Here is a 72,089-nt window from a genome sequence, read left to right as displayed (position 1 = left end):
TGGACTCTTGGAGCTCGAGGATCGAGCTTGCTTGATCTTTCATCTCGGATCATGGAACTACCACGGAGAGCTCATGGGAGGAGGCAACTTGATCCAGCATGAAGGTAAGCTCACTACACTCATAGGTGTGAGAGTGCACACTGTTATGTGAGAGGTAGCCATTGCACTTGGCTTGAATTCTTGAAACAATAGGTGGTCCATGGGCCTTGGCGGCCAAAGCATGAGCTCCCACACAGGAGTTTTATCTCCCTCATCAAAATTTTCTTGCATTGGAGGAGGGGAAGAAACAATAGGTGGAGGTTGCATAGAAACTTTGCTAAGCTATCCCTTTTGAACTCGTTGAAAATGTTGATCCATCTTTGTCAAAGGAACTATGCCCAATTAAACTTCACGCCCTTAAGAATCTTGATAGAAGTAGTTCATTGAATATGTGTTTTGGCACAACCTTGATCCTATAGGAATTGACATCACTAGTTCCAGATAGGAAAGGAGATACTAGCCATTGATACCCCTAAATTGGTAATAACTTTGTTAGGCACCAAGGGGGTGGAAGTCTCCTTCTAAAGAAGAGCAAAAATCTCCTCACCTCATAACATATGGTTGCTACGAGGTTGCTACTAGGAAAAGAAGAAGTAGAAAGGGGTAAAAATAGAGCTTCATTGATATTGGCCGAATATAAATAGAAGCTATAACCATAAAGATTATGTACAGCTTGCCTAAGTTTAGAGTTGATGAAATGCATAAAATACTTCGATCAAACCAATTCCGAATCAAATGGCATGTGAAGCATATCAACTTGGAAAACAAGTAAGGCACACGTCTCTAGATGAAAAGCATGTATGCAAGAAGCCACTTGAATTGATACATTCTGATGTGTGGGATCCTACTTACAAAGACTGCAGCTTTCAGTGGTTGTTATAAATATTATGTCTCCTTTATTGATAAACATTCTCGCAAAGTATAGATTTATTTTATGTGTGAGAAAAGTGGTGTTAAAAAATTAAAAATTATATTTGTTGGATTTTTTATTATTTGGTATTTTTCAAAATTTATTTTTATTTTTTAATGATCTTATGGAAATTTTGAGTTTTTTTAAGTTTTTCATGGATTTTTATTTTTTTGGATTTCAATTTGTAAAATTGGGAGAAATTTGGATGAATTCTAAGTCTCTCCTTTTGAAAATTTTTATGATATTTTTTATTTATCTTAGAGGTTTTTGTATTTTTAAATTTTTTTAATGTACTTTTGGTTTTTTATTATCAACTTTTGTTTTAAAAATCATGTTTTGAAATTTGGTTATTGGGGGGAAAAAATGTGAGTACCCGAATGACTACATATGAATTATACCTTCGAGCTCTGCGACATGGAAAAACGATACAAGTGTCCTCACTCATGAACAATAATAAATAAAAATCCACCCACACATACATAAAGAGTCACACAAACATAAGCACGAAAAAGCTAGGTAGCAGCAACGAGTGAACAGGGCGATCAAGCACCACACAACATGAATGTTGAAGGACCCACGAAGGAAAATACCTCGACTGCACAAGATAGGGGGTAGGAATAGGGCCTTACAGGGGATATGGGAGAGTTAAATTGGGATTACATATGGTGGGAGGGGTGCACGGGGGATTCACTAGTAGTAATAAGGAGACGTCACCTGTGTGCAAGAAATATATGAAAATATCCCTTATCTACCCCCTATTTATGGGACCTTACTTTATAAAATATACCTTCCTTCCCTTAAATAACCCCCCTCCCTTACACTCATGTGGTACCATACGATAAACCCTAGTGGACCCACCGGGGAGGGGTGGGGGTAAAATCATGGGAAAGGGGACTTATGGGGGGATGAAGAGGGTGGTGGGGTGGGAAAGAAGGGCAGAAGAGGAGGAGGAGAGCAATGATGAAGTAGGAGGGGTGGCAGTGATGATGAGTGGAGGTGGTGGAGAGGGAGGTGGAGAAGGCAGGGGTGGACGTAACAAAGTGATGGTGTCTAACAGGTAGATGTGATGACGGCAGCACCTAAGCATCATTACTTGACAAGGACTTTGGTAGCGCATACAACGGTGGGACCAACGAGCAGTGGCAGGAGGAGGGAGAGGAGAGGGAGAAGAGGGAGAAGAAGGAGGAGAAGATGAAGAAGGAGGAGGAAGAAGGAAGAGACGAGGGAAAGAAGGGAAGGAGATGGAGGTGGGAAGAGAAGGAGAGGGGGAACGAGAGACAGAAGGAGGGAGAGGGAGAGAGAAACAAGGAGAGAGAGAGAGGGGGGGTTATCGAGAGAGAGAGAGAGAGAGAGAGAGAGAGAGGTGGTTACGAGGAGAGAGAGGCAGGGGAAGGGGGAGGGGAGAGTAGAAAAAAATTTGAAAATGTTTAAAAAAAGAGAGAAAGAGACAGGGAGAAGGGAAAAAAAGATAAATAAATAAATAAATATAATTATAAATAAAGAGATAAGTGGTTGGGCATCCCCCCACATCGCAGACACATGCCAGGGCAAGGTAAAAAAATTTGTGCTCATGACAAAACCAAAATGGAATGTGGGAATGGGGATATGCAAACACAATGCATCTTAAACACGAGGTAAAAAATAGACGTGCACATGAGCACATGGGGAGTTCAAAACACACAAAAGCATGGAAAAATTAATTTCAAAATGTCTAGTTATGGGATTAGGACATAGAAAAAAAGGAAAAGTGGGCAAGATGATAATGAAAGCAAGATCAAATACTCAAAAAAGAAAGCCGACATCAAAAAGGGACATTCACCTGGAAAAATATCAAAAAATACCTTCGAAAACGTATTTAAAAATGAATAATGATAAATTCAACTACTAAAATGAAGGGCAAAAAAGAAAGAAAAAACATCAAGTTGGACAAGCCCCACAAGATGATCGTGAGACAAAATACAGTTTTGATGAAAATAGAGCACGTTCACATGAAAAAATAACAAGAATGTAATCGTAAAATACTTGCAATCACACAAAAATTAATAACAACCAATCCATGCATCAGAATGATGGATGGTAAAAAAGAATGTGTTGTCTAATGGGATTAGGGCTATAAGATCAAATTATAGTTTTTTATGTAAAAAAGGTACGTTCGCATAGAAGCATGTCTAATTTGTAAAAAATCCATCAAAAATTAACAAATGAATCATAACTCAGAATAGGGGGTTATAAAAAGAGAAATTGTCCAGTTCAAAGAAACAAACGCGTTTATGAGGTTTGATTTTGATTTTGGTGAAGCAAAGATGTATTCGCATAGAAACTTTTAACAATAATAAAATAATAAAGTAAAAAGGAAAAACACCAAGAAATGACGTGTAACATGATGGGTAGGTAGGGAAGGGACCCTAACAGGGTATCAAAAGGAAATAACAGTAATCAAAGGTTTATAGAAGGCATTATGATGAGTTATGCAATAGAACAAACGTGCATAAATATATCTCCACACTTAAAACTTGAACGGACTAGTTATGCTAATCAACAGTGCCTAAACACTAACACACGACTCAATCGTTGCACCCCCACACATTGATAACTGCAAGAGATAGGATTAGAAACACTTGGCCCATTTTGCCAGTTGCTTTTGGAAATGATTGTTGTCACTCATCGGGGGCCTACCACACATTAGATTACTTTTTCCAGCTCCACACAGCAGTCGGTGGGAAAAGAAACGACCAAATACTGCAACCTACACGAGCAGTAGATGGACATGAAGGCTCCCTTATATTGTGTTTTTTCTCTACTCTCCATGCTTTTTCTATTGTTGTAAATGTTTTTCTTGCTACTATACTCACTGTTATACCAAGTATACCTATCAGTTCTTTTGTATTACATGTTATATTAATTCCTATCCCTAGATTTATGACTGTTATACCTACATTTATAGCAACTTTCAATGCATTTTTAGTAGCTCTATATGTACTTTTTGCCATAAATCCACCCTCATCATCATTATCTATCATCTCATCTTCATCCATGTGTCCTACAATATGCTAAAACATAGGATTTAGAGACTTGATATCTGCAATCCATCTCAACATGACAATATCTGGCATACCACAGCTTGCAATCATCCCAAGCAAAGGTAAAAAATCCATCACAACTATTACATGTGAACTAATGAAATACTCTTTATCACATTCAAGAGTTGTAACAACATTCCACAACTCCTTCTTAACATGTGGATATCTCTTATGTTTCTTATTTAAAACCTTCGCTCCTAGCATGACTATATATTTCTTTTCCTCATTGTCATCTTGACCTATTGAACACATGAATTAGGGGTTAGGTACCCAGTCACACTGATTGGGGTATATAAGGTGTAAGAGACCAAGTTTAGGGCATGCAAAAATAATAATTGACTCTTCACTTTCCTCTCAAGCTTCCACAGTTTCCTCCCTCTTTCTCTCTCTTCAACTCATTCTCCTCTCTCCTCTCAGCTTCATTCATTGCAAGTGGTATTAGAGCATCAAGCTTTGGTCCTTTTCTCCTTTCCTCTTTCTTTATCGAGTTCCCTTTTCAAATCTGAACCCCTAGTTAGGCCGGTCCACAGGTACAAGTATAGCAAGCAGGACTATAATTAGTTACATCTATTCTTGGAGCAAGCAAGAGCTATGGCTAGAGCTTTCAACATATCTAGAGGTAAAATGGTTAACTTAGTGGGTCGTCGATCCTTCTCATGCAACTTTTAGGGATCCCAAGACAAAAACTGAAGGCTCCGGAGTTAGAAGAGAGCAAAAATCCCATTTACTTTTTACTTCAACTCCTTTGTCTCTCTTATCATGCTAGATACCATGGCTACTCTCTCTACTGGCTACTTCAATAGAGAAAAACCCATTTCTTCTTCAAAGTAGACCTCAATGTGCCCAATTGAGACCACAAGAGTCTTCCCTCATTCCCCAAGACCAAGTAGAACACCCTTGTGAAGAAATGCTACTAGGAAATTACCTAGGGAACAATCTGCAATTTGCGATGCATTTTGCACTACTATTCCTTGGCCTTGATGTCCCATCTCCAGCACTAATCATCTCCTCTGCTACTTCTCCATGTCTTGATCAGTCATCCTTCACCTCCTTGACCAGATCTTGGCCCTTATTTTCCAACATTTGAACATCCCTCTCCTACAAACCCCAATTCACTATTGTACCCTACTTTAATTAGCATTTAAAGCTCGGATCAAGCTTCCCCACCTCTCAAATCTTATGCCTCCAGAGCTCCTTCAACCATTCTTGACCTCACGTATCCAAATTAATGACATGGAGCTCAACATCCAAGGATTTCTTGTGGGCAGCCCTGAAAGCTCCACTTGAAGCTTTCTATTCTTGAAGAGCACGCTCAAAAACAAGCACACGAGTCCCCCATCATCAAAGAAAGCATCAAATTACCCTTGAAGATTTCATCCATTGGAGTGCTCTACTCACCCAAGCTAACTTAATGGAGAACTTGGCCTCGTTGTGGAATCATGCTTCATCCATCTACTTCAAACACTGAAGAGGTATGTCAATTCAATCTTAATCCCATTCTAATCCAATTCTTGGGCTTAATCCCTTTTGTTGGAGAGATTAAGGATGCATATTGCCTCTTAGTCATTGGTTCTTGTTGACACTAACACTTATCTTATCATGTGTATCTTGAATTAATCGCAAGCGGATAATAAGCCATTGTAAAAGGGTAAGTGACAGCCAATGAGTCACTGGACTACCAAGGTAAGCCCCAACCAAGGTCTTGTTCAATCCTTGCATCTCATGAAAATACCTTGTGCTTATTTTTCAATGCACCTCATGATTGTTGCTTAATTTAAAATATCTGCCATGTATACTCCGACTGAGAAAAAAGGCCGATGCTAGGCGAGGTGGTAAGCCAAAAGAGAGGTAACCCTCCCTTACCAATTAAGACCCTAAAGGGGTGCACAACCTGGCCCAAGGATAACTTTGCCCACCTCCTGGTAATATAGATCCTGATACTTGTATGCAGGTGCAAGTACACTCCATGTCACCCCATTCTCAATTAGATATCCCCTAATTGGACACACTCTCAGTGATCAAGGCACCCATGTATGACACTTGACATGTATGGAGTCAATAGGAGATGTATGACACTAAAACCTACTTATGTAGTGATGGCAAAGTAAATGGATGTGTCAATGTACTTGGAATTACACTTAGTATGCTTAAGATGTTGCTTATGATGATGCTTATGCCCCTCAACCCATGAGCCATTCATATAGTGCATGTGGGAATTGTGACAAACAATGTTTTAGTCACAAGCACTTACGAATAGCCATTGAAAGTAGAAAATTTTGTATTGCCCTATAGCTCTTCTCAAAGTGAGCTTTATCCCCTCAAATTTAAAACAAAAATCTCTCCAATTAAAGCTACCGTCTAAAATTTATGGCTATTTGTGTGCTCTGAGGTCACTGTGGGATAGGGTGCAAACCACTCCATGACAAGCACATAAATCCAATTGCAAAATTCTCTAATCATTTTTTGTCAGTAAGCTTGATGGCTCATCTCAAAGAGGGCTTCCTTGACTTTAATTTGAATCAAAAATCTCACCGATCAAAGTTTCCTACTAGAAGTTATGCCATGTTTACTGATGGTGGACCATGTGGACTGCACTTAAATGGATGGTCAAAAAGGCAAAAGCAAGGCCCATGAGGAGGCCCAAAGGGAGATTAGGGACTCCAAGTCCTCAATGAATGATGAACCTAGCTCGGCACAAGGTTATCATAGTGATATGCAAGAAGAAGTGTGCAATATGGACCCCCACAATATGCTCAATCACACTCTTTGTCAACATGAGCTTTGTCACGTGGAGAGGCATGATGACATGGTTGCCAATCATCATCAAATGCTATCTAAAATCGATGTACCAATTGAGAAAATTGTCCTCCCAAATTCTCAAACTCAACAAACCCTAGAGCAGCTCACTACTCTTGTAGCCTAGTTAGCCACCACTTTGGCACAAGAAAAGGCAAACAAGTCCAAGCATGAGTCCCAATGGCCTCCACCACTAGAACCGCTACATGGTCCATAGGACATTCTTGGATCCAAGGGTATTCCCCCTTCCACTTATAATGTTGGTGAGCCCTCTCATGTTAATAGCGAGCCTCTCTTGAGCTCCCCCATCATCCATGTAGCCAACCCCCCACTAAGACCCTCGCCCACCATCGATAGAAACTCCCCCACTCTTCCTAGGAACCCCAATGGCACTTATATGGCTTAGCCCAATCATGGATAGTATGGTATTAACGACTAGCATAGCAATAATGGGCAATATGTATGGACAACAAGGCTTTCATAGGCAACAAGGCCCCAATGATCTCCCTAACAAGATCCTTCTCACTAAGTACAATGGCCAATTCCTAACTCCATTGGATTTGGAAGAAAGGAATTTCAAACTAGAGTCTTATTTCAATATCTACCCCCACATGGATGATTGAAAAATTATCTTTGCATCTCTCCACTTGGAAGGGTTTTCCCACACATGGTTGTGCTATATTTATCAAGAGAATCATTAGATTATTGATTGGGAAGACTTTAAGCTGCACATGGTGTAAGTATTTATATCCCCCACGGAAAAAGACCAGTTAGTACGATGATGGTACACTCTTGGCCAATGTAATCTCACTGTACATGAGTATACGAATCAGTTTATGAAGTTGATCATGTATCTAGAGAGCATTAGTGATTATGAAAAATTTCACAAGTACATCTATGGGTTGGAATACCATGGATGTCATGGCTCAAAATTCTACTACCCTATTTGACGCAATTAAATTGGCTGAAAGATACGCAAGAAAGTACCATAAAAATGAGAATTTTCAGCATGGTTATGGACAATCCCGCACCCCATTGAGGTCAGCCCTATATGGGGATGTTTTAGAGGCAAGCCCATACCTAGTAGCAGCCCCAAAATACCCACTTACCCCCTACCCTTCCATGATAAAGAAAAACAAGGTACTTTTGAGACAGCACTTGCCTCTAATGGTGAGAACAAATATGTTGAAAATAGACCCCGCATTGCATCAACCTCAAATGATCCAAGTGGTCAAAAGTTCATTCCCCCAGATGTTTTGAAGGAATGAAAAGAAATAGGCCTATGCTTTAAATGCAATGATAAGTACATAGTTGACCACGCCTCAAAATACCCTTACAAGACAGCCAAGATCAAAGTTCATAGCATGTATGTGATGGAAGATTGGAACAATGATAAGGAGAAATTACCTATTGAAAATGAAGAGTACATTGAGGATTTGGACCAAGAGCAATTCTATGATTCGGAGGATGGGTTTCCCTTTGACCCAACAGTTGCCCATCCCATGCTCTTGATTTTCCTACCCCTACTACACCCCACACGACTACCACCTCCCTTTGCTCCATCTCCCTAGATGCTTGGATTAGTTCTAAAAGCCCCACCACCCTACAGATTCAAGGTAGTACTTATGGGAAGCATATATTTATCCTTGTGGATAGTGGTAGTACATAGTTTTGTCAATAAATCAGCCACCATTGCTCGATTGAGATGTAACGCTATGGAATTACAACACCCCCTAAAAGTTCAGATAGCAAATATTATATATTTTTCTTACACAATTAATGATGCTTCAAGTCATGGTCTATAATTCTCTACAACTCTCAAATTGGACACATTCATCAAGGCATTGCTTGTAAACCATATTGTTTAGATCTACAAGAATCTCAACAAAAGGACTTGAACGAACATATATTCTTTATTTGTTTTCTCTCTCTCTTACTCAAACCATCTCTCACTAAGCAGCTTGCACTCTCTCCAAACCAATAGGACTTGGATAAATATATATTCTTTATATGTTTCTCTCTCTCTTGCTCAAACCATCTCTCACTAAGTAGCATGTACTCTCTCCAAACCAATGAACTATCTTCTATCAATCCCCTAAAGGTAAAGAAACTAAATAATTCGAGAGCAAATATAGTGAAGATTATCATTGTCCTCTACATTGGTTGTAGCCCTATCCTTCATACGATTGTCTAATAAACTCCATGATTCAAGTATGAGTCCTCCCAATCTACCACTACTTGCTCCTTCAATCCATCTACTAGCCACTCCAATACCAAGAGAAGAATAGTGAAGAATGAGAAGAATAAGTGGATGGATAATCAAGCTTCTCCCAACTGGTCTCTTACTCTCAATCTCTCTCACTCTTTCCCTCACTCAATCCATCCTCCTACACTCTCACCTTCTCATCACTTTATAGCAAGATTGAAAGAACAAGAGAAGAGGAAGAATGATGATTAGCTTCTTGTCCTTAAGTCCCTCACTCATTCTCTCACTCTCCTTTCCACACTATCAAGCTATGGTGAAGTAAGCAAGAAGATAGATGATATAGAAGAACATGCTCTTAATAGTTTGCATACAAAAGAATAAGTTTTTTATTTATTCTCAAAATAATATACACAAGTTTTTATTTTTTGGATGGACACCCTAAACCCTTTGATCCTTCTCTTGTGCACTTGCAATGCTCGGTCTTTAGACTAGCTTTTACAACCTACCCACCACAGGATATTAAAATGCATACATTGAGATTTTTTTTTAACTTTGTAGGATCTTTGTACATGTACATATACATGTATAGACATGTTGGACATTTTAGTTTTATTCCTAGATTCTTACAATGTGCATAGGAGTGAGCTTGGTACTCAGATTTTATGATTGGTTTTTCTATGTTGCAAGTATTCTACAATTGACTTCTAAATATTGTGGACTTGACTTGAATGTGTAAAAATGAGAAGAGGTACAACTTTAAAAAATTTGGAGGCTTTAAATATCTCTATAATCTACACTACCATTTTTCTAGACCCCTCAATCTCTCCTTGCTATTTCGAGCTACTAACTATCACTTAATATTTTTTGCATTTACTACTCTCAACAACTTTGGCAACTCTTAGTAACTCTTGATGCCCTTTGAAGCCTCCTTCACAATTTTGGACTTATATATTTTCTATTTTTAGTTAGCTATTCTAGTTTATAGTTCCTAAATTAGGTTAACATTTTTCCCCTTACAGATGAGCATTCCTGCCTTGGCACTTTATCAAAGATAGTCCGATTAGGCTTGTGTTATAGACGTGGAATGATGGTAGTTGAATCATGAGCTTGTTAGATATATAAAGGAATTACTGAAAAGGATTATTCAAAGGTTTGAAATCATGAGGGGTCAATGTAGAAGCTACCGTGATGTGTTGTAGTCCTCCCACAAACATTTGTCCTTGTAAGAAAAAACCCCACATGTGTCCACTTCCTAGGCTACTAATCTTCTTTGTGAGCACAAAACATATTTTGTAGGTTTGGGGGATGGGTCTAACTCCAAGCAAGCCTAGAATCGTTCTTCACATTTAAGGACCTAATATGTTTATAGGTTACAGTGTAAGTATTCCATGAGTGTATGTGCTATTGTAAGAACTTACTAAGAAGACTATTCCTATCTATGGTATTCATCTTGTTGATTATTATTATTGATGAAGCACAGGGACATAGAATATATCTTTGCTTGTGAGAAATCATAGACCTTCTTAAATATTCTTCCTACCTAATATAATTCACTTCTCTTTGCTATCTTTATCTATACTATATGATGAGTAATAGGTAACATATGGTGAAATATATATTTGTTATTGGTTACATTTCTATGCGGGAGAAGGGAGGTGCAAGTGACCCATGTAGATAAGTCTAACCATATGTTGAACCCCTTTACCATAGAACAACTAATTATTAGTCAAAACTGAAAGAAACACAAATTGAACAAGAAAGAGAGTAGAGAGAAAAGAAATTGAGAAAGCATGTATGAAATAAGATTAGGTGTAATTTCTCCCATGCATGGGTGAGTACCTTTCCCATGCATGTATTTATAATATTCAATTAAGCTTCTGTGCTCAAAATACATTGAAAGCATTCTTTTTTGAGTTCTCACTTTTCCTTTTCTTGCATGACTTGCTTTTGTGCAAATAAATCAAACATACCCTATTCTAAATAGCTTTATAACCAAAAATAATTTTTTTCTCTTGTAATAAGTATATCCAAAATAAATCTATTGTGCATGCACACATGCAAAATTCTTATGCTACTAAGGCACATACAGATATAATGTTTTTGATAATATTTTTCATACTTTGAAGCATATAAATTCCACACATTATAATTTATGTTGGGATGCCTACAATGTTTTGTAATCTTCTCTTTTCAATCATCATAACTCATAATAGATCTACCTTCATAACAAAATTTAAAGATTGAATATATCAAATCATGGTTGTATTAATTGTATGGACTATAGTCACAATTTGTCTATGCTTATCTATATCATAAACTAATGAGAGATTATTTGTTTTTGCCAATAATCTCTACTAGGATTTGACATTGTCACCCAATAAAGCATTAGGCATTAGAATACTGGCGTGTGTGTGTGTGTGTGTGTGTGGGGGGGGGGGGGGGGGGGGGGGGGGGGAATGAGCTTTGTAGCTATACCATGCCATTGCTACCGAATGCACCTACATAGGGATTAGTAGTGACTCAAAGCCCTGCCTTATTTCCACTCTACATGTGATTCCCTATACCCAGTGGTGAACCCTCTCATGTGCGGCGTCACGAGGGTGTAGTCCTGGGATGTGTCTATGTTGTCCCGCTTTTTGGATTGAATAATACAAGAGTATATCTTGAGCTTATACATCGTGTTACCTTTCTGTGCCGTGTTGAGTGCATAACGAGTGTAGGTTTATCACACTTGGTATCAGAGCGACTCTTGCTTGGAGTGAAGGAGTGCTCACGGAAGCAAGAGGAAAGATCCAGTGCCCCGAAGAGATTGAAGTCGTAATGATCCACAGCGCGATGCCCCGCGTCACGTCGCCCCACGTCCGTCGCCTCGGCGTGACGCCCCAACCTCGACACCCCACCGTCTTCTGAAGATGTGACGTGGCTTCCCCGTGGCACGACCCACACCACCACAAGCGAAACGCGGCTTCCCCGCGTCGACACCACCACCAACCACATGGAGGACGAAAGGGAGAACGTCACCCTCCGAACAATGGAGGAGAGGAAGAAGAGCAGAGGGCAAGAATGGAGAGTGGCCCAAGAGGAGAAGGTGACCAGACTAGAAAGACAATTAGATGGTATGTCAGGCATGCTGGAGTCAATATGGAGGAACATGCAAATGAAGGAAGAGGAGGAAGAAAGGAAGAAAAAGCTAGAAGTGGAGCAGGGCTATAGAGAATGGGTGATACAACAACAAGAAGAGGAGAAAAGACACAGAATGCAAGAGGAGATGGATAGAATGGGTAGAGAGGAGACATCTAGGAGGGCGCAAGATACAAGGAGAAAGAAGGAGAAAGTAGTAGAATTAGGAAGTAAAAAGAAAGACAAGAAGAAGGAGAAGAAGCACCACCGTAAAGAAGAGGAAGATAGTGATAGTTCAGAACATGGTTATGGAAAATTCAAGATGCCCCAACCAGCCAAGTACAAGGGAGAGAGAGATGGGTTGTTTCTGAAGAAATGGATCGCAGAGGTGGACATGTACTTGAAGTATTCACGAATAACCGAAGACAGGAAGGTGGAGGTGACAGCCATTTACTTGGAGGAGGACGCTGCCAGTTGGTACCTGTTGGAACAAGAGCAGGGCCACACCATCTTTTCGTGGTAAGAACTCCAGGAAGAATTGAAGGACTACTTCATTCCAAAGATGGAAAATTTCAAAGTGAGAGATGAATGGAGGAACCTCAAGCAAACACAGGGAAAGATGAAAGAATATGACAGCAAATATAGGCAGATCATGCTGCAGCTACTACCAAACATGGATACAGACACTAAGCTACATGGATTTTTGTTTGGGATGCAAGAATGGGCTAGAAGAGATGTGGAGAGACAAGAGCCAACAAGCTTAGCAGAAGCCATGAGAATGGCCGAAAGACTAGTGGACCTGGAAGGTAGAAGAACAGCACAAGGGAATCAAAATAGATTCAACAACAACTTCAACAACACCTTCAACAACAACAACTCATGGAACCAAAGACCCAGTGCCCCTAGAGGGGAATTCACAGATACAAGGAGCCAAAACACCACCACCACCACGGCCGTGTCACAAACCGCTTAAGTACCGAGAGGAGCAGCAGAAAGATGAGGAAACAATCACTACAGGCCAACCCCTAGCACATCGTATGGGCCCGCAGGATCAAATACATCCCAGGCCCATCCGTCGGAATCAGATGCTTCAGATGCAGGGGTCCACACTACCAAAACAGATGCCCAATAGAAAATACAGCGTCATCAAGTGGGTCGAGGGTGAATGCAACTAGCGCATATGGAGGAGAAGAACCACAACCACCGCGTATCCAAGAAATCCCAAATGGGAGTGAGGAAAGCATGGACCACCCAAGGGTAGGGTCAGTTAGCGCCCGATCCCAATGCATGGCAGCCAGAGTAGCTGTAATTCACCATCTATACATCAAAGGTCGAGTGGGCGAAGGAAACCAACCTATCATGGTGGACACAGGAGCAACACACAACTTCATGACACTAGGGTGTGCAGCAAAACATGGATTAAAACTATCGAAGGCCCCAGAAGGATTAACAATAATATTCACACAAGGAGAAGCCAAGGAAGTAAAACAAGTCTTTGCAGTCCAAGTGGAAGCCGACAAGTGGAAAGCAAAACTCAACTTCTTAGTAATCCCCATGGATGATTTTGAAGTGATATTGGGCTTGGAATTCTATGATAAGTATGTCATTGCAATGTTTGGTAAAGGTGTAAATGAAATAATGCTAGATATGCAAGGAGAAGGCGCCAGAGTACCATGTGAAAGAATGCAACTGCCTGGCAGGACCCCAATCAAAGTGCAAATGAAGGAGAATAAGCCAGGAGTATCATGCCAAACGGTGAAACCAACTACAACCCAACCAAGGGGCCAGACCCAAAATGCACCGGTCCAAGGGACCGTTATCAGGCCACGTATCATGACATGCAGTGCCAAGCAGGTCGAAAAATCAGTCAAACAAGGAGATATGGTCTATCTGTGTATGACCTGACCAATTGAAGAAGAAGAAAATGGCAAGAAACCCAAACAACAGAATAGGAACACAAAGGTGGGAGAAATACTTGAAGAATTTAAAGATGTAATGCTAGCTGAGCTACCCAAGGGTCTACCACCCAGGCGAGATGTGGATCAGAAAATTGAGCTAATCCCAGGGTCTGCCCCACCGGCCCGAGCTCCCTATCGCATGAACCACACTGAGCTCATGGAATTGAAGAAGCAACTACATGAACTAGAAGAACAAGGATTCATTCACCCTAGCAAATCCCCCTTTGGTACCCCAGTGTTATGTGTAAAGAAGAAGGATGGGGGACTTAGACTCTGTGTAGATTATATGGCCCTTAACAAAATCACCATAAAAAACAAATATCCCATGCCCCTAGTGGAAGACCTCTTAGATAGACTGCACGGGGCCAAGTGCTTCAGCCGTATTGATCTTAGATCAGGATACCACCAAATCCGCATAGCTGAAGAAGATATCCCAAAAACAGCCTTCCGCACCCGATATGGTAGTTTTGAGTGGTTAGTATTAGGATTCGGCCTAAGCAATGGGCCAGGCACATTTTGTGGCCTCATGGATGGAATTTTTAGACTAGAGATAGATATCTTTGTCATTATCTACATAGATGACCTCCTAGTCTACAGCAAGACCCTAGAAGAGCACAAGCAGCACTTACGCCGAGTTTTTGAGAAACTGCGGCAGCATCAGTTATATGCCAAGCCGGAAAAATGTGAGTTCGCAATGAAAGAGTTGGAGTTCTTAGGCTTTATTGTAGGAGCAGATGGAATCAAAGTGGACCCTAAGAAAGTGGAAGCCGTCCAAAGATGGCCTGTACTTAAAACTGTAAGAGAAGTGCGAGAGTTCCTCGGCTTCACAGTATATTGTCGGAGGTTCATCAAAGATTACAGCCTCATCACTACCCCCCTCTCCCACCTCACCAAAGAAGATCACTCTTTTACATGGGGGAATGCGCAACTGGTTGCCTTTGAGCAGATGAAGAAGTGCATGAGCCAAACTCCCATCCTAAGGGTACCGAATTTCACCAAACCCTTTGAAATCTCTACAGATGCATCCGACTACGGCATAGGAGGTGTACTGGTACAGGAAGGTCACCCCATTGCTTATGAGTCAAAGAAATTTACTGATGCTGAAACAAGGTGGAGCACACATGAGAAGGAAATGTTGGCAGTCATCCACTGCCTTAGAAAATGGAAGCACTATGTTCAAGACAAGCATACAATAGTCTTCACCGACAATATCTCCCTCAAATACTTCCAATCTCAACCCAAGTTATCGGCAAAGCAAGCCCGCTGGCTAGACTTCCTAGCCGAATTCGACCTGGAGATTAAGCACAAACCTGGCTCCACTAACAAGATAGCAGATGCCTTGAGCCAGAAAGCTAACCTGAAAGCTGTCAGTATGGTCAGCAGCAACTTCATAGAACTTGTCAAAGAGGCCCTAGAGCAAGACCAAGAAATGCACAAGATAATCAGAGATGTGGAAGCAGAGAAGACCCCACATGGAATGTACACCTTAGAGAAGGGTATCCTATTTCTAGGCAAGAGATTGTATATCCCCAACAATTTGGAGTTGAAGAAACTCATCCTGCATGAGATACATGATGGAAAAATTGGAGGTCACAAAGGGCAAAGCAAAACCTTGGAGGCCCTTAGGAAGCAGTTCTTTTGGCCGAATATGAAGGAAGAAGTAATAGACTACATCAAAACTTGCCCCACTTGCCAACTGGTCAAAGCACCACGATCAAGACCAGCATGACTACTACAACCATTACCGGTACCCAACCGCCCATGGGACGTCATCAGCATGGACTTCATTGTGGAACTACCTAAGTCCCACGGGTACACAATCATCTTTGTAGTGGTGGACTAGTTTTCCAAACAGGCTCACTTCATCCCGGCCAAACCACCACTGAATGCCAAGGAGGTAGCACGCCTCTTCTTCACACATGTATTCAAACTTCATGGCTTACCACTGGCCATTGTATCAAATAGAGATGGAAGATTCATGAGTGACATGTGGAAGGAACTTTTCAAGACCTTGGAATCACAATTGAGATTCTCATCATCCTTCCACCCGGAGACAGATGGACAGACAGAACGAGTCAACCAAGGCATCGAAGATTATCTCCGGAGCTATGCCCGAGTGGACCAGAAAGATTGGGCCTTGTACCTTGATGTCTTGGAATTCCACTATAATAGCTCCATCCACTCGGCACTGGCCTTAGCATCCGGAGCGGCCAAAGCGGAAGATCAAGATGCAGAAGAATTCTTGAAGAAATGGAGAGACCAAAATGCAGCAGCTAAGCAGAGCAGGATCACCATGACAGAGCAAGCAAACAAGAAGAGAAAGGCTATACTATTCGCCAAAGGAGACATGGTCCTAGTTAGCTCCAAGAACATGTCACTTCCCGAAAACATGACCCCCAAGTTCAATCACCGATACTATGGACCCTACCGAATCACTCAAGTGCTGAACGAAGTCACCTACAAACTGGACCTGCCAGACAGTGTTTGTGTTCATAATGCATTTCATGCTCATCTTCTGCGTAGGTTCTATCTCAACAACCAATGGGGACGGCACGTACCAATGCTCCATTCCAACGGTCCCTTCGAAGTAGAAGCATTTCTCCGACGCCGGGAACAAAGAGGCTTCCCCGAATACCTCACCAAGTGGCGCAGTCGTCCACTCAAGGAGGCCACTTGGATCTCAGAAGCGTAGGTCTGCGAACGCGGAAAGGATGCCTTCACCCTTTGGCTCGAGGAGAACCCCCCTGCCCCTTCCAATGACCCTTGATCCTCTCCAGAAAACCCAAAAATAATGCGGTTCTCAATCATAGACCCCAAGCGCGCCTCCACTCCTCAAATGTAATCGAGTCGAGGGTGGACCCACATGGTAACAATCAGCAAATAACTCCAAAAACAAAGCCCCAACTTTCCAGTCTAGATGGATAGACACTGACCAACTTGCTAGAAAAGGCTATGTTAAGACCCCCAAGTCCTAGTGCGGCAGACACTGGCCAGTCTGATAGTAAAGACTGTGTTAAGACCCCGTGGTCCCCTTAGATCGGCAGACACTGACCAGCTTGCTAGGAAAAGCTGTGTTAAGACCCTGGATGAGTCAAATAACAAACGCTACCCTTAGATTACTGAGGACAGCAATCCAGTAAGCGGGGGTGAGTGTAAGGGCTTTGTAGCTATACCATGCCGTTGCTACTGAATGCACCTACATAGGGAGTAGTAGTGACTCAAAGCCTTGCCTTGTTTCCACTCTACATGTGATTCCCTATACCCAGTGGTGAACCCTCTCATGTGAGGCGTCACGAGGGTGTAGTCCTGGGATGTGTCTATGTTGTCCCGCTTTTTAGATTGAATAATACAAGAGTATACCTTGAGCTCATATATCGTGTTACCTTTCTGTGCCGTGTCGAGTGCATAACAAGTGCAGGTTTATCACGGGGGGGATAGGGAACTTCTTACCCTAACTTTCTCAGTGGATACTTTGTTAGTATTTAAGCAGGCAAATAGTTATAGTTTGGCAACGAAATTCCTAAACTCTGTTAGAAATCATCTTTTGAATTCAAAAACTCAATCTCTCAAGAAGAAATAGCTCATGTAATCTTTTCGCAATGTTTTAATGTAAGATCACAAAAATAATTGGCTAGCAAATACTATAACGAATAAATGTGCATGCTACTCAGAGAAGAATATTGAATGTAACAAAAAATTATACATTATACACAAAATAAAATTAGAAAACAAGTGAATAATATATTCTTGAGAATAATAACAATAAGGATCAATCACAATGCAATGTCTGAACCAGAAAGTAATACAAAATTTGTTTAGGTTTCTTGGAAAACAAAAGTATAACGTTCTATTTTACAAGGTCAACTAAGGATTTCAATCTAGATCCTAAGATTAGTATGGGAGTATACCATATACGCATATACACTTATATACAAATATATGTAGGCATATATTTCTAAAATAAAGTCATTTGAAGCGCTACCTCATACAATCGTGTTGACTTTCAAATGTTTGAAAAGAAATTTTCGAATGTGTAGAAAGAGACATACATGATGATGGATTTCCTTTTTACCTCTTGCCTTATAGAGTTGATAGTCCAACTAAGTGCATAAACCGGTAACTTCTCAATTTGTAAAATCGACAAAGACTCGAACCTTCCCTTGTCGAGGATAGTTCCAAATTGCCATTTGTCCAATCCTAAGGCTTGCACATGATAATATGTTGGAATCTTCTTGAAACATCTTCCTTGGCACTAATTTTACACGTGTAGAAGATTTCATAAGCGTGCAATGTTTTTAGAGTGTACTTGTGTAATGAAAACTTAATTTGGAAAGCTGTAAAGTGAGCCTTGCAAAATAGTTGGCATTAAGGGGAGGGTCAAAGGCTTTTAGTAAACCTAAAACAAGCCTTGTGCATCAAGCCTTAGTAGAAATAATGTGTTGAGATCATCTCCTCTCAAGATAAAGTCCTTAAATTATTAACACACACATCCATAGCTTTTTAATTCGAAAGCATTTGTAAAAAGCTTGGAGAAGAGACATCAATACAAACAGACGAGGCGATCACCAGAAGCAATGGTGGCCGTCGAATCATGGATGGAGAAGCAAAATGCCAAAATGTCATCGATTGATGGCATCGCGATGATCTGTGGTGAGTTGGAGATTGAATTTTTAGGGAGTAGCGGTAAATGATTGGTGAATTTGGGGGGCGGAGGGTGGCAACTGTGAGTGCCGTAGATAGTATAGTGGTTTTGGAGGCCCAGCATCAGCGCGGATGAACCTGTGTTGTCTGATTGGTTTGGGTTGTCCTCTGCGATGAAAGCATCATTGATGGGGGAAACCACTTCTGAAAGGTGCCTTCCCTCAGATCGATGGTTTTAAAGAGGGAAGGGCGGTTTTCTTGGAGCTGGAGAGGGTTTGTATCCGGTCTTGAGAAACAACAAAAGGCAGTATTTATGGTGCAATGCCTGAGAGCAATAGATAAAGTGGTGGGATTGGCCATCGATGACAATGGCGGATGATGATGGGCTCGACTGCAAAATAGACTGAATCTTTCAAAGAAAGCCTTGGAAAGAGAAGAAGGCGGCGATGAATCTTAAGTTTTTGAAGGTCCGAAGAAGGCGCCAATAAAAGAAAGAAAGTAGAGAGAAGAGAAATTGAGAAAGCATGCACAATAAGAGATTAGGCACAATTTTTCCCCATGCATGTATTTATAATATTCAATTAAGCTTTTGTGCTCAATATACATTCAAAACATCCTTTTTTGAGTTTTTGATTTTCCCTTCTTTTTTTGCACACTTGCTTTTGTGCAAATAAATTAAACACACCCTATCCTAAATAGTTTTACAACCAAAAATAATATTGTCTCTCTTCCAATAAATATATCCAAAATAAATATATTATGCATGTGCATAAGCAAAATAGTTGTGCTAATAAGCACATACAAAATATAATGTTTCTTACAATACTTTTTCACATTGTGAAGCACATAAATTTCGCGCTTTAAAATGCACACTCCAAAATATTAATTCCACCTAACTGCATCTAACTATCTACTCACCACAACACAAAATACATTAGTATCCTTCCATCTAATCTACCATGCATAATGGGATCAATATCGCACGCACATATTTGTGTGATAAGTCACGGATTATGCAGCAAATAGACAAAATCCACAATAATCAAAATCATCTAAATTTCATAAATTCTATAAATAAATTTAATTTCATAACACTATAGGTGAGTCAATGCTCCTTAGGTATGTACTACTCTTAATGTCCCCTAAGTGTATGTGTGGAAAATTAGGAAGAGGGGCTAGGGGTGAGAGACAAGTTTAAGCAACTCATGCCATCAGGCATCCTTAAGTTAACCCCTAGGTGTTGTCTAATGCTTGTGGATGCTTATTTGTTTCAATCACATATTGCGGAGGTGCCAAGCTTAGTCCCTAAAACCAATAAACATAAGAGTGCAAAGGTGAATAAGTGTCTTATTCCCAAGGAACAACCAAATTCAGTCTCAAGAAAGTAAAATATTGGGTGAAGGAGACTCAAAAGGAGCTTAAAGACTATACAATTGGAGTTAGAACCAAGTGCTCGCAACAAGTATAATACTATAACTGACCTTGTAATTAGAGGGAAATAAAAATATTGATCTTTGGATGGATGGTTCCTTCTATCCTAATGATTCTAGCACTAGGCTAAATTCACCTTTTAATTCCACTTCTTTGTTGCTCACTTTTGTCTGTGATGGTGAAAATGGTATACTAAGTTATTGCAAATGCTCAAATAGAAATATTCATATGTATCAATATTATCAATCAAAACATATGATGTATTGATCCTCTCTTTCTTTCTTCTTCTCTCTTACCTACACACAAAAGCCTTCAACCCTATTTTTTATATAGCCTACAAAAAAACCCTAGAAAACGTTCTTTCATGTTTTTGTCCCCTTCCATAAATTGAAAAACCTTCTAAAAATCTTGTTTTCCACATTTTTCCTCTTTTTTACACATGTGTGGTTGCCGTTATTTCTTCTTCTGTTGCCAAGTGGCAACCATGTCAATAACCACCTCAAGGTCTACCACTTTCATAAATTCCACTACAAACACATACCCAAAAGTCTAGTAGACTATATTTATATCTTTTTCATAATTCCCCCATATTCAATAATGTCTCCCGATGTCATGTGACTTTATGTCTATGTTATGAACCTATAAGAGAAGCCATACCTTTATGCTTTCAATGTTATGCATCCAAGTTAGTGCAAGATGAGTCTTATAAGATGAAGAACTATTGTAGTGACTTGTTTGTATGTCTACTGACAAGTGTTAAACTTGAGAACAAGAAGACTAAGAGGGAAGTCAACAAGTAAGTCGTGGACTAGGAGTTGCTAGCACATGACCTTGTGCAGGCAATAAGTTGAAACTTAGGAGACTATAGGCGAGAAAGGAGAAAGTGGAGAAAAGAGAGGAGAGAGGGCAGCAAAGGAGTGAAGAAAAAATGGTGCAAACTAGCTAGAGGCAAGTTGGAGCATTCGTGGTTAGAAAAGAGGGATTTCAGGTATACAAACTCAAGTAAGAAGGAACAAGAAAGAGAGCTCCAGTATCTAGGAGGGTAAATGTGGTCTCTTAGCTTCAGAGGAGGCAAGTCGGAGCATTTGTGGTTAGAAAAGAGGGATTTTGGGTTTACAAACTCAAGTAAGAAGGAACGAGAAAGAGAGCTCCAGTATCTAGGAGGGTAAATGTGGTCTCTTGGCTTGAGAGGAGGGAGTTATTGGTCTTCTTTTGGTTGTCCTAAAGAGGGAATTACATGGTATACATTAGGACAACTTGCTATCCATAGAGATTTAACATCCGTCTATTGGTTCCAGGACCATTTATGCATCTCTACCATCAGGGGATGATTTGTCCTTGTCAAAGACATAATTTTGAGATATTTTGGAGTAGATTATAACCATCTTAGTGTTGATTTAATACACAAGAAAAAATAGGGCTGAAGTATAAAAATTAGGCCAATACAAGGTTTTCTTCATCTTCAACCATTTCTACTGATTGGTATTGCTTGCGAATGAATAGCGGATGCTTTGTACTTGTTGCAAAGCCATAGTTTTGAGAGATTTTGGAGTATCTTATGACCATATTAGTGCTACTATAACACACAGTAAAAAGAAGGATGAAGTACAAAAATAAGGCCCATATAAGATTTTATTCATCCTTATCCATTTTTATCAATGAATATTTCTTCTAGGTGATGGAATTGTGACCTTCTCCCATCAAAATTCTTACACTTGTATAAGGATTTGATGCTTTTGCCTATCACATAGGCTAATGTACAATAGGGCTCTGATGTTAGGCTATTTATTTTGAGTTGATCAATTGTCTCAATAAGGGTTGGATTAATTATGATGTGTTATACTAGACAGTAATATAAAGGCTTGGCTTCAAATTCATTTGGTGTGTGATTTATTTCTACCTTCTCTCTTCTTCTTGTCTTCAACCACTACTATCTACACACTTATTTCTGAAACCCCTGTGGTTTCAGCTTTTGTCCCTTTATTCCCTAATACTATGTCAATCATTTTCATCTACCATGATTAGCTACACCCCCCATCCCAATTTGGAGCACAAAGTGTGAACAAATGCTTTATTGGAAACCCAAACCAAACATAAAAAAGACATGTGTTCTGCTCCCAAAATCATGTCAATTAAGTTATCCCTATATATAGTTGATCACAACATTTGATGCATAACTTAGATTCTCAAAAAGGAACTCTACATACTCTATAATACCATTTTTTTGGGCTTGCCCTATGCCTATAGTGATTACTTTGCGCGAAGAGTTCTCCTTAGCACATAAAATCAAAAACATCCTCTCTCTCTCTCTCTCTCTCTCTCTCTCTCTCTCTCTCTCTCTCTCTCTCTCTCTCTCTCTCTCTCTCTCTCTCTCTCTCTCTCTCTCTCTCTCTCTCTCTCTCTCTCTCTCTCTCTCTCTCTCTCTCTCTCTCTCTCCCAACCTATCCTTCTCATCGTTGTCGCTTCTCCATGCTATTACATCCATTATTAAGGGGTGTCAAAGAACAAAGTTGTGCTTATTGAAATCTAAGAAATAAGTGCACATATTGAAATCTAGGAAATAAGTGTTGAATGTGGTGCAGGATATGACTCATGCAAATGGTCTCAATATGAAGTCTACTTGATGATCCAAATCAACTTAGAAAAAATCCAAGAAACTATAGTGAACATTGGGGGAAAAATCCAAAATCTACTACTCTTAGTTGTTGAGCTCCTAAGAGTTAATTCATAAGCAGTGATGGCATTATGCTCTATGGAGCTAGTAAAATACAATTATTGGACTACAAAAGCCTGAATTGGACTCTTTCTTAGCGAAACACAATATGCATCCATAATGGTGGATGGATATGTCTCAAGATGTTCAATTTTTCTTGGATTTTCTTCCAACTAGAAATGGATAATTTCATCATTGAAACTTGTAATCAAAGACCGCTTTTTTAATAGTATTTGTATACCTGTTCATTTTGTTTTAACTAAGAGGATTAAAAATTCATTGATAAATCACAAAAAGAAAACATCAAATGACATCATCAGTTTGTAAGATGTGTTCCTTTCTCTCTTTGACTTATCTGTACTTAGTTGGTGCTAGACTACTCATTTAGTCTCTTGCTCTTGGCAAGTCTTAGACCCATCATATGGTGTATGGGATGCTATCATCTAATAGATGAAGAATATGCTATTGATCAATGACTTGTTGGGCCTTCCTTTTTTGCACAAACTAAAGTTGCTCTTAGAATACATGTGCTACAAGTGTAGAAGCTTTGGAATTGTTCATCAACATCTCAAAACAAATTGTGTTTATTTGCATGGCTTTTGCATTGCTTTTTAATTATGAAGTTGTAAATATGATCCCTTTTAAGAACTCAAGAGGGATGCGATAGTAGGGAGGTTTGAAGCCAAACGACACTACTTTCTTGTGCTTGTTGACTGCTTGTGCATCTAAAAACAATATACATCAAAGTATACTCCTTGATAAACTAGTAAGGAATGATCAAAATAGATGTGTTTACAAGCAACACAATTATTAACATGTATGCAAAAGGCATAGAAAATGTTTAATGTGTCGCCAAGTCTAAATATGTTTTCTTGGAATATGATGATTACAATGTATCCATACATAGCATAGCCATGGCATTCTTGCTCTTAAGCTTTTAGAAAGCATGCTTTCAAAAGGCACACAAGGTGATGTGGTTACATATGTATTAAAGGTTTGTAGAATATATACTAGAGCTCTTTGACAAAGTAGGCTAATACATGATAAGGTGATCAATACTTGTTGCATTGTATGCAATGCATGGAAGTCTTAAGGATACAAGAAAAGCATTTGAAATTCTACCTAACAAAAAACAAAATATCATAACCTATAATGAATGTTGGATATCTCCCCATGGATAGGGCTATTGTGCTTCAATCTACTAAATTTAGTACATACAATCTACTACAATTATCAGGCTTCTGAAGCATACACATTCCATGTGCTCGCTTTATTTTCCACCAAATTCGATATGCATTACCTTTTGGTATGAAAGCATATCCTGGATACACTACTCATCATCAAAAGCTTTTCAATCAATTCTAGGTTTCATAACATTAAAGGTATCCATAACTGCAATCCATAGAAGCCTACTTTGTGGCACGTACATACATTTTTTGCATCACTCTTGTTTATATATGATCCTACAAATATTTTAGATGAAACACATTGATCCTACTCTTATGAACTATTCCATCCAAATCCTAAAATAAAGAGTACCACTTTTAAACTCTTTCTTGATCGCAAAGGGTCCCTCTCACTTGACTCGAAACTTATTTTGGAAGGTAGAATCCAAACTATTAATGTATCTCATAACTATCATTCCTTTAGCAAGATCCTTTCTCTTTAGTTGCACATAAACAATTCATTCTTCTTCTCATAACAAGTCATTGCTTGTTGTCTATTAAGTTGTAATGTATGCAATTTGAATCCTCTATCAACTTCTAACACTTACCGATCCAACTGATGTCTTGTTAGAAACTCCATGGTGGGGAACATAACATTCATGGCCATTACAACGTGGTAACCATACATCAAATCAAAAGGAGAATTTTGTACTAGTATTTTGAATGGTCCTACAAGCCCATAAATCTTGATGCAAATACTTGTGCCAACCCCCCTGGGTGATCTTCCACCGCCTTAAATAGAATTTTTTGTAGATTCATTGAATGCTTCTACCAACCCATAACATTTTGAAACTCCATAGTGGGGAACATAACATTCATGGCCACCATTAAAACCTCTTGACCATAAATTAGATGAAAATGAGAATTTTGTACTAGTATTTTGAATGGTCTTACAAGCCCATAAATATTGATGCAAATACTTGTCCCAACCCTTGGGATGATCTTTCACCAACTTCAATAGAATTTTTTGTAGAGTCCCATTGAATGCTTCTACCAACCCATAACATTTAGGGTAATAAGGGGTAACGAACTTGTGATTTAGACCCAACTACTTCATCAATTCATTTATTAGCTTATTTCTAAACTTCACTATCTCCAAGGGTATCCCAAATCTACAATATATATGTCTCCTATCAAAATTTAAACTACGTTCTCTTTCTTGAATTTCCTGCTAGCCTTTGCTTCAAGCCATTTTGTCATATAATCTATTACATTGAGGATATAAGATTTTCCTATCTTATTACTAAGTAAAGGCCCAATGAATTCCAAACCCATTTCTATAATAGTCCATCATCACAGCAACAATAGCTTTAGTAAGTTTCGAAATCGATATCCTCTAAGCAAATGATTGACAAGCATGATAGCTTTTACGCCAAGTGAGCAACGTCAGCACGTAAACTAGGCTATGTCCTACTAACACAATTTTCATTTTAGTTAACTTAAAACCAAAGTGACCTCCACATCCTTCTTTGTGACAAGAAGATAAACAAGCATGAATTTCAAAACTGTCTAGTATCCTTCTGAGTGCATTATCATCCCCACTCATATACAACTAGCCCTTCATAAGCATGTATACTTTGCCTTTTATAACAATTGCATCTCTCTTGTACTTATTAACCAAAGATTTTAGCTTACCAATTTTCAAAAATTCTTCTATCCAATGAAGACTTTCTCTATCCTCGTATCTAATTGTCTACCCTCATAGCAACAACGTAAAGAATAGTACTCTATAGCAAAAACATCCCCAGAGGGGTAATTAATGCTAGCTTTTTCTAATCCTCGTCTATTATTCTAATCTGGAAGTATCCAAAATATTCTATCACATAGAATATAAATTTCATGTTTGGTTATCTAATCCAAAGTCTCATCCTAAAATGGAAGAGGATAGTAATCTCTTTTGGTCAAAGTATTAAGAGGCTTAAAATCAATGCACACTCAATTTCCTATTCTTCTTTGGTCTAATTACAATAGGAGATATCCATTCTTCAACACACTCTCACCATTTTCCATTCTTCTTTGGTCTAATTATAATAGGAGATAGCCATTCTACAACATCAAGAGGATAAATAAACCTTGTATGTGAACTTCAACTCTAAATACATTTTCCTAAATTGGATCAAGTCTTCTTAGCTTCTAAGCTACTCATCCATGCATTCCTCTTTCAAGTTGATATGGTGCAAAATTATATGAGTGCCTCTCAACTGGTGGTATTTAGCAGCAAATAGCTTAGGCATTTTTTGACAAATAGGTGAATATTTTGCTCTCTCATCATCATCAAGTCTTTTCCTGGCATATTCATCAATTTAGACATTCTGACATTCATTTCAATTGGTTTTTCATTTCCTACACATGATTAATAGCTTTCTTTTCTTCTTTTGGACCCTGAATTGATAACCCAAAAATGTCAACCTCTCTAGAAAGCAAAATGGATTTCCATTCTCTATCTTCTTCATCAATACTAGACCTTTCTGAGTTGTTTTCTCACCTTTTTCAATGTCACTTTCACACCCATCTTGAATTACAAATCATATTTTCATATTAAAATTTACCATTTTAGGAGCTACTTTATCCAATTAGACTTCCAATTGGCCATTTTATGAGCTAGTTAATCCAACTAGAGTTCCAATTGACTTTTATACCAATCTTGATTGGAACTCATACCCATCAGCTATGGTCTACCAAAAATGAGATGATATGCCCCTAGCTTTGTAGGCATAACATGAAAATCTAAATATTCCCTCTAACCTCCAATATTAATCCCCAAGTTCTAAGTAACTCCCATGCATCTTACTTTTGAGTTGTTAGTCATTTTAACCTTAAGCCTAGACTTCCCTGTCATCTTAAGATGCACTTGTAACAGTCTCCTATATAATCTTATGCACCACCATCTACATAAACTTGATTAAATTTCCTTCCATGTATCCTTGCATCCATGATAGGTATTAAGTCTTCGACATTTGATAGGTAGGCAACCCCCATATGCTCAACATCAATTCTCCCTTTTATAATACTAACTAGCCCATGCCATTGTCTCCTCAAGGATAAATTTATGTATAGCAAATGTCCATATGTAACATCGGCCTTTTGGCTTTAAGATCTTCAAGCAAGTTATAAGGAACCTGATTGACTCTCCTTCTCTGTTTAACCTTCTTACTAATCTATGCCTTATCACATTGGAGGTTGCTAGCTTGCGATATACTCACGTTTAAGTTCAAATTTACCAATGGTTCTTAAAATTTTTGGATTACATCATCTTCGGGTCATTTATAACCTTGCTACACAACATTTCCATCCCTTTCAAATACCTTGGAGAGATTTATAGCTTACTATCTAGCATTTTCTACAACAGTTTTAACCATGTTAGGCATTTAAATTGTAGGTGTAGTAATATCTCTCAACTATTTCAACCTCATTTTCAGCTTTCTTTGCTTTTTCATAGCTATCTTACCTGTATCAACAAATGAATCGAGGTCTTTTATCGAAATCTTCTCCATAATTTCAAGTCTAAGTAGAAATTAAAGCATTATTGGCGTGTATCCTCTGTCCATCTTTATTCAAATTTGGACACAAATTTAGACACTTTCTCATCTCTTTTCTATTACATTCTTTTTAAATATTTCCATAGATCTACCTCCCTTCAAACCTCTTCATTTTCCTTTACTTACTAACCTATAGCCTTCAAAACCCTTTGTTTCCTTTACTTACCGACATAAAACCCTCAAGCATATACCACATATGACCTCCAACTCAAAACACAACAACTCTCCTAATCTTTCACTTGTTGAAAGTAATAAACCAAAGAAATGCCCATGATGTAGGAAGTTTCATTTCCATCAACCCATAGATGTTTAACTCTCTCTCTACTATGGACACGTACTCAAAAGCCAAAACACACTATTTATATCTTTTCCATAGTTTACCCACATCCAGTGTTGTATCCTAGGTCAATCATTTTCATCCACCATCATCTCTTAGGCTATTAGTACAAAGTAATGTCCTATGATATAAAGAACGATCCTCTATTAGATACGATTTTGATTGAGGATGAAATGCAAGTGGCTAATAGGTTAGCCACATGTCACATTATCTCATACATTGTATGTTACATCATATACCTAACCATTTGAACCCAACCAATTGAACCCATGATCTAGACATGTATGTTTCTCCTCGATATAATCAAATTTTGCACCAATGAATTCTTCATTGAGTTACAAGTCTTTTGTATACAAGGAGAAACCCATTCTTTCTTGCATATGCATAATTCCAAACTACTCTTAAAGTTTAATCAAGTGATTGCATATCAAGGGAGAGAAGACCAACAAAGGGTAGTTAATCTTGATTACTTCGACACATGGACAAGGCTAGGAGGAGGGAAAGATCCATTCTCCTTCCTTAACATCTCAAGAGCAAACTCCAAAGCTACCCACTAGTAATACCCTATGCTCTTTAAGTAGGACACTCACCAATAATAACGTTCTCCAAGAGCAGCTACAACCTCCTCCAACAAAGTTATTTACTAGCACGTCCATGGACCTCAATTCTTCTACAACCTAAACCTTGTCAATATCGCGGCATTGTACTTGAATCATCTTGGTCTAGTATTCTATGCCAACGTGGCCTTTGTATTCCAATCCTTATGTAGTCTAGTCTTCTATGCCTATGAGGCCTTTTGTATTCCAAGCCTTACGTATACAAGGCTGAAAGCCTAACATATGATGATTCTATTTGCATCACCAAAAAGAAAACAAGAAAAAAGTTGTGATCTACCCAATGCAAATGGTCCTAGAAGACTAATCCTCGCATTCCATGTTTGGCAACAAGATAGAGTCTCTCTCTATTGTTTTATGCCTAAATTGGGGTCTCTTTCCAATACCATTACTACAATTGGTTGCTAATTCAATGTAGGTTGTTGATAAACCACAAGGAGGCAAGAATATGATCAAGACTTGTTGTGGGATTCTAGATGGGTTGACATCAATTCTATGATCAAGGAGTCTAGGGACTAGAGGGGCCGATAAGGGAAAAAGGGGCTATTATTACATAGGGGAGTCACCTATTGGCTTGGAAAGGGTTATTGGATATGCATTGGTATACAAAAGCCTTCTTGCTTCATCATAGACGGCCACATCATGAACATATTGTCTTAATTTAAATATCCCAAGCGATTGCCACCACAATGGACATATTGTCGTAATTTAAATGACTCTTGAAAGTTCTTATCTTAATCTTTGTGTTTGTTGTCTGACATACTGCACATAGCTCTATAAGGTTTAAGCCTTAGATTGTCATTGACTCTTGAAAGTTCTTATCTTAGTCTTTGTGTTTGTTGTCTATCAAAAGCAAGAACATAGACTGAAATACGCATCACAGTAAAGCCTTAGAAACAAGTGACTGACATGGCCATTGACTACAGATAGATCGGGCTATATATTTAAACAAGACTCAACCATGTACAGTAACAAAGAAGAAGGGAAGGTCCCTGGCTCTTTTTATGAAGCATGTCTTGATATCAAACATCTGTTCTCTAGTGCTTTACCGAGTAAAGCAAACATGGCATTTGATGGGGCAGGCAGGTGGGGAGAGAGGAACCACACATGGAAGTGGTTTCCTGTACATGTCTAAGTTAAAAATCTGGACTATAAAGGGGGAAAAGGTAATATACGAAGAAGTCAATACCCGAACCTCGACCCTTGCTGAGTGGTGAAGCTCATGCACAGATCTGGTGTGCAGACGCTCAGATTCCTGATGAAAAACACGTCCATACAAAAGAGTGCATGACAGGCTAGCAAAACTCTGGTAGGCAATCACCTTTTCACTCTTTACCACTCTGCAAGGAGGCGTTTGAGGTGCGTTCTTGACTTCTTCCGGCCGGATAGATTGTCATTCATTGTTACTTTGTCACCTTAAAAATGTTGTCTTTTTTATGATTCGGATCCCTTCTACAAAATCTGCAGTCTGTCTTGTCTGTTGCTTGCTTTATTTCTCTACTACTTTCCGGGTGACTTTTTCTTCTTACTCTTCTACTGTTTGCCATATCCAAAACCCACCACCATGTGTGCTTTATTGGTGAGTTTTCCTCTTTTTTTTCATTCCTTTCCTCCTCTTGTGTTGAGGGAGGAATCAACACCCTGCTCAATGTGAGATTCATAACAAGTGTTGATTTCCCCTCAACAACAATGGAGCTGGATCTATAACCTTTTGTCGTGGGAACACACATCAGAGACAGCTCTCCTCCATTTTCTTTGTGACAAAAACACAGGGTGGGGACTTCTGCTTCAGAGACAGCAGCCCACCTGAGCGCATTGTGAGGAGACTTAAACAAGCTAATACTTTCTCATCCTATGCATTGGCACGCTGGAGAGCCACCTTGATGTGCTGCACTGTGTTAATGATGATGCTGCTAATGGTATTTACTGATTCAAGGTTAAGCTTGCCTGAAGATGGAATATGGTTAACTGCAATTTGAATCGAGACAGTCAAGAGTGAGCCTCCTGATGACTGGCTATCCAAGTCGGGCAGGAGCAAACCTGTTGGGCCGTTCTCCAGGCTGTCAGGAAGTATGACGAAACCTGAAGGTGGGGGCATCACATGAGAGGGGTCTTCGCCTTGGAGCACCATGTTGAGGGTGGAATAATCGACAGGGGCATAAACAATGAGAGAGCCAGATGCATCAGTGCAGCTTTCCTGAAGAAATATGACATTGCTTTGGGTAGGATTTGAGCCCTACAAAGAAAGGAACGTACACAAGAGCGCCAGGAATTAAGCTCCTATTATGTACATATGAATGAATGAATGAATATGACATATGATGATAATCGAGAGAGAGAGAGAGAGAGAGAGAGAGAGAGAGGTGTTTGCTTACCGTAGGACGAAGCAAGGAAACGTTATTTCCTGGGTGCTGGCCTTCTGCGATGTGATACATTTTATCCATCGCTCCATTTGCAAGTACATCCCACTGTGCATGAGAGAAAAGAAAAAAGAGGATCAGGAGAAATATCCAGCCACAAATACGGGCATACATTGTAGGGATAATTACATCATAATCAATACCCACATCATAATATATGAATGCACACGTTTTTTATGAAACAACTTAAGTACTAAGTTGATTATAAAGCTAATTATCCATCTGGGATGACCATAAAGTGTCAGAAACGCACGGCACCACGGTCCACCGCACCTAGCTAGGTGAATCTCGCAGTACTTCACAATGTGGAAACTATGGTGAGAATTTGTTTAAAAGCTTCTTGCGAAATACACATATCTGCATGAACATACCTCTCCTCTGTTGTGCTCGTCCCGTAGAAAGTCGAACACCTGATGGCGCGAGAAGGGTAGCCAGGTGGTGGTGGCAGCACACAGCAGCACACCGTCGCCCGGATTGTCCCGCATCATGATGCGCACATCTTCCTCACCTCCGCCCCCAGTAGCAGCTCCTCCTCCTGTGTGGTCCAGCGTGATCCACGTATTGCATGTTGAAGCGCTGATTGTGGTACAGAAGCGGCGGCACATCTTGTGCGCCAGTCGCAGTATTGCGCGCCGACCCTCCGGTGTCTGTATCACTGCATCACCCACCCCCCATCCATCCACACAAACCATATCACTATATTGCATCTACTAACCATCTCCTGTGCTACAAGTGGCTCAAATATTCTGCGCGTGAATAATGGCAAAACATCTGTGCCCAATTAGAGCTGTTTGTTAACACATTTCACAGTCAAATTCTAGTCATTTATCTGGATTAACCAATTGCTCATGCCAGACGAACGTCTGCCGTAGCATCCTCCAGATGTACAGCACGGAATGAGCAGCACAAAATAGCAGTAACAGAAAGAGGTGACGAGCTCTGAAATGGCCTTCGTTAGTGAGCTGGCCGTCCTCTTGTACTACTCAGGTAACACACTGTTACGTGGCACGAAGTGATATGCATATAAATAACAGTCTGCGCTTCACAAGGGATGTGTGCAGTATGAATTGTACTCTCATTACTAGGGCTTAACCTTCTATGTGCGTTCATTGGCAGGGCTATAAGTTGGCACACCAACCTATCAAAAAGAGGGCAGCAAAGCCATATTCTACCGGTCCCTTCAAGCCAAAAAGTGCGTGCAGGTGACTACAAAGACGCGCATGTTCTTCTCAGATTAGAACAACGGTAACGCAAATCAGATAATAAAAGAACTATATATAATAAGGATGCATGCACTATACGATAAGGATGCATGCACGACGGGAAGAAGTAAATTCAGATGCGACTCTCTCGAGTAAAAAGGAGGAGACGGGACCAACCTCCTAGGTCACGTGGCGAGATGTTAGTGGCCAGGAGGCTGACTAGGCTCTCGCAGTGGCGCTGCAGGGTGGCAAGCCAGCGGCGGGCGCCGAACGCTAGGCCGCTGCTCACAATTCCACGGAAGAGGGGGTGGACAGCGCGGTCGTCCGTCTCCACGTGTTCCAGCCACGTCACCTGACACCACGGAGAAAATAAAGGCTCAAAGGCTGACGGGTTGAGCAACATGCATGTGTTGTTTTCTCCTTCAGAATAGCATTTGATTGATTGACGATAAACACTTTTAACTATGAACCATAATATTAGATTAGATAGATAGATAACGCCCAACGAATCAACGGGAATGATAATATTATTACTATATGCTATGATTATAAAATAATGATGATAATAATAATAATAATAATAGTACCTGTGAGTAGCCGCTCGGCATGTCCTGGATGAGGCAGCCGGAGGGTTTCCTACGGCAGAGTAGCAGCGACGGAGGCGGGTTTTCCCGGAGGCTGTCGACGGACACGTCTACCACCGCCCACACTTTATCACCCACTTGCTTGCAGTAGCGTAGAAAGTACACCTCCCGCGTCTGCATCAACGGTGACATCACTTGCAGCTCCGCGTACATCTGCACCGATTTGGGCTAGCTACGTCAACAACAGCAACCGTAGAAGATGACTTTCTCTTTTAAAAGAAGCGTCTTTAGAATATCCTAAACGCCCATCTCCTAAAAGGTTAAACAGCTTCTGTGGCCGCCTTCAAAGTTCAGAGAAGGGTTCAAAACCGAGGCTTGTTGGCTTCTCGCCCCCATATCGCTGAGGTTGTAATCAGTAGCGTATGACATGTGCTATAAAACGCGTCGTCGTACTCGTACCACACTTGTTTTCACCATCGCAAAGTTCTAGAGATTATTTTGAGGAAAGACTACACACAAGCCCTTTTTGGCGCTTCACGAAAGATACGTTTAAAAGATGGCTCCTGTCGGTCGACCTTGCACACACCCTTTTGCCTATTCACACCCTTTTGCCTATTCACAGATGATCAAAATCATAATGGAACGATGGGACGTGTCGATCTCGACGTGTAAAGGCACAGAGGCTGGACAACATGGCCGCACAAAGCGAACCGCTGGTCCGTAGTTGGCCAAAGAGTGGCAAGATCGATCCGACAAACTGACGATGCGCATTCAAAACCCTGAACGTACATCGCTTCAATTGTTAAAAGCATGATGAAACTCCCACACTCACCAGCTGCAAAGCTCCGTCGCGAGAGGAGCCAACGCCGGGTGAGAGGATTTCTACGGTGGCGGCCTTGGCAACGATGCTGGGAAACATGTCCGTCCATTTATTCTGTAGATAAAACCAAGCTGTATGTCAGCAGCGGGCATGGATAACAAAATTGCGAGAAACTCTTTAGTGAATTTTAGGTCTTCCCGTGGTTTAATAATCCCTGTCTTCGTATTCCACGCAGGACTGTGAGCGCCACCCGCTTAAGGCTTTAATTACATGTTTAAGCAGCTGCTGCAACAGACGGCTTGTTGCAACAAGGGATGATGGCCTCATATGCGTAGACACCACACCCATTACAACAAACTAGGCGCCTGTGAATCCCTACTACCCGCCACTACAAACTAGGTAGCCGTACTATGATGTAGTAAATCTCTTCCAAGTGAATACAGTCGACACCAGTACTGCAGAGTCCAATACACCTAACTTGCTACGGGCCGCAGGCACACTCACTATATGGCACGCCTCGCGGCAACCAACCAGCTAGTTCATTCATAATGTGACGTCGAAGTTTGAAAAAACACACAAATTGAAGCATACGTGATGTGATAATAAAGACGTCTCGGTGGGGGTTGGGGGGGGGGAAGCAGGTTGAGGTGGAAAGTGCGACGTACCGCGTCCATGAGGGCCTCGACGAGGGTGGTACTATTCATGATGACGAGTCCGGTGTCACGGCTGGCTTCGGTGGTGAGGCCGAAGGGGCGAGGGCCGGCGACGCCGCCGGCCAACTGGCGCAAGTACTCGTCCAGGTTGAGGACGTCGGGGGCGGCGTCGTGGACGACGTTGGGGGAGACGGCGGGGCTCTTGAGCCAGAGGGGCTCGTCCGCGTGAAACATGCGCAGAAGCTCGTCCAAGGCCGCCACCGCCAGGTCCACCACCATGGGCTTCTCCAGCTCCGACAACCCGCCCGGCCGCAGCGCCACCTCGGCCACCGACGGACCCGGAACCGCCTCCCCGAACGACGCCGCCCCCACGCCGCTCATACACGTGGAAGAGGCCGCCATGGAATTCGGTCCGCTGCCATGTAGACCGCTGCCGACACCCTGGGGAGGATACAGCATCTGCTGCTGCTGGAGAGACGACGAGGCGCCCGCCATGTTGTCCATGGCCGACGGGCTGCCGCCCATCATCATCGGCGCTGGCACCATCGCCGCTGCCGCCGCCACCAGCGACGGCACTGGCCTGCCGAAGTATCTCGCTGCGACCGCAGACACTCGCTGCAACTGTGATTGCACATGCCAGCCAGCCAGACAACACATAAGATGATGATCAATTACAACAAAAACCGAATGTTGAAAGAAACACGTCACGCAAATAACATGCAATATTGAGCTACGGTAAACCATGTGCAGTATCAGAGAACACTGGGCAAGGAAGTAGTTCGTAATGGAACTTTCGTCGTTTTTCAGGTTCATAATTAGCCCGAAGAAAGGGGGAGTTCATTTCAAGCCTTCGTATTGACGAAGTACACTTCCTGTGGCAAGTTGCAACAACCCTCCCTGATAATAATTATAAGCAAGGAAATGAGAGCGATCGGACTTCCTAATTACTGTTAGTCATGAGCTAGCTTGCTTGCTTCTGAGGCCAACATGTTTCCTTGTTGGCATGAAACTCCCACTCCAGAAGGAGGCCAATGAGAGGGGCGCTTGGACTTCCGAAGTTAGTTAGGTCATGGCTGCATGCGACGAGAGCGATAGGTTCACATGAGCATGCAAAGGAACATGTTCCATGTTCTTTTATTAATTAGTATTTGCTGTTGGCTTGTTAGTGCTTACGACTACAAATATTTGTCTGAGGCGTGCTTTTTCTTTCGTGGCATTGCTATTGTTTGTTTATTGGAAGCGTTTATTTTTTTGAAAAAATGGAGTGAGGATACCTCATCCCGCAGGCGCACGTTCTCGAGCCTGAGCTGGTGCTCGTCGCAGGGGGGCTCTCCGATTCCTCCACAGGTGGGGCACGTGGCATGCTTGATCGCCTCCCTCATCGTGATATTCTCGATCCTCAGCTTCTCATTCTCGTTCCGCAGCTGCGAATTCTCCGACCGCTCATGCTGAGCCTGCCCCTCCCCCAAAAAACCAACATACCCCACACACACAATTATTAACAACCAAACCCTGTAATGTTCAACAACAACAAATCTAATATTTCCAATGTAATATCCTGTCCATATGTTTCTATTCGTCTCCTAATGTAAACATATTGGTGGTGGTAATGAATAATGTTTATCGCTTGCTTTATTGCCTGATCAGATACAGTGCACACCTTCATCTGCGTCCTCCTGTTCTGGAACCAGAATTTCACTTGACGAGGGCTCAACTTAAGCGCCCTACCTAGCTCCTGCCTTTGCTTCTCATCTGGATGTGGGCATTCCTTAAAGAAACTGCAGGCCATCGAAGAACAAGAAAATCCAGGGGAAGAGAGGGTAGACATTAGGAAAGCAGGCGAGAGGGGCTATTAAAAGAATGCTTGACAAAACGATGATCAGGAGGATGCCAAAAATTACACTAATTTGAACTTACGCTTCCATTTGCTGGATTTGAAATACGGAGTGGCGATGGTAGCGCTTCTTTTGGGCATTGGTCATGTTGGCTTGATCAGTTGGCTGATCTTGCTCCTCTCCGCCTGATGTGCCCCCTCCTCCTTCCATAATGTTGTTGTTGTTGCTACTGTGGCTGTTCTTGTTGTTGTTCTTGTTGCTGTCAGCGCCTGATCTGTTGCTTTCCTGCTGCTGCTCGTCAATTATGATCTCGCCCAGCTTGCGCTTCGCTTCTTGTTGCTGTTGCTGCTGCTGCTGCTGCAGCTCAACACCATTTTCCCTTCCATTTAACTGCATCAATCAAAGCTAATCCTAAAGAGCTTAATCAGCTACCCCCTCTAACACACATTCGCTCAAACCTTTCACAGCGCCTACTAAGTGCTACTGTTTCGACATCTTGTGCAGCTTTTCCTTGTCCAAAAAAAGACTTGAAACTCACCGAAGGTAGAAAATGGCCTCCTGCGGCAGAGGACGTGCGCTTCGAAGCCATCTCCATGGCAGCCAGGTGAGGAAACGCAGTCGTACTCGGGCTCAGCAAGGAAGAAGGCATTATATCAAAATCAGTGGAGCCACTACCGTTCAGGAACGAGGCAACCCTCATCACTCGAAGCTGAACTCTCACAAACAGCACTGCATGCCAGTGATAAACTAGAGCGTCACTACGGGAGAGAAAGAGGCGGAGAGAGAGAGAGAGAGAGAGAGAGAGAGAGAGGAATGGAAGGGAGAATGAAGGCAAGATCTCTCCCTCTCTCTACAAGGACAGTGCTAAACGACGACAGCTTCGAAGAATGAATGAATATGTAGGTATGTGCGCGGGGAGAGAGAGAGTGAGATAGCTGAGGTCGAGAAGAGAGAGATGGAGAGAGAGTGCGTGTGGGGTGGGGTGGGGGTGAGAGAGAGAAGAAAGAGAGAGAGATCACAAGGGGACAAAGCAAAGAAGCCCAACGTATGATGTTGTGATGCTGCCTATAGTTGAGGAGATGATCATGATGGAGGAAGGGCGTTTGGGCAGAAAGGCGAGAGAGAAAGAGAGAGCGAGAGAAGGGGGGGGGGGGGGGAGCCATACTGTCAACTCTCACATGGAAAGGGGGTTGACCGGTGCAGAGGGGACGATGGCCCCGATCAGACTCGCTTAATTACGTGTCCAGCAGCCTGCCTACTGGACGCGAAGTTAATAAGAGGAGGAGACGTACGCTCTCTCTTGTGGCAAACCTCTACGCTAGCCTCCAGTTCTTTGGAGGTAAAACACGTTTCGACATTGTTCTTTGCCCCTTGAAGCAACCTGGTCATTCTGCTCTCGGAAAATACCTTTCCTACGTAGCTGATACAAAAACCTCTAACTTGGAAATGTGTAGGTTTTATTTCCACAGATTTGAATGGCATTTCCCTAAAATCAATTTTATCAATTTTAAGACCTTTATTTTCCTTATTTTAAGCAAATATACATTGTGCCCTTGCAGGTGCAAAGGCCCAGGATGTGGAACTCATGCACCCCTCAAACTCAACCCGCACTCAAACCACTATGCCACGACCCCTTGGCAAGACCTTTTGTTTTAACTACATCAAAGTCGATACTGTATTACGGGAACTATCTCGACCATTAATTACAACTCCTTTAGGAAAAAGCTTTGAGCAAAACCCTTCCTAGGTTTCTAGGGTATTGGGCCCAAAAGAGGAATGCCCCCATAACAAAAGAATGAGGGGCCAAAAGAGTGTGGTCCAAAATCCCTCTTGGCAAAGTGGTACCGATTACATGTCATTCAAGTCCAACTCACAATCGTTTGCATTGTACATCTTTTTTTTTTTGTATGCAATCTTTCATTTCTATCGTAGCAAATATGGAAGCACATGGAACAAAATTTTGTTTGGGAGATGCTATTGCATATGCAAATCCTTGCATATTGCTAAAACCTAGATTGATGCTTTGAAATGCAAGAATTGAGTGTCTCCATTTTGATAACACTCTTCTGGTTCCTTTATCCTGAGACTAAGAAAGAATAAAAGTCACTACTTCAAATCACTTTCATAAGGAGAGCATAGGCTACTTTGTAAACGATACTCTTAACCTTGGGTAACTAAGACAAACCTACAATATTCTTGATCTCACATTAGAGCTATCACTAGTGCTCCTCTTCTTCCTCTAATGAATCCTAAGCAGGTATCATTGTAAGTCGTCTATACATGCTTCAACACCAAGCCCTAATTAAACCCTACAGTTTTTTGGGCTCATCTTTCATGCTCCCTTCATCTCCCAAAAGCACCTGCCACATATTAACTTATTGGTGGAGGCAAACCTTCCCCATTCATTTATATACTTTGTTGCAGTCGACAACTGCAAGGTATCTCTCAAAAATATGTGCATGTTGCGAAAAGGACCATGTGGCAAATCTAGCACCCCAAATTTTAAATATAAACAACTTAATTAAACATAAAAGAATTAGAACAAGTTAACAATTTCACAAAGAATAAGAGAAAAACACATGATAGGGCCTAACCTCCCCCATGACAAACGTCATCCATGACAAACGTCATGGTTTTGCCATCCTTTATTTTATGGAATATGGATTCACGTGGCTATTTGCATTCATATCGTATATCTAATTGCAAAGAAAATACAAATATCAATCAAACTTCAAAGATTTGCTTATTTAGAGATTTCCTGTAGCTTGTTGTAGTTGATGTAAAAAAATTGGTGTGTCAAATCACATTTTTTGAATATCAGCATCGCATCTAGAATGTACCAAAACATCTAAAATTACTCTGAAAGCTCTCAATGAGGGAAAAACAAAAAAACTAAGTTTTTTGCATATGCATTATATTATATATTATTACTCTTACTATATAGATTCACCTAAATATTATCCATACTTGATGATTTTTAAATAAAATATTAATTCACCTAATTTTGCTTAATAATTTTTTCATCACATACAAAAACACATTAGTATTTTTCCATCTATCTACCAAGCATAATGCGGCCAAGGTCACATGCATACACATGTGCAACAAGTCACGGATTATGTGGCAAATAGATAAAATCCGCAAAAATAAATACAATAAAAATCATCTTATTTTTAAAGTGAATTTTGATAAACTCCATAATTTCATAACACTACATTCTCCTCTTTGGTTCAATATAGACTATACGGTGGTGAAATCTCCTAAAATCTCTTCAACCTATCCTTAATGATAATTTTTCTGGCTAATGACTCATTCTATTCAAGAGCATTTCATTCTAGATTCATTTAAGTCTCTTCTTTTGGATTGCAAGTGACTCAAAGGCCTTCCATTCTTTAGCAACTTTTAATTCCCATCTCAAGTTCCAACTCCTACACATCTCACCACTTCCTAGCTTTGTTTATTAGTATCCCCGCATTAGTAGCCCATTGATTCCAAGGGTTAAGCTTTGTAGCATTGTAGGTTGTGGACCACTTCTCCTTAATCATGTTTGTAGTAGCCTGAAGCCAAAGTTAGTTTACACATGTTGGAAAAAAAAGTTATTCACGAGTATTGAATTGAGACAAATAAGCATTGGATCATTTTGGTACTTTATTAACCAAGGTGCCTTTATAGCTTTATGAAACTCATGAGAATATTTATACTATATTTGATACTCCAAACTCTTGAATTCAAGTTTAGGTATCCAATTTGAGATTAGACTCCTCATTGGTATACAATGGTGTTCTAATATTAGATGGACATTAATGAGTCATCAAATTTTAAATCCTTTGAATAAATGTAAAAATAACTCATAATAAACAAATAGCACTTGTAAACATCTTTAGATAAATATAGAAATATTCAATACTCGACTTATGAATTTAAACAAAACATTAGTACTAGCACCATGATAATATTTAAAGTTGGCCCACATCCTATAGCACAAGAAATTTGCCTTAATAGCAATCTCATTTGATACCTACTAGATGTAGTAGTATCCTTATCTCAACCAATCATTTCTATGATAGTTGTAAGTCAAGTTGCAATTATAAATGACACAACAAATTTAATGCTCAAGCTATTCCTTTTACAATGCTAAATCCTAGTGTTAATTGGCATAACCCTTGCAATTATATAAGATATATCACATTCATTCATGCAATAAATCATTTTCATGCCATTGCTTCAAGATGCTATCCTAGTGCTAAACTTCGAATTTGTAAAAGAGGTGATAAGATGTCAAAAGCCTTGATTTGGAAAGGAATGACTTTCATTATAAATACTTTGGAAGTTAATTCAAGCTTTGTGACATGTCCCTTTTGGAAAGTAGAGCATTTTAAGCATTCATTACGAATCAATACATGACCAAGCATGCTTTCTTACAACAACTATACTTATATTTGTCCTTTTAGTAACATTTTATGTTCTCTTCTTAGTTACGATTCAATCTAGTATTAATTCTTTTTACCCAAGACTTAGTTGCACTTTTTGATGAGGGATTTAGTTGGTACCTCCTATGCATTGCCATTCCTTAATCTCAAAGAAGGAGATTGTGATAGACCAAACAAAATTAGAGGCTGGCAGTGGCTATGAGAGTGGATGCATACCTTAAAAAAAAAACAATAAAATCTAAAGATTCACATTCTTTTTATTGCAACTCAAAGAGCAAAGGAACTTTATTAAGAGCATTGCCCTTGCTAAAATACACAATATTGAACTTTCATCCAAAAATGTGATATTGAGGGTTCCCTACATATTTAGCTACACCAATAGAATGAAGTATATAAGTGTCATAGTCATCTGAACTCATCTATTAAAGGGGTAATTGAAGCAAATAGGTAACAACTAATGGAGTTCATTTACTAAACCTATTTTCAAGGTGTAAATTTTACACAGCTACAAATGAGATATCAAAAGTTATTGTGATAGTAATATACATAGTTGCAATCTAGATCTCTCAAACCTTTCTACTGGAATGAGATCACCAAAGTCATTGGTATGGTCACATTGCTATGGTTGTCTTCTCCCCCCCCCCCCCCCCCCCTCATGCCCCCTTTCCCCTTTTCTCACATGAAAGCGAAGAAAGTATTATGGGCTTAATCTTTTGCCTACCTTAGAAGCAAGAATGAGAGAAGAATAAGTAAAGAGAATAGAAAATCAAGGAAAAGAGTGAAATAGGACGGGAGAATGCACACTTGAAGGATATTTTATGCCTTTACTCTCCCTCCCTCATGTTTTATAGGTTTCTCTTGGTCTACATGAGAATATAAGATTATCTTGATTTTACTTTTTCTTCAAATGAGTAAAATTGTCCCAAAATAAGTCTAGTTTTGTTGATAATAATAGAGATGGTGGCAAAATAAGCATTGAATTATTTGAAATTGATTTAAAGTTGAAAATAAAGAAATGAAGTCACTATTAACATTGCATATTATAGTTTACATTTATGATACCAATACCGATGTATTTTTTTCAAAATCATTTCTTATGTGTTTTTTGTGGGTGAAGGAGGTGGAGTGTAGAAAAAATGTCATTGGTATCTCCTCAATGTCTATTAATGCGAGTCAAACTTGTCGTGTGAATTTTAAGAGAAGTGAGACAACTTTCCAACAATAATAATTTTAGGACATGAGTCCATTAGTTTCAATCTCATTAGCTTTGTCATTCTAAGTTGAGTGTAAGGGGAGTTGGAACATGAGTGAGCCTACTACAACCAATGAGCTTTGAGTTCAACAAGATTATCTCTTATTCTTTTAGTTTAAAAAATAGCTTAAAGTTATAGAACAAAACAACTATGAGTCCTCTTTCTTCTACAAAGAATCCCTAGTGTAATGAACTTGAACTTCACCCTCACCTAATTTATAAACCATATCATACATTTAAGAGCCTTGCACAAGTACTTATTTATAGAACTATTCTAGCAAGGTTATGCTTGATGAGGCATAAACAAGGATGGGCAAAACCAATGAGAGCTTATTTGTAGCTTTTGAGTGTTAAGGACTAGTTAAAGTCTAAGAAATGATTGGAAGAATAATGCAACAAGAGCATATGTTTCTAGCTTTGGACCAATAAAGACTAGTTAAAGCATTTTCGAGTTTGCCCATAGATACCTTGACAAGCAAACTTCATTTTAAGTACGATCTCTTAAATATAGTATAGAGCACATTATATGCAAAATATTAGTTGTTTATCTTAAAAGCCTTCCAACTAACCATATTGCATTATCAACTACTATGAGCATGTATTTTATTTATACAAGTTTTTGTGAGCAAATTTTAGGAAGTTTTCATATGCAACCATTGAAACTTTCTAGAGAAAATCAATGCTATATGCAATGTTTTGAGGACATGATGGGAGATCAAGGTCAGCACAACCAAATCAGGGGTTCTTGATATGCATACAACATCCTGTTTTGTGTTGTCCATCTACACACCCAAATAAATACAAATATTTGCAAATTATATATGAGTGAGACAATAGAACCATCATCATTATTGGACACGTACAATTTAGGGTGCAAAGATGAGAAGAAGAAGAACCTTACAAGACAATGCACAACCCTAGTTATGTCTAACAACTTCCAACAAAGTGATAGCAACTTAATATGTAGATTTATGTGCCACACCATTTCCATATTGGAAGACCTAATGATGGTCTACAAATCTATGAAAAATATCAACCTAGAGCCTAAATCAACACGTGTTCTTTCTGTCAAGAAAGAGAAGAAGAGACCTTAGTCTTTGCTCAATGTACATTGTTGTGATGCAACAATGGTGGCTAAAGAGGAATTCAATAAATTCACGACAACATCTTGTGGCTTATGTTGTGGATCTAAACACAGCTAATTGCAAGAAATAAACATTTCATTATAGGATACATAAGTATTTTGTTGTTAACTTTACATTGATTGGCCATAAGTTGATATGTTATACAAACATTAAAAGGGATTTAAGCAACAACGATGTTAGTGCTTTGGGGGAGGGGGGGTATATGCTTTATAGACAAGTGAGAAACAAAGACATGAAGATAAATAAGAAGTCATTGATTGATCAATTCATTCATTCCATTGCATATATTACATATTTATGGCATAGTGCATGACCTTTGGCATCATAATGATCATGACTCCTCATTCCTGCCTCCTAGGACCTTCAGATTGGCCTTTGATTGCTCCCCTATCCACATAGACATGGCAACATGGAGGAGCTAAATCCATAACGTGCATAGTCCCTTGATAGATGATGAGACACAATGTTATTACATCTCACTTTGGCATAGCCGAGGGAGATGACCTCAAGTGCATATAGTGCAATTTTGATAAGTGTATAAATCTTTATCTCCAATTTGCACACTGTGTTCTGCCACATGACCCGAACAAGTAGTGTAGGTTCTCCACTTGATCCACCCCTTATTTTGGTTAATGATCCCATCCTTCTATGTGGTATTGTCTAACACACTAACATGTGGTTGCTTTTCTCATGGTTGTTGACATCCCCTTTAAGTCAAAATGAACACCATTTGCACTTGAGCTATGTGATTGGAATGAACATTGATATTGTGGGGAAGTGGATAGTGTCCAGGGGTATACCAAGGTAACGAGTAGGAATTGAGAAACCATAGGAATAAGTATTAAGTGCATTTAAAGGCAATTAGGAAGTGAAGGAAGAGGCCATGAGTGGAAACAAGAGCTATGGTGGAAGGAGCAAGAGAGCAAGAGCAAGAGATGCAAGATATGGGAACTCCAACAGTCAAAATGTGTGATCAGCCTTCCCTTATTCAAATGTTAATGAAAGAATAAAGAATAAAGTGACAATGATGGGCGCCTGACATGTATTGTGTATGGGTGTGCAGGTATTGTTAGTGTCGTGAATATACAGTATACAGGTGGTAGTGAATATACACGTGGTAGTGAATACACAAGTGATTAGGCACAATTGCCTTTACCCCCAACAACCACCCACTTAAAGATAAATGTACCCCTAGTGAGAGGAGAATAAGAAAAAAAAAGTGACAAAGTACAATTTTGCATAAAGTATATTAGGATGAGGAAAGATGCCATCTCATCCAATGCCCATTAGCTTCCTTACAACAAGATGAAGAAAGTACAAATGTCAATTGAGATATTGACAAGCTCAATGGACTTGTCCTTCATGACCTCTAAGATAAAGTGGTAATGCACCTTAAAGTGCATTGTCTTTGCATGGTAGACCGCATTCTTGGCCAACTAAATAGCACTTATAGAATCCAAATGCGGTGTAGGGACCATATAAGTAATACTAAGGTGTATGACTAGACGGCCTAACCAAGCATCCTTGCAAGCCTCGGTGGTTGCAACATACTCTACATCTATAGTGGATAGAGCCATACATTTCTGCACCTTCGACATCCAAGAAATGACACCTCTAGCAAAGGTGAAAACTTAACTAGAGGTGAACTTTCTATTGTTTGCATCTTCTGGATATAATCAGAGTCAGTGTATCCCATAACTCCTATATTCTGGCCACCAGAACACATACGCATATTTGCAGTGCCCTTAAGGTACCTCATGATACCCTTCACAGCATGCCAGGTGTAGCCATATAGCATGCCATAGCTCCCATGGCAAATGCTATGTCAGGACGAGTGGTTATTATGGCATACATCAAATTGCCCACTACGGAGGAATAAGGGATCTCGGCCATCTCGGCCTTCTTCTCAAAACTATAGAAAATTAGCCTAACTAACCTTCACATGAGAAGGTAAAGGGCAACCAATAAGCTTAACATCTTGCATATGAAACCGCTTTAGGACCTTCTAGATGTACTCCTTGTGTGATAAATAAAGGAGCCCCTTAGAGGGATCATATGTGATGCGCATCCCAAGAATAGGTGACATGTCCAAGTACATATCCCTATGAATGCATGAAAGCATCAAACTTATGGTACCATTACCTAGGTGCCTACTTAAGGCCATAAATGCGCTTTCTCAACTTGCACACTTTGTGTTCCCAACCTTTTTTCTTAAACCCCCTTAGGCTATTGCATATAAATCTCATCATGCAAGTCTCTACGTAAGAAAGATGTCTTGATATTCATTTGATAGAGATCCACATCTAGCTGCACAACCAAAGCCAATACCAAGTGTAGAGTATTCATCTTGATGACAAGAGAGAAGAATTCATTGAAGTCAACACCACGCTCATGCTTAAAATCCTTAGTAACCAATTTGGCCTTATAGCTGGGCTTGAAGTGGCTAGGGATACTTTTCAACTTGTACATCCACTTGCATGGCATAGCATGCTTTCTACAAGGCAAAGGAACCAAATCCCATGTGTGATATTTTTACAGTGAACTGCATGCTCCTCTCCCAAGAATGCCTATCACCTCTGCGCATGGCCTCATCATAGATAAGAGGCTCATTAATATATGCTACCATAATATAATCCATAGAGGACACAAATCGATTAAACTAACATCTGTCTCTAGTAGACCACCATAAAACAAGTTGTGGGGGCCTATACATCCTGTTTAACACTAAGGTCCTCAGCCATTAGAGACTTAGTTGTTGTAGGTTGTCTAATTGGTTGTATAAGAATACGAGGCTCCTCTTGAAATATCACCCTGCATACCTCGATGACCTGCTTAGGCTGCTTATGCATTTTCTCTTCATGGAAAACAACATCATGGTTGTAAACGACCTTTTGATCCTATGGATCCCATAGGCGATAGCCTATCTCATCTACATCCCCGTAACCAAGAAATATACATTTCATGAACTAAGGATCTAGCTTCTTATGCTTGTCCTTGGGAAGCATGGCAAAAAGCATGCAACCAAAGATACACAAATGAGCATATGATGGAGGTTTTCCAAAAAATACCTCCTTGGTAACCTGATAGTAAAGAGGAATATATGGGGACTAATCAATCAAATGTACGGCTATAGTAATCGCCTCAGTCCAAAAGTACTGCAGTAAGCTTGCCTAGCTAAGCATACTATGGACTCACTCCTGAATTGTCCTATTCATGTGCTCAACCATATCATTTTGGGGTGGCGTGTATGAGGCACTCAACTTATGATTAATACCCCTTTCATCACAAAACAGCTCATTGGCTTTAGATACATACTCACTCCCATTATTAAATCATAGGCATTTTAGCCCATACCTAGATTGGCTTTCAATGAAAGCAATCCAATGCCAAAATGTAGCCAAGACTACTGACTTTTGCTTTATGGGATATGCCTAGACCTTATGTGAGTAATCATCAATGTAAGTAATGAAATACTTCACACCACTTAACAATTTGTAGGATATAGGTTCACAAACATCAAAATGAACAAGAGCTAAAGGCTCACCTATGACATAATGCCTGACTACTTATACAAACTATGGGTCTACTTGCCATAAAGACAAGGATCACAAGAATCAAAACACTTATAGTCAAGGAGCAGAAGATATTGCAAATGGATAAGCATTTGCATTCCCTTTAGCGGCATGTGCCCAAGGTGATGATACCATAACGATATATATTGTACTATAGCCTACTACCAAAACATGGTTGATAGACCTAGATACAAGTAAGAAATAAAAAGTGCCAGACTTTAGCAGCTCGTGCCAAGACAAGATTTCCATGGATAGTGGCATGTGCCCAAGGTGATGATACCATAACGATATATATTGTACTATAGCCTACTACCAAAACATAGTTGATAGACCTAGATACAAGTAAGAAATAAAAAGTGCCAGACTTTAGCAGCTCGTGCCAAGACAAGATTTCCATGGATAAGCTTCTATAAGGAATCACCAAACAAGACAACATAACTTGCATCATCAAACTGTCTAACTGAAAGTAGGTTTTTAGTCAAAGCTGAAACATAGCATACATCATACAAAGTATATATGTTGTTTGAAGGAAACTATAGTTGGACATCTCCAATACCAATAATATCTAATACCAAGTCATTACCCAATCTAGCAGATTTTGTCATGATGTGATAGGAGTGGAATCACTCCTAATGAGGGGTGACATGAAATGAAGTCCTTGAATCAATCAACCAACATTGAGCATAGGTGGAAAAGGCATTAGTCAACTGTGAAACATCTAAAGAAGAAGTTGCAAGTATGCAATCATAATCTAAATTAGTTTACACGACACTAATCTCTTTACTCTTAATGCTAGACTTGCTGGGAACAAGGCCATGATCATCATTGTTTTCTTGCATGTTCCCCTTTTCCTTTTCCTTGTGCTTGTCACATTACACATTTTTTGGCACTGGGACCGAATATGACCCTGCTTCCCACAATAATGACAAGTCAATGCAGACTTACGGCCATGGGACTTACTATAAGACTATCCACATGACTAGGAATGAGACTTATAAGAGTTTCTCCCACACAACGGTCATTATTGCTCTTACCATTATTGCCTCTAATTGTCAAACCATGAGAATTGTAGGAAGCATCAACATTCTTTTAATTAACGTCTTCATTCAAGAGTGACGGTTTACATCTTACAATTTTAGCCTATCAGCAAATATATTTACACAAATAGCAATATAGAATGTATCCCACAACTCAAGCAACATAACTAGCAAGAACAAGGGAGGAAGATTATCCTTAAAGTCAATCCCTTGACAAGTGACTAAAAATATAATGAAACTCATTTATCCTTAAAGTCAATCCCTTGACAAGTGACTAAAAATAGAATGAAACTCATTTAAGTGTGCAGACATGGAAGTACCCTCCTTCATATGAAAGTCCATGAGTTGCTTTGGCCAATATTCTTGAGAGATTCCTGGCTTTACTTACCATAATCTTATCCTATAATTGTTAGATGGTCTGCCCTTTACAGACAACATTATAGTAGACCTACTTTGATTGTAGATTTACATAACTCATCTAGTTTAGCCCAATCCTTTGCATCAAAGCATTTGGGATTTACACCCTCATGTCTTAATGGCTTAATTTACAATTTGTGCACAAGAAATTACTAGCTTTGTACCTTCTAATAGCTGTAATTTGTGCTGTCCAACTTGTTAATATTGAAGATACCATTGTCATTCGACCCACTAGTCATAATGCAAGAAATGAAGGTACAACAGAGTACAAATGGGCTACTGTAAATAATTGCAAATAGTCCTAAAATCATAGCCAAATCAAGGGCTAAGTAAGAGTGAGGAACTGCCAAAATGATGAGCTATCCACAAACTCTAATCAAGCAATGGTCAAATCCAAGCGACAGCCCTTAGATAGAATGCATAAAACTAAAATGATAGGATGTTGTAATAAACTGTAGCAATATGCCAACAACTAACTTTGAGCAACCAAGAAAGAAAGACTAGGAATAACTAACACTAAAAGATGTCACAATTGCAGTGTGTCAGTAGCCATACATGTGATAGGCATAGACATCATGCACATAGTAGATCTCAGGGGGGTGAAAGGAGAGAATTGTGAAATGCATAATCCATTGAGCAAAGCTCAATACATAACCCAAAAGCATATAAATTTCACTGACAACACATTGACATACATAAGTGCCATGTCCAAAGTAAGTGATTAAATCAGCCCATGGTAGGGTAATTGCATCCAATACATATCAAGAGAGAACGTGCATGAAGTAAGTGTTCCACAGTCTTGGTCAGTGAAAGTAAGCTCAAGCTCAACTACGAATATCGAAAGCTCTATGTAACATCCAACATGTCATGAAAGCTCTTGTTGGAACAAAAATGAATGCTAGATGAGCAAAAGAGACTCAATACATCGTGTGTATAGCATCCATACATCCAAGGTACATGTAGCATACATCTAGGAGCATAAGACCCAATATCTTCCTCAAGCTCTTATTGTAGCATTCAAAATAGTATCCAATGGCATAAATCATAACCAATGTCAATGTACCCAAGCCCAAACATAGCTCAAAATCATATCATAGCATATCGAGATGTATACATAACAACAAAAGTAGCAATACATCTATTGAGCATCCCATAAAGCATCAAAGTGGCAATGTGCATGAAAAATCCATTTTCTTGATAGATGCTTGTTGTCCAACAATAACCAACAGTAAAATAGTCATCAATATTGAGAAAATACGAGCTCAAAACATCCCACAAGGCCTCCAATACATTTGCCAAAGCATCCCCAAGTATGTAGTATCAAATGAACCCTAGAAGCATGTATAAGCTTGCTACCCTATTATTATAGCACTTAAATGACAATGAGATCTAAGCTATTTTGAGCTCAAATCAATCCTAAAAGCATTCCAAGATATCAATAAAATATTCCTCAATGATCTGGTATCAATATGTGGGCATGTAAGCATCAGGAGAGCTCCAAGCAATGAAGTAACGATGTCCTTGTATGTATTACAATAGGTTGCCCACAGTACATAGCAATACGAGAATCACTAAATTGGAGGTAATGCAAGCACAAAGTCAAGCCAAAATCACCTCAAGACATGTGCCCAAATCCTAGCATCAATGCATATGAATATGGGCATCAATAGAGACGAGTGAGCTCCAATGATTGAGAATAACCTATTCAAACCCTATCATAGTAGTTTGTTGTATATTATAGCAAATAAGCGAGGTTGGGAGCTCCAAATGATGTCCAAGACATGCATTACTGATTCTTGAGAGATGGTAGATGATTGGCAAGTGCCCAATGCATGTGTCAATAGCCAAGTGAGCTACTGTGGAGGCATGAGGTATTGCCCTAGAGCAGCTTGCAAAACAAGTGCAATCAGCATGGGAAACTTTTGGTGTCATGCTAGTTATGCTAGGCACAATGGTAGTGGAGATAAAAGCTCAATGGACTTCGAAAAACCCTTGGTGTCTTGATAGTTATGCTAGGCACGATGGTAGTGGAGACAAAGCTCAATGCACTTCGAAGAACCCTTGGTACAAGTCTTGAGTGGCCACTAAGAAGAAGCGGAGTATGAATATTTACCTCTTCAAGCTGAAGCCATGGTTGCCATGAGGGAACTGCTATAGGTATTCATCACAAGCTGAGAAGAATGACAAGGAAGCTCATAAGTGTAATGGCTCTGATATCAGTTGAAGGGAGAGGCCCTAAGAGTGGAAGTATGTGAGCAAAAGCAAGAGCTATGGTGGAAGGAATAAGAGAGCAAGAGAAAGAGACACAAGATGTGGGAACTCCAACAATCATAATGTGTGATTGGCCTTCCCTCATTCAAATATCAAAATGGGCAACTAGGCACAAACACCACTTAAAGGCCAATGTGCCTTGAAGAGAGAATAGATAGTGCAGATACTATCCAATGCACATCAGCACTCCACAACATGTAAAGTAATTGAAAGATAAACTCTTTGTAACAATATTTGTAGGGTTATTATCTATGTGAAACTTGACAAGCTCAATTCGTTCTTCTCAAGCACATCCTTGGATGAAGTGATATTTTACCTCAATATGCTTTGTCTTTTTATAAAAGGCAAGATGTTGTGTGTGTGCCAATAGGATGGCTTTCTAATGATTAGTATGCAAAATGGCCGCCCCTCCTACTATAGCCAAAATCTCCCACTAGATGAGTAAGCCATATAGCTTCTTTACGTGGCTTAGTAGCAGCAACATATTTGTCTTAGTGATGATAGACAATGTTGTACATGGTTGCAATTGAGAGACGCATGAAACCCCACCTCCTGTGAATCTTAAAACAAATCATAGCATAGATTTCATAAACTCTAAATTCCTTGCAAAATATGCATGTGCATAACCAAGGACAGAGGCATCCTTGCTTCCAAAGGAATTGCACATAGCTCTTGTGTTGTTCAATTATCTCATGATACTCTTCACTGGTTTCCGATGCTTCTTGCTAGGTTTACCATAAACCTACTAACCACTCCCACTACATAAGCAATATGTGGACATGCAACTATCATAATGTACATTAAGCTACCAATCATGGATGCATAAGGTATCTTTGCCAATTTTAGCCTTCTCACCATGTGACTTATGGTTGTCCTCTCGGCTAAGTTTCAAATCTAGAAACAAGAGAACACATATAGATTTTCCCTCTCCATATCAAAATGCTCAAGTTCTTTCCCAATGTACTCCTTTTGAGATAGATAGGGAACTTTTTTACATCTATCTCTCATAATCCTCATGGCAAAACTATGGCATATATTTCCCAAATCCTTCATATCAAAAGTTTCATGAAAATTTTTCAACCCATTCACATCCAATGACTTCCCGAAAATAAGCATATCATCCATATAAAGAATCAAGACCATGAGGCTATGATCCATGACCTTCTAGATGTAGAGATAATAATACGTCTCACTCTGTGTATATTTTTGAGACCTCATAAAAGCATCAAAATCATGAAACTTTTTCAACACATCCACATACAATGACTTCTTGACAATAAGCATATCATCCATATAAAGAATCAAGACCATGAGGCTACCATCCATAGCCTTATAGATGTAGAGATAATAATATGTCTCATTATGTGCATATTTCTGAGACCTCATAAAAGCATCAAAATCATGTTACCACTACCTTGGAGCTTGCTGTAGTCCATGCAGACTTTTGTTGAGCTTGCATAACATTTATTCTTTACCATGCACAACAAACCCTTCTCACTATTGCATATAGATGCCCTCATGCAAGGAAATTGTCTTTATATCCAATTGGTGAAGCTCCACGTCCTCCTTGGAAACTAATGCAAGCATTGTATGAATAGTGGTCATCTTAGTTAAAAGATATTGTCACAAACTTTTTCCTTCTTATGCATAACCCTTTGTTACCAATCTTGCCTTATACTTAGGTACTACTTCTCATGGGGGCATTTTTAGCTTATATACCCATTTGCATGTTAATGTAATAGAGCCAACTCCTAAGTTGCATTCTTAATCAAGGAATCTATCTCTGATTGTATGGTCTTTTTCCACTTACGACTATCATCCCTAGACATAGCATCCACATAGTGATTCACAATCTATTACCATAACATAATCAAGGTATGGAGTGTTTATTTATGGAGGTCTAGAGACCCTTGTACATCATCTCACTACTTGCACAACTTAAGCATTTTGCTATTCCAAATTTCTATCGTGCTAGATGTGAGGCTACCTACCTTGCTGTAGTATATCTATCTTAACATTTCTTGGCTATCTTAGCCTCGAATCATGTGGAACACATCATGCATGCTTTTTATGTGGTGGCTATCCATCCTCCTGATATACCACCTTGCATATCTCAATGGTCTTCATGAGCTATTTATGCATCTTCTCTTCTTTGAATATCACTTTATGATTGCATGCTACCTTTTTAGCAACTAGATCTCATAACCACTATCCCATATGTAACGAATCTCCATATCCAAGAAAAATGCATTTTTGTGATTGAGAATTAAGCTTATTTATCTTATGCTTGAAAATATGCATATATGTCTCACAACCACACATATCTAAGTGCTCGTAAGAGGGGTTCCTTCTAGATCTCACCTCTTCGAGAATCTTTTCATCCAATGGCTTACTAGGCGGTCCATTGATTAAGTGAATTGTTGTTTTGATAGCTTCAACCCAATGTTCATTTGAAACACTTCTATTAGATAACATGCTACGAATCCTTTCTTATTCATATTTTCTACAATCCCATTTCGAGCCCTGTTTTAAGGAGTAGTCAACTTCCTCTTGATACCTTGCATCTTATAAAAGTTACTAAAGACATGAGGAGTATACTTTCCAACACTATCAATATGCAAGCATTTGAGTATATTGCATGATCGATTCTCTATGTATGCTAAGAACTTTTAAAATGCATCAAAGATATCACTCTTTTTGCGAAAATGACAAACCCATCCTTTTAAAGGTGACAAAGAATGATGCTCCTCTCAATAAAGCATCTATGTGAAAATATTTTGCTACAAAAATGGCCCAAAAAATTACTAGTTCAATTGCCCACAATATGAACATAACTATCTTGCCAAAGAGGTTCAATTTGAACCAATTTAGATGCATCCAAGGTGCAAAATAGGCTCAAAATATGTAGCTCCAAATCTATAATGTGGAGATTGCTCTAGACAAAACCAATTCTGTGGCTCACTAGTGTGAAAGCAATTTAGGATGGAACAAATTAACCCAAGAGCATAGTGTGAAAAGGGGTAATTCCACAGAGGTTCAAGCCTTAGTTTAAAGGCTTAAGGCTTTCTAGAGCTTCATGTCAAGGAAAACAAGTCACAACAGTTTCATGAAAGTGTCAAATTGCACTCAATTATTAGTTGTTGTCATTTAGAGGCACCAAGGCTTATAAAGAAGCCACCCAACTTAAGATTTTAATATTTCTTCTTTTTGTTGAACATGCTTGAGTAGGCCCCGTACTTCTTAGATTAAGTAGATCATGTGCTTTTTTGGATATGTTGACCTCTTGCTTCTTTTAAAAAGGTGATCCCTTGCTTCTTAGAAATAAGTTGCCCTTGTGTTTAAGTAGTCCTCATATTTGCATACATAATACATGCATCAAATCTCTTCTGAAGCTTCTAAAAATTCCAACTGATTTGCCTTGGTTCCAATTTCTATTGGTTGTCCAATGACTTCAAACTTGGGATATGGGAGCCCCAAATCGAGCCTCAATGGCTCCCTTAATCGAAGCACCTATTTTATTTAAATCAAACAACTTGGATTTGATAATATTTCTCTTGATAAGCATTGACTCCTTGCATTCCTCACTCTAGACACAAGCTCCCAAAGATGATCCTCTAATACCTGTAGAGAGGAAACGATGGGATGTGGAGTCACAAGCTAGAGAGAGAGAGAGAGAGAGAGAGAGAGAGAGAGAGAGAGAGAGAGAGAGAGAGAGAGAGAGAGAGAGAGAGAGAGAGAGAGAGAGAGAGAGAGAGAGAGAGAGAGAGAGAGAGAGAGAGAGAGAGAGAGAGAGAGAGAGAGAGAGAGAGAGTGTGTGTGTGTGTGTGTGTGTGTATAAACAATCCCCACTAATTGGCACCTTGCACCGTACCCTCAGTTTTAAAGGATCCTCCACAAACTTCCCTGAGTCTTGACACACATTTTCACTAGGTTAATTGTCCTATCCACACATTTGATTTATTTGGCTATTTGAAATCACATAGGTAGTATTTATTTGCATGTGTCTCGAGCCTTACATGAGACTCAAGTTGATTTTTCAAGCTTGTTGAGCAATATATTAAAGTAGAATAGTTGGAGAAGTATGGCGGAATAGTTCTTGTTGTTTGGAAGTGTAGCCTTCTAGCTTGGAATTGCAAAGGCATAATTTAACTCCATTTCAAATGTCTTGTAGAATTTTCTCTATTTACTTCAAATATACTAAAGCAAATCACACGCTTAACATCTATTCAATTGGATCATGTATGAGGCCAACTAAAACCTTTAATTAAGTGATGCATACAAGTTCACTACTTATTACTGTGTTGACCTCAATTGGCAGTTGATTCATGATTTGATGGAAGGTGCGGCATGAATCACATAATTATTAGGCCAATGAAGAGGGTTTACAAATCAAAGTTTGAATTAATTGCTCAAAGTAACATTGCTTAAGGGAGATGCGGCATGTTGAGGCTTCTTGCCCCACCGTTGGACAAGCTCTTATGGAGGAAGTTGGAAGCTACTCCATTTCCTCATGTGAGTTAAGATAACTTGAAGACTTTGAGGAAAATCGTGAGGGACAAGGCATAGGACTCCATGTGATTGTTGAAAATGTAATTGTAAGGCCTTACGTATGTAGAGGGGACATGCAAAGAAACGATAGGGTAAACTATAAAGGACCGAGAAGAAATGCGAGGAGGTTGAGAGGAGAGAGAGAGAGGGGGGGAATTGTTGGGGGGCCTAGTAGGCTGCTACTTAATGGCCTCTCGGCTGTGGTTTCAGGCTTTGAGGAGAGAGAATTCAAAGGCCGGCATATGAGAGAGAGAGAGAGAGAGAGAGAGAGAGAGAGAGAGAGGGACGGGGGGGCGCGCCGGGAGAGCGAGAGAACTCCAGAGAGTGAAGAGGCCGAAAGTGCACTCTCTCTGCCTTTGTTATTTATTGCTCCCAAAAGGCCAAAAAAAAAAGGACGGCGGAGAAAAACAAGGAATTATCGACGGGGAAAGAAAAATCTCAAAAATATAATTATCAGCAACCCAAAAAGAAAAGCATTATCAATCCAGTGCGGAATCCGGAATGTTATAGCGTTTCACCCACACAACAACATACATGGCTATTTGCAATTCGCATGTATGTAAATTTTGATGAAACTGTAACTACCCTCGGTTAAAGAGAGCAGCTGTTACTTAACCTTCTAACCGACTGATTAAACTGGTCGGCTTCCCTCCATTCACGCAGATTGTGCTGCATGCAAGTCTATCTTTGACTCATCTTTCCGCATCTTTTCTTCTTTTTCTTTTCTTTAATAAGAAATCAAAATGCCCCTCTCTATGAGTAGCTCCTCCTCCCTCGCTGTATATTTTTTTAGAAAAATCATTAAATCATCGGATCACAGTAATATTCGTTCTATCATGGAATTTATACGCACACGAGGCTGCGGGGTTGGGAGTTGCAACCGGATAAGAAAATAATTTGTATTATTAAAGAGTGATTTTCTTTTCTTCTTTTTTTTTTCTTTTTGCATGTGGGCCCCGACCATATTACCTCGTGCTGGTGGTGGCCGCACCTTTCAATGCCCGGGACGCTTGAATGCGCACACGAGGTTGCGGATTTTCGTTAAAAAATGAAAAGGTTTGCTTGTTATTATTATTAATTTGTCTATATTCTCACTACATATATGAATCCCCACTGTCTGAAATTCCGGAGCTCCAAACATCAAGAGAAACTTTGCCAGGCTATATACAATTATCAATAATAAGATAAGATAGTGTATGTGTTTGTTTGGATCAAATGTGATCTCATCGGTAAAGGGAGAGCTTTTACTCCCGTGTATGCACTGTGGCCTCTTTTAATGCAGCCCTGTGTCAGCACACAATGGGGCAGCTCCAAACATGTGGAACTTGAAAGGATAGTTCCCTACAAAAGTTTTACAAAGTGGAAACTTGAAATATGTACTAGAAGTTTCACTTAGGGTGTTTTCACACAAGCATGGGCACCCCAAGCCCATCTTCTCGGTGCGCATCTTTCAATGGTAAATAGTCATTGTGACCCTTTCCCCACTGGGCACCAAACGACTTTTTATTGTTTGAATGGTGGGCAGGTTTGTCCACTAGTCTTTACACGGTAGCTACCACCCGAAGCATATTCTAGCATGCTTTCTTTATTGATTGGTTGAATTCATCCAGGGCCCTCGCAACAAGCACATGGACAACTTGTGGGTTGCCCAAAAATATAGGGAAATCAGGCAAGGAAAGTAGTAAATGTAACCAAGCAAGCCAATGGTGGGCATGACCTTGTGAATAAAGCCAATGTGCGCATACTCTTATGTATAAAGCTGGTGTGCTTGCCACATAAAAGAAGGGTGTTCATTGCTCCTTTAACATGTTGGTGAGCAACCCCTTGCCCTATGTGTAACCACTCTTAGTGAAGCATGCCAACTTTCCAAGGGCTTAGAAACCTGTGTGAGTGTGTTAACCCTACCTCATATGAGCTGCTTCACACAAGGTGTAAATGTTAAGTGAGATACACAAATAGCAAGTTGCTTACCACATGGAAAATGTTGAAAGAGTGGGGATTCTTGAACAAAAAGCAGGAATATACAGGATGTATTTTACATTAGTGAAAGGGTTGTTGCAAGGGTGACTGGTGGTTGCAAACTTGAGAAAAGCATGTAGATATAAAAGAGATTTGGTAGTGACAAACCATTTTCCTATACCTAGAAAAGTGTATCTCATGTGCAAGTGGTGTAAGGGCAAAGAAAACATGATGCCAGGAGGCATATTCCACGGTGGATTCCGTGAGTTTTTTAAAATTCCACAGTGGATTCCGTAAAACTATATTTATTTGCCGGGGCTCGTACACAAGGCGGATTCCTTGTGCAAGAAGTTGACGGGGACGCCTGTCCTTTTCGGGTGTCATGTTGATTTAATGTGCATGTGGGTGATTCCGCAAAATACATATTTAAATTAATGGACGTTTATGAGTTTAGAGTGCACTCATATTAAATTAAGGTTAGGATAGAGTTCCAACCTATTTATTTATTTTGTAGCTGAAGACTACTAGGTATTCACTTTTGTCGATTTAATTTATTATTTTCAAACAATTGTGAATCCTTCAATTGATGTGTAGAGCAAGTAGCGGTGGCGTTGGAAAGCACTGGATGATAGCGTGTATTCAAATTACCTAGAAAAAATTATTATTTTTGATGGGCGTGCACCTTATCATTAAAGGCGTGGCACTAATATTTATTTAGGCACGCTTGTCAAATATTTATTATTTTGTATGCGCATGGGCGCACAGTTTAAATATTTCATTATTAGACATTGTATTTGGGCATAGCTCGACTTTTAGGGTGCCCAACTGCTTTATTCTTTATTTGGACAAAAGCAAACACAAAAGCTAAAGCATGCTAACTGTAAATTTGGGCTATTTTTGAGCTTTGAGATGAATAAATTTATAAATACACGCCTTGTGAAGCGCTAACACAAGGCATGGGGGGAGATTGTACCCAATTTTTCTCTTTTCATCATGTTGTGCAAATCTATCTTCTTGCTTTTTGAGCTTAAGTAGAGTTCTTTTGTTCTTGGGGACCTTCCGGCGCTTGCTACGTACGCATCCAGCATCCGATTTACGCACCAAAAACACTCACCTTCAAAAGGACTCTAGCAAGGAAACAAAGGGAGGGAGACAAAGATTTGGAAATGAGTCCATGACTTAAGGATGCAAGGACATGAATATTGCATGGATATATACATCTCTATTTTAAGAGGACTAGGTGGTCCACATTAGCATGGAGATAAAAAATAACTCTTTAAAGCTTTAAGTAGGTTCATGCCCCTAAGACTAGCCTATATGATGCATGGACCAAAAGGATCTCCTATCCCTTGTTAGCGTGTCTTAATCTATAGAAATTCTCTTTTCTAGTTTCAGTTACTTATGTTTGAGTTTAGGTCCCATGGAAGAACCCCTTGCTTTTCATTGGATAAGATCATGATAACAATCACAACATCAATGTTGAATTTTCTTTGCAATGATTGAGAGGGCAATTATGTTGGCTAGTATAGAACTCAAGGAATAGAGGCTCTGTTCGATTGTGGAAGTCCTAACTTATTTTGGATTGAGGGGATGATAAAGTTTTGGATATAAATAGACTAGAGCTACTCTTTATGGGAAAATGTTGCTTTTGGTAGGATGACTAATTTTGATTCACCCTTGTTTGTTGGTGACTCCAACCTAGGCTTCCACAAAGCTCTCTTGATATTGCTTAAGTAAATACAAAATTCTCTCTACATGTTTCATAGCCAAATGTAGCACCTACCATCTCATATCAACTTCTTTTTTGTAGATCATAGTGTGCTCTTTACTTAAAAACACAAAAAATTTGCTTCAAACCATCACATCACATTCTAGCAGAGATTATGTGGTTCTTTTGGTGCACATCCACTTTTATCATTAGGATAGGTGCATCTTGTTGAAATGCCTCCATGTTGGGGCTTTCATTCTACTGGTGGGGGGGTCAAAGGATCAATCGAGCTATGTAGTACACTTGTATGCTATTTCAAGGAGCATGTTCTTAAACCTTTCATTTGGAGAACTCAAAATGATTAGGATCTCAAAATATATCTTCTTTAAGGAAACTTCGTAGGTGCAACTTAGAGAAGGCCAACACGTCACAATATGGAACTCAACCATAGACTAAAATGTAACATTTGAAGAATGAACAAGAGACTAAATTCTCCTCTCATGTAATGCATTTTATGCATTGTTTATTCATCGTTAGATATTCTCCTCACATCCAAATTTATTATCTCTACAAGTTCATCAAGATACCCACTAAATTGACATTTCGTTAGGGTGTCACAAATACACTAGTCCCTAAGCAACAAGAAGTTCGATCTGATAACCACATTGATTGCACATTTACCCCCCCCAATAAAATTCTTTTCATATGCTAGGAAGTTGAATGATGATATCAGATACTATCAATAAGGATGTTGTGTGTGGGATTATATAAGATGATTGCATCCACTCTATTTTATGCAAAAGACTTATAAGGGCCACCGTTTTAGATGCTTTTTGGTCTACATTGAGCTAAATGGTCAATTTAGCATGATATATGTACTTGATGCAAAAGTCAAAATGCAATCCCATGCTCATTTGGTATCATAAGTCAATAAAAAAGTTAGAAATTGAAATCATTATAGCAAACTTTGTAACTAATCAAAGCTTATTATTACCAACCCCTTAGTAATATACATTCCTGTGACCTTGGGATGTTAATAATGACCTAGCATTGAAACTTAGATGGCCAATTTTCTAAGAAACTTAAAGTTACGATGACAATTTAATTCATAGTTAAATTATATGCCTTTCTCCCGTAGCACACTAGAATGTTCAATGCCCACAAACTTTAAGAATTGCATATCATATTTCTTCAAACTCAACATACCTCCACAATTGGCATTTTCAACAAAATATGGTCTATTGATAAAGCAATGCCTATTCTAGAACGTCCTTGGAAATGAAAGAAGACACAATTAGTTTCCTCTTGTTATATAGAAGCATCCAACTTTATAAAAAGTCCCAAAGTTAAAATAGTTAAGAATTGTAAACCCACATTTTATGTTACTTTAAAAATTGATCATTAGTACTCTCCTTCTAGGGACAAACAAGGTTATAATATGACTATAAGGACTATGCACTAGAGAAGGAATTGTACCATGTTTTGATAATCAAGGAAGGCAAGAGATCCTTTAGTGCTTTGCAATTTATGGTCCCACATATCATGTTAGAGTAAGGGCACAAAAGGGTCCGTCCTTTGATGTAGGAAATAGAACGTATATTTGGACAACCTTATGTCCCATACATAAGTCTAGATTGAAGTTGTTTTACAATCTAAGACAAAGCAATTCTATTACTTATTTATCCCTCATACCATTAAATAGTAAATCTTATGTAGATGTAGGGGCATAAAGGCTTCCATGATGTCTTTGCCATTAACTTAATCTTTCTAAGATGTGACTCGGATAATTTACATTTGGAATAACTTACCTCTCATATACATTTGAAAATTGGGCATGCAAAGACACTCTACTAGTTTGTTCTCTCTTTGGTGGTAATTGTACAATTTCTAACTTTACTAGTTATGGTTTTTCGCATTTACAAAATAATGTTCTACTTATACTCCAACTTACTATTAATACTAAATGATGTGTCTTAAGTGCTCTCGAACTTCTAATTTTTAAAATACTATCAATACTAAATGATGTGTGGCTCCATAATCACATTCAATAACCCCATGATGGTCTCATTATGGGATGCTGGGAGTTTTGAATGTGTAGAGCACGAGATCTGCTAATGGTCTAGTTGTCATGAATTTACTAGTAGTTTGCCCCTCCCTTGAAAGAGTGTAGGGGAATAGAGTTACATATCCTCAACTAATTAGATTTGTGGGGCAAGACATTGAAGGACTTAGAAAATGTATTATGGGGCTTCAATCTTTGGAACACATGAATTGTATTACCTACTTTTAGAATGATCTTACCTCTCATTCACATTTGAAAAATGGTTGTGTGTTAACACTGTATATTAATTCTATATTACGTATGTACATAAATTTTTATATATAGTGATATATGTTAGGCATATAATAAATGTGCACACATAATTACATATACAAACATTTATTTGTGTGTTTAATACCATATAAATATATATTTGACTATTTAACAACATTATAGATAATAGAGGTATCTTTTTACTCTCTCTCTCTCTCTCTATATATATATATACATACATACATATATGTATGCATGTATGTATGCATGTATGCACGTACATACATATATCAATCATGTATGTGTGCGTGGATTACATAACGAATCTTTAAATATAACAATAATATACAAACCTTTATGATCGAGAAGAAAAATAGCAATGACTTTGCATAACAATCGCAAGTTTAATTGGTGTTTAATTAATCTTTTAACTTAATTGATATATGAAATTATGGTAGGATGCAACATATATGATATGCAATCTATCGACAAATTATACAAATATGTTGTTAGAACAAATTGAATAGAGACTAGATTTAAAAATGGAAAATATGCTTATGAATACTAAATAATTCACTATATGATTTGACATCAAACCATCTCAAATAGTCAATTGATTGATTGTCTCAAATTAAGCTCAAAATAATATAGCATAAATGTGGAGGCTTGTGAAGCTGTGTTTACTATCCTAATATTTACTATCCTAATAGCGAAATCAACATTTCATATAAAGATATTACCAAGAGAAAGATGTCTAGTTCTAAATTATCACACAAATATATATGACAATAAGTTCTAAATTATCATGCAAATATGTAATGAGCTAGGCAAGCGGATGGACCTTTTAAAATTATGAGTAGACCTATATAAAGATATACTGAGCAATGGAGCTCAATCATCTCCATAAGTATTGATCTATTGAGAGAGAGAGAGAGAGAGAGAGAGAGAGAGAGAGAGAGAGAGAGAGAGAGAGAGAGAGAGAGAGAGAGAGAGAGAGAGAGAGAGAGAGAGAGAGAGAGAGAGAGAGAGAGAGAGAGAGAGAGAGAGAGAGAGAGAGAGAGAGAGAGAGAGAGAGAGAGAGAGAGAGAGAGAGAGAGAGAGAGAGAGAGAGAGTCGGTCTACTCTTGATATCACTCTCTCTTATGGGGTTGTAGAAAGAATGAGAGGAAAAAAGAAAGAGATCATGCAAGAGGAAATCACACATCAAAACAAGATCATATAGTAAGGTTTTATCATGTTGAGGCTGACTTTCTATCTTGAGTACTAATACCCAGCAAACACCAAAGGATAAAGACTAGCTGAGGACCTTAGGTCTCAATGGTGACTAAGTTGCTAAGAACTAGCTCACTCACATAGACCCTTAAGGTCTACAACCCTAGCCTCACAGCAAATCCCCTAAAATAGATTTTCATATTGCTCTTCTCTAATACTCCAAATTCTTAAAAATCACTTTATATCTATTTCAAACATGGTTAGCTCTCACTCATCTCTAAGCCTTAGGGTATAATCTTTTGAGCAATTGGACATAAATTTAAGCACAAATCCTTTGGTTCTTTCAACTAGGTAAAGACACCCCTCAAAAAGTATTGGCATTTGTATAGATATATTCAAATTAAACTCTTAGGAATCTTGTTCAAAGTTATTTTAACACTAACTTATAGTTATCTCCCATTCCATTCTTGGAGTTGACTATATTTATTAGTTTGGGCAAAATACAAAGCACATGCTTTTCTCTATCTTGTGTTTATTAGGGATAATATCAATAAAAAGTTCTTGAAGAGTAGGTTCTAAAAATGCAAATTTTGACAAGTTTGGTTTGCACAAATTTTATTGTGCCCCCATTTTTGAGCAAATATTTTGGTCAAACTCTCTTACAAGGCTAAGATTTGACCTCAAATTTCCCCTAATGATGGCATCCGATTGTCACATCCTCCCATCGATTTCAACCTATTGAGCTTGCCTTGGAGTCCACCTAGTAAGTTCCTCCTACTTTAGATTTGGATCCAATGTGATTAAAATACTCACATTTTAGCACATTAGCCAACCCAACCCTTCACTATAGCCTTGGTTTCATCAGAAGAACAAGCCACCTTTGAAGATGCTTGGCATACTATTCTAGCCACCCAAAGCCACTTCTCTTGTCATCCTACAAATACAATAGGCTACCCAACTCCCACTTCATCCCCTACTATTGTAATACTTTCTTGAAGGCCTCCCCAATGGAGTGGATGGCTTTGTCTTTCTCAACCTTCTCTACACCACTATGGGAGGTTTTATCCTTCACCAACCCGGCTTGCCTACTGATTTCCCCCCATTATCATCCTCAATATCTCTCTCTTCAATTAGTAGTTGTGGCTACCTTCTCTAGGTTAGGATCCAATACAAAATGCTTGTTTGTCTCCATCCTTTAGTAGTTGTAGCTTGCCCTATTTTTTTGATCCTCTTCTCTCTCTAGAGGCTAACATGGCCCTCGTGATTAATTGTGTAGCTCTCCCTTTTCAAAAACTCACTAGTTGGATAGAAGCTCCATGATCCATCCAGTCCTCTTGATGCTTCGTTGACTCGGCCCATTTGTTCTCATCCTCCTCCCCCTCCTCCTCCACTTCCTTTCCTTCTCCCCATGTAGGCTTCTTCTTTCTATTTTAAGCCTTAGGATAAGGCTTTCCTTAAAGACATGTTCATGTGCTAATATGCATATACAAGTTCTCACAAATCATACACACACACACACACACAAAAACACATGTATATGATACCCATATTGCATAAGATTTTCACGCACACATCAATACAAGCAACACTCTAATCATGCTCACATACAAACACTTCATCTTTAAAAGAGTTTGCCCCCATAAAGCATATAACAATCAAATGAACATCCATCATTAGTTTATGTACTCCTTGTTCATATAGTAGTCCCAAAAGAAATACCAAAATAAAATAATATACTAGCTTAATACAAAAACGTTGGGCCGTAGCTGTTTAGATATCTCCATAGATACTCTTTTCTCTTTCAACCTCACATCTCCTATTGACATTTAGAAGCTACACTCCACCTCCCATCCTCTCATCACACTCAATGATTGAGGTTTCAATGCCTAGTACCTCACACTAGTGGCCATTGCATTGGCTCCTTCACGACCCTCTATGCATCTAACTCAAGAACTTGTTCATGCCATTGATGTACTCTATGCTCAAGCACTCTATGCTAGAAGGGATGCAATTTTTGAAAGATATGCCATGCTTACTTGTCCCCTTCCCTTGCGGCCATCCCGTGAGAAAGAGAATAGAGGAAGAGTTAGTGAAGGAGAGTAAGAGAGAGAGAGAGAGAGAGTAAGAGAGAGAGGGAGAAGAGGCTCAAGAACCAACCCCTCCCTTAGGCAAAGGCTCGAGTACCATCTCTCCCCCATCGCAAGACTCGTAACCTCTCCATCGTTTGCCTCAAATTGGCAAGGAGTCCGTGAAAGGCAAGAGTAGGCGTAGTAACTCCAGCATCAAGGAGTCCTTCGAAGGAAGCAAAGGCCGCCTCCAACTCCACAATGGCCCCAAAGCATAAGCTCTCCCAGGAGACTGGAAAAGCTGCGACTATGGGGGAAGGGTCAGGAAAAAACACCTTTATCAACACGAACGGCTTATCAGCAGAGGCAGAAACGCTAACTCAACCCTCCAAAACCAGGTAGCGCTACCATGTTAGAAACTAGAATCAAATATTTAAGCATAAGCATTAGGACAAATAAAGTCATGCTTTGCGTCTGGTAGTTTGCATATTTTAAAGGTAGCTGAAGAGGTGTGTAATAATCATGGGCTATGGAAAATAGATTGGGTTTCTATGGGTATAGAGAAAACAAGCAAGAAATAAGATCTAACTCCCACAGATGCATCATAGATTGTCGGGGGACTTAAATATTATGTCTAGGTCAATTGTACTCCATGGACCATCGTAGAGAATTAACTTGCATTTTCAATGGATGCATGTACACTCGCATTTGAGTAATAAGGCATGCCTTTCGAAACGCATAAATGTACTGGATGGGATTTCTATGAATAGGGACCTCGTATCGCATTGACAACTTAGGGGAGACTTGCATTGGGACTTGCATGGCATCGTGGATAGCTTCAATTGCACCACATAATGGGGTATAAGTCTAAAAAGGTAGATTACAGTGTGTACGTGAATTGTTGAGCTTACTTGAAAGGAATAGTTTGGTAAACAAGGTCCTCGTCCATAAGTGAAGCCAAGGTTTAACTCAACCCACCTAGGACCTTAGTTGCAAAATAAATCGGCTTGTCCTTATGACCATATTTTTACTTGAAGTCAACACGCTTGTGGTCTCTATCCCAATAGCCAACCATGATGAGCCCAAAACACGCTTAGGGATATCACTTTCAGAATATGAAACATCCCAAACTACACAAGGAAGCTCGAATATAGCAGCCACAAGGAGAATGACTACTCACCAAGCTACATTTGATGCTCATAGCTATCTCAGAATGGTAAGTAGACTTGGTTTATGTTGTCTTGCAAAAAGAGTAATTATAAGTATTGATTAGCTTGAATACAAGTAAGTCCTAGGGTAAACCTACAAACTGATAGAGTTCTAAGGTAGGAAAAGATGATTACCAATTGGTCCAACAAAACTCTAGACCAAGATCCAAAGATGGGGGGATGAAAGGATAGTAACCCAAGGAAACCATCATTTTAAACTATAGTGAAAGTGCTCTACTCTAATACATAGTAGTGAGGTCGAGGAGAGGGTATCCCCATCCCCCGAAAAACAATGGAAAATGACACCAAGGCAGGAATGATCAAGAAAGGCGACATTAGCATTTTAAAAAAAAAAAGAGGACTCCACCTTAGCAGATGTCTTGAGAGCACTCGCCTTCATTGTTTGTTTGTGCTTGTAAATCTAGGTTCAATGTCTATGAAAAGAATGAATGCCCCAAACTCACAATGGGAAATTGAATAATGAATTAGGTTGAATTCAAAGAGGGCGGCCAAGTAACCCCCAGCTGGCCGCCAACCCTAGCCAAGGGGGTTCCAAATAACTGTGACGGGAACGTGGACCGAACCCGCCATGAGAGGTCTCTCCGTGGGTTAGTTTGAATGTAGGAGGACGCTTGGATGCCAGGGGGCTCTAGCCATAAATCCCCTGCCATCGAGTCCTACTCAAACAATCTACATGACTTGGGATAGATTCTTGAGGACCTGTTACTAGTGTAAGGACGGATACTTGGAGGAAATAAGATGCATCCTCACGGATTTGGGAATCCGTCCTTTTTGGACAAGACTTGTATTTCAGTTAAGATGATAATATAAACTTTACTTCCAAAGAACTTGTCTGAACTGTTTTTATGTCAGTGCCATAAGTTACGCAAACGAACCCTGTTTCTTAAAAGGCGTAACTAAGGAAGCTGTTTTTAAATGTCCCACATAAATGTGATAGGACCTAATTAGATAACTAAAGAATGCCCATTCAGGAGAGCGAGTGGGTGGAACCCCTGACGGGTCCATCCTATGGCAGGGTGGTCCCAGAAAGTTGGGAAGCTTCTCACAAGGTTCTTTAGATGAATGACCTTTAGGTAATATTAGAATAGAACCCGATTCATGCCATTTTAGGGGATTGGAATGGGACTAGGCCTTATGGGCAGAGAGGTTGAGGGGTGCATCCCTCTCATTTCCCATTCTCTTTGAACCAAGTACAGTATGGATGTGCTTCAGATTGGGTATCTCTGCATAAATTAGGATGTCCAAAACCCGATGCTAGGATGCTGTCAAGAGACTTGTCTACTATGAACCCACATTTCAGGTCGATCCTAATGGGTTCGGCCATGGACGTTCCATTGCGAGGGCGGAGTCGGGAAACCATAGGCACCAAACCTTGAAACACTCCATGGAAGTGCCGAGTGGTGACGCCTAGAATCGTTTCTCGATGGACCGCTAAAACGTGCTTGAACAGCCGATATGGGCGGCACGTTACAATTGGTATCACAACAACTAATGAATAAAACAACTAAGACAGGAATAAATCGCGAAGGAAGAAGTGATGCTTTCACTAGGGCAATAATTTATCTGTTACTCATTCGTGGTTTTTTGCTGCTTGTAGACTTACGAGGCATGGAGCAGGTTCCTCGTATTTCACATCATGTTCAAGATGGCTATGAACTCTTCAAGTTATCACCAATGATCTGACATGATCCCCGGGATCTTAGATCGACTCTACAACCCTTCAACACTATATGTGGAAAGGCATTGGACTTGGAGCATGGGATACAGATGCCAACCAACTCGCCTATCTTCAAAACAACTTGAAGAGGCTAAAATGGTTGGAAGACTTGAAGATTATCAAGTTATTCATCTTCCATGAGGCTCGTGTAAATTCCATCTTACACATCAAATCCCGACAAGTAAAACAAAATCGCTACATCTATGACGAGGTGGTCAAAGTCTTGCCACCTGACAGAATTAAAGTAATGGGGCGAAACAAACGTCATGGCTATCAAAAGCGAGGACTTCCCGAACTTCCCATGACTTATCGCTTCCTGAGAATCCATTCTCCCAACCCATATTACTATTATGTCCCTGTAGCTAAATCCAATAGGGAATTATTAACTTGGCGTTGATGTATCTATTGAAAAAGAAAATCATCCTAGCCAATCCTTGTCTATTCCCGAATAATTGTACTTGAAGCTTATGCTTCTTTATGGATAAATAAGAATTTTATTTGATTTGTCGCACACTAGTTACTGAAAAATAAATTGAGCATTGATTCAAGTTGTGTAGAGATATGTAAATGTAATCTTAATGCAAAGGTTTTAATCCAAAACCAGATACAACCCCAAGCGCAGAACCAGAGTCTTGTGTCCACACTAAGCCCAGTTGAGGCACAAGAGAAGAAGTTCCTCCTCAAACAGATTAAACCACCAGAATTCAATGGAAAGGGGAAGACTGTTGAAGCTAATGCTGAAGTATGGATTGAATCCATGGAAGATTACTTCAGTGCAACAGGAATGGCACCTGTGAACCAGGCCATGATTGCCAAGCTCAAACTTACCGGAGAAGCTAGGCTCCGGTGGAAGCAATGGTGTAAGGACCAAGCAGTCTTTGAAAGCACAATAACCTGGGACAAGCTAAAGGAAGCCGTGCAGGGAAGATACATGCCACCTACATACAGAACTCAGAAGATGAATGAGTTTTTCAAATTGAAACAATTAGGCCTGTCATTGGAGGCATACTACTCGAGATTTGTCTCCTTGCTGAAATACGCTCTGACCATAAGAATTTCCCAACAAGTTTCAAAGTCCTGTGAGATGGGCTGAACCCACCATTGAACACTCGGTTGGAATCAATGCGTCCTTCGGATTTGCAAGACGCATTGATAAGAGCAGGACCTATTGCCCAAGAAGTCCAACCAAATCCTAGGAATAATAGACCATGGACTTATAAGGACTAGAATCCAGGAATGTCGAAAGCTCAATTCAAGAGGGCTCAAGGACAAAGTCAAGGCCAATAGAAGAAGCCAAGGGCAAATGCAATCAATGACTTTGTCCCCACTCAAAGGAGCGATAAAAGCATGCGATGTTTCCATTGTAATGAACCTGGACACTTCAAAAGGGAATGCCCCAAACTTGGCGGAGAGCGTCACCAAGGAAAATTCAATGACCAAGCTAGAGATACCCATGGCCATGGCCGTGCAGCAATGGGAAGGGCAACTTCCAATATCTCCACTAAGGGATTCAACAAAGAAGAAGACCCATCCATGGAAGCTGAGATTGAAAGGGCATCCGTTCATGCCACTCTCCATAAAAAGGGGCCAAACCGCCAGTTCTCAGTAATCCAAACACCATCAGATTATCAAGGTAAGAAATTCAAAACCTTGATTGACTGTGGCAGCAATCATTCCTTTATTTCACCAACTTGTGCACGAAGGTTAGGAATAGCCACTGTAGCCACACCTACTTTGCTTGTTGAATTAGCAAATGGGCGAGAAATCACTTGCACTAGACAAACTACTAAGGTGGAATTCCTACTCGGAGACAAACCCACATCTGTTAAGTTCAGGGTAATGAATCTAGGAGTCCATGAGTGCCTACTCGGGATGGATTGGCTAGTCCCCAATGATGCTCACATCCGTTGTGGGAAGGGATAAGTCTCCTTTCGGAATCCTAAGGGCGAGATAGTGACAACACAGGGAGAAGCAGGTAAACCTAAAATACAGCTAGCTAAGGCAACGCGAATAGTTCAGGGATAAGGAAAGGATTACCCGTCTACCTGATCAAGCTAAACAAATCGGAATAGGTAGAGGACACCAATGAAGAACCATCTTGGCTAAAGGAGTATGTGGATGTGTTTCCAGAAGAATTGAGTGAATTACCACCACCAAGGGAAGTGGATCATGAAATTAAGCTAACACCAGGAGCTGCACCAGTCGCAAAAAGGCCCACAAGATGTCCATTCCTGAAGCTATTGAGTTAAAGGAACAACTCAAATAGCTATTGGACCAAGGGTACATACGCCCCAGCAATTCTCCTTGGGGAGCTCCAATCCTATTCCAAAACAAGAAGGATGGTACACTTTGCATTTGCATTGATTATAGAGGCCTGAACTAAGTAACCATCAAAAATAAATATCCTATCCGAAGGATAGACGAGTTACTTGATCGATTGTAGGGAGCATAAATCTTCTCCAAGATCAAGATACTATTAGATCCGCATCAAAGAAGAAGATATTCCTAAGACGACATTCAACACAAGATATGGTCATTTTGAATTCACGATAATGTCTTTCGGATTGACTAATGCCCCTACCACCTTTAACAGGCTAATGCAGGACATTTTTAGACCATATCTTGATGATTTTGTGCTTGTCTTCTTTGATGATACCTTGGTTTATTCCAAGAAAGAGGGGGAGCACGAATCCCAAGTTCGCATCGTCCTTGAAACCATGAGAACTCATAAGCTTTATGCTAAGAAGAAAAAGTGTGCCTTCCTCAAGAGGTAGATTGAATACCTTGGATTTATTGTGTCAAGTGAGGGAATCTCTGAAGATCCTGCAAAGGTCAAGGATGCCCAAGAGTGGCCTCCACCAACTATTGTTACAAAAGTGTGTAGCTTTCTTGGATTAACAGGTTGGTACAGGATCTTCATTAAGGACTACGCCTTAATTGCAGCCCCCCTTACAAAACTCCTGAAGAAGCAGGTTGCCATAGCATGGAAGCCCACTGAACAATCAAGTTTTGATCCGCTCAAGCATAGCTTAGTGACATCGCCAATTCTAAAGCTCCCTAACTTGAGCAAGGAATTTGAAGTTGTCACGGACGCTAGTTCACTTGCACTAGGTTGTGTACTAATGCAAGGAGGCCACCCTATAGCATATTCTTCGAGGAAGCTAAAAACCCATGAAAGGAATTATGCTACCCATGACCTGGAGCTATTAGCAGTTATTCATGCTCTTAAGCTTTGGCGACACTATTTGCTTGGCAACAAGTTCTCTTTAGTCACAGACCACAAGAGCCTTGAATGGATATTCACCCAGACGGATCTCAATATGAGGCAAGGACATTGGATTAAAGTTCTGTAGGAATATGATTTTGAGATTAGATATCGGCCTAGCAAGGAGAATGTAGTTGCTGATGCTTAAAGTCGCAAAGCGTTCCTGAACTCTCTTATTATGGAGAAACCCTCGATGGCAGAATCATTGGCAACCATGGTATCAATGCCTAGCAACCCTATCCTTGAACTAGCAAAGAAGGAAGCTAGCCAAGACCCAGAATATCTGAAGATGATGAAGGAGATCTTGGGGAGGGACCAAAATCCCAAACTTAAGGCCAAATATCAAGAATTTTCTATCGACAAGGGACTTGTCTACTTTAGGACAAGATTATGCATACCCTCAAATAGAAAACTCAAACAGAGAATACTTTGGGAAGGACATGATTCCCCCTTTTCAAGCCACCCCGGATATGTCAAGACCCTTAACAAAGTCAGGAAGAGCTACCATTGGGAAAGGCTTAAGGGGGATGTGCTCAAATATGTCACAGAATGTTTGTCTTGCCAGCGCATTAAAGCAGAGCATGTCAAGATGCCTGGGAAGGTGCAACCTCTTGACATTCCCCAGATGAAGTGGGAATTTATTAGCATGGATTTTGTTATTCCATTACCTTCAGTCCAAGGAGGATACAACTCAATTATGGTTATAGTAGACATACTCACTAAGGTTGCACACCTCATTCCAGTCAAGAAAAACTATAAAGCTTCAAACATTGCCAGGCTATTCATCAAGGAAATATTTAGACTCCATAGGTTACCAAGAAGGATCATTAGTGACCACGATTCCCTCTTCACATCTCATCTTTGGAGAGGGATATTTGAGGCCATTGGAACTCAACTATGTTTCAGTACAGCCTATCACCCTCAGACTGATGGCCAAACAGAGGGATATTCGAGGCCATTGGGACTCAACTCTGTTTTAGTACAGCCTATCACCCTTAAACTGATGGCCAAACAGAGAGGGTCAATCAGGTCATTGAAGATATCCTTAGGGCATATTGCTGTTGCGAACCCAAAAAATGGATCCAATATCTACCATTGGTAGAGTTCGCCTATAATGCTTCTTACCAGGAAAGCATTCAAATGACACCTTTTCAAGCATTGTATCGGCATGATTTCCGTACTCCATTGAACTTTTCAGATCCTACCTTGAGGGTAGAAGCTTCCAAAAAAATGCTTGAAGAGATGGAGGAGCAGATCAAGGCCATCAGACAAGACATTAGAGCTGCCAAGGATAGACATAAAGCTTATGAAAATCTAAATAGACAGGAGCGACTCTTCAAAGAAAGCGATATGGTATTTATTCGAGTACGCCCCAAGAAGATATCATTATCATTGGGAGAATTTAAGAAACTAAGTCCAAGGTATTGCAGACCCTACAGGATCCTCAAGTGTCTAGGGTCCAATGTGTACAAACTCCAACTCCCTGAGAACATAAAGATTCACAATGTATTCCATGTAAGCCTACTAAAGAAATATGTATCCAATCCTAGCCATGTACTCAATGATCAACAAGTTTAATGCCAAGCCAAGGAGTCCTTGAGCTCTGGCCAGATAGAATCCTAGACACCCGGGAAAAGAGATTGAGGAGTAGAACTCTCAAAGAGTACCTCATCCAGTGGAAGGACTATCCAGAAGAAGATGCCACATGGATTGACGAGAGTACTCTCAACCAACAACACCCCCAATTCCTTTCGAGATGAGGACATCTCGATTCCTTAAGGAGGGAAGGATGTAAAATGCCGTCCTAATTACATCCTTCTCAA

The 72,089-nt window shown here is 39.7% G+C and overlaps 1 protein-coding gene across 4 annotated transcripts; it reads right to left on the bottom strand.

Annotated features, from left to right (window-relative positions):
* Positions 1-29,516: 29,516 nt before the first annotated feature.
* On the bottom strand, positions 29,517-37,229 carry LOC148022565 (homeobox-leucine zipper protein HDG2-like). Of its 4 annotated transcripts, none has more exons than XM_087695511.1 (11): positions 36,663-37,229; positions 36,207-36,514; positions 35,950-36,067; positions 35,564-35,743; positions 34,302-34,910; positions 33,649-33,750; positions 32,820-33,029; positions 32,410-32,584; positions 31,402-31,685; positions 30,986-31,078; positions 29,517-30,846 (listed from the first exon to the last, which is right to left on the bottom strand). In XM_087695511.1, the coding sequence occupies exons 1-11, from the start codon at positions 36,822-36,824 to the stop codon at positions 30,463-30,465; spliced, it is 2,625 nt and encodes an 874-aa protein (XP_087551637.1). In that variant the 5' UTR covers positions 36,825-37,229; the 3' UTR covers positions 29,517-30,462. The 4 variants fall into 4 exon arrangements, with proteins under 4 accessions (XP_087551637.1, XP_087551638.1, XP_087551639.1 ...); XM_087695512.1 differs by having other exon boundaries at positions 29,518-30,846; positions 36,207-36,481; XM_087695513.1 differs by having other exon boundaries at positions 29,518-30,846; positions 36,207-36,529; positions 36,663-36,797.
* Between the last annotated feature and the right edge of the window lie 34,860 nt (positions 37,230-72,089).

The sequence above is a fragment of the Lygodium microphyllum genome, chromosome 16 (assembly GCF_053477565.2).
Source record: "Lygodium microphyllum isolate KBCC chromosome 16, Lygodium_microphyllum_v1.1.10, whole genome shotgun sequence".
NCBI classification, from domain to species: Eukaryota; Viridiplantae; Streptophyta; class Polypodiopsida; order Schizaeales; family Lygodiaceae; genus Lygodium; species Lygodium microphyllum.
This window is presented reverse-complemented; position numbering and strand designations above follow the sequence as displayed.

Bases quoted from the DNA above. Each gene is read 5' to 3' on its own strand.
- LOC148022565 (XM_087695511.1), bottom strand. From the start codon at position 36,824: ATGAGGGTTGCCTCGTTCCTGAACGGTAGTGGCTCCACTGATTTTGAT. The intron at 33,751-34,301 runs GTACGTCGCACT...TTTTATCTACAG, and splicing joins TCGAGGCCCTCATGGACGCG to AATAAATGGACGGACATGTT. The intron at 32,585-32,819 runs GTACTATTATTA...CCGTGGTGTCAG, and splicing joins TGCCGAGCGGCTACTCACAG to GTGACGTGGCTGGAACACGT.